The 67219-nt window shown below is 44.4% G+C and overlaps 1 protein-coding gene across 2 annotated transcripts; it reads left to right on the top strand.

Annotated features, from left to right (window-relative positions):
* Nucleotides 1–7074: 7074 nt before the first annotated feature.
* LOC129816812 (cholecystokinin receptor-like) lies at nt 7075–63232 on the top strand. Of its 2 annotated transcripts, XR_008753612.1 has the most exons (6): nt 7075–7594; nt 38689–38937; nt 50627–50891; nt 57254–57381; nt 60188–61911; nt 62837–63232. XR_008753612.1 is itself a non-coding variant. In XM_055871722.1 (5 exons), exons 1-5 carry the CDS (start codon nt 7432–7434, stop codon nt 60742–60744), a joined length of 1362 nt encoding a protein of 453 aa, XP_055727697.1. In that variant the 5' UTR covers nt 7075–7431; the 3' UTR covers nt 60745–62192. The 2 variants fall into 2 exon arrangements, 1 of the variants encoding a protein (XP_055727697.1); XM_055871722.1 differs by lacking the exon at nt 62837–63232 and having other exon boundaries at nt 60188–62192.
* The last annotated feature ends 3987 nt before the right edge of the window (nt 63233–67219 follow it).

Below are 67219 nucleotides of genomic sequence, written 5' to 3'. Positions count from 1 at the left end.
CCAAAGAAGGAGACGGACTGCCTGAAGAAGAGGCATTTCTCAGCCTTGACGTACAGGTCATGCTCTAACAGGCGACCAAGTACCCTGCGCACCAGGGACACATGCTCGGCGTGTGTAGCGGAGTATATCAGAATGTCATCTATATACACCACTACACCCTGCCAATGCAGGTTCCTGAAAATCTCGTCTACAAAGGCTTGGAAGAGTTATGGTGCATTCATCAACCCGTACGGCATGACGAGGTACTCATAGTGCTCTGAGGTGGTACTGAAAGCCGTCTTCCACTCGTCTCCCTCCCGGATACGCACCAGGTTGTAAGCGCTCCTGAGAGCTAGTTTGGTGAAGAAGCGCGCCCTGTGCATTGACTCAATCGCTGTGCCTATGAGCGGTAGCGGGTAGCTATACCTCACAGTGATCTGGTTCAGGCCTCGACAGTCAATACAACGGCGCAGACCTTCCTCCTTCTTCTTCACCATAAATGAAACTCGAGGAGGCGGGTGAAGTAGAGGACCAAATGAACCCCTGATGCAGGGATTCAGTGACATATGTTTCCATAGCCACCGTCTCCGCCTGTGACAGGGGATACACGTGACTCCTGGGAAGTGCGGCGTCTACCAGGAGATTTATCGCACAATCCCCCCGACGATGAGTTGGTAATTGAGTTGCCCTCTTTTTAGAGAAGGCGAGAGCCAAGTCGGAATATTCGGGAGGAAAGCGCACAGTGGAGACTTGGTCTGTACTTTCCACCATGGTAGCACCAACGGAAACCCCTAAACACCTCCCCGAGTACTCTTGCGACCACCCCGTGAGAGCCCTCTGTTGCCAAGAAACAGTGGGGTCATGACAAGCTAACCAGGGTAGGCCTAGCACCACGGGAAACGCAGGAGAGTCAGTGAGGAAGAGACTAATTCTCTCCTTCTGTCCCCCCTACGTCACCATGCCCAGAGGAGCGGTGGCCTCCCTAATCAACCCTGACCCTAATGGCCGACTATCTAAGGCGTGAACGGGGATGGGCACAGCCACGGGAACAATGGGGATCCCTAAACTATGGGCGAACGATCTATCTATAAAATTCCCAGCCGCGTCTGAATTGACGAGTGCCTTATGCTGGGAATGCGAGGAAAACTCAGAAAAAGTAACATACAAAAACATATGTGCAACAGAGGGCTCTGGGTGAGATTGTTGCCATCTTACCTGGGGTGACGCCAGATTGCCCTGCCTGCTGCCTCGATCCCCAGAGGAACCAACCCGGGACCAACCGGCAGTGTAACCTCTGTGGCCACAGATGGTGCACGAGCTGCAACCTCCTCCGGTCTCCCTGTGCACCGCACCTCCCAGCTCCATGGGTATCGAAGAGGTGGTGCGGGGGGATGGAACCGACAGACCCCGATCTGGACGTCCGCGGGTAGCCAGCAGGTTATCCAGCCGGATGGACAGGTCCACCAGCTGGTCGAAGGTGAGGGTGATGTCTCTGCAGGCCAACTTTCGACAGACGTCCTCGTGCAAACTGCAACGATAATGGTCGATCAGCGCCCTGTCGTTCCATCCCGCGCTGGCGGCCAGGGTCCGAAACTCCTGGGCGAAATCCTGGGCGCTCCTCGTCCCCTGCCTCAGATGGAAGAGGCACTCACCCGCGTGAACTCCTCGATATGGTCCAACGCCGCATCTGCCTCTCCCCACACGGCGTTGGCCCACTCCAGGTATTTCCCAGAGAGGCACGAGACGTGGGCAGACACCCTCTTACGGCCCGAAGGAGCCGGGTGGACGGTTGCCAGGTGTAGGTCGAGCTGTAACAGGAACCCCTGGCAGCGTGCAGCCGTTCCGTCGTATTCCCGGGGAAGGGCGCGACGAATCCCACTGGGACCAGGACAACCGGGATCTCCACTACTAACCCCCCCCCCCCTCCCCCTTGTGCTGGTGGAGGCGCTGGAAGAACTCCCTGTCTCTCCCAGCGGTCCATTGTTTGGACAAGGCGGTCCATGGCGGTGCCAAGATGGTGGAGCATCGCCGCGTGCTCCCGGACCATCCCCACCGGAAACCAGAACAACAAACAAATGGGTGAAAAACCCATCGCACACCAGAGAAAACGTGCACATGCACTTATAATAAACAATCCCGCACAAAGACATGGGGGGAACAGAGGTTTAAATACACAACATGTAATGAGGGAAATGAGACCAGGTGTGTGGGAAGACAAGACAAAACAAAAGGAAAATAAAAAGTCGATCGATGATGGCTAGAAGACCGGCGCTGCCGACCGCCGAGCGCTGCCCGAACAAGGAGAGGAACCGACTTCGGCGGAAGTCGTGACAGGAAACCCATTTTGTACTACAACTGCAAGCCAGATTTATGAATTGGTTGTAGTTGTATGGGATTGAAGACAATGAGACAGAGAGATAAGAGAGGGATAGAATCAATAAGTGTGTGTATGTGTGTTTGTGTGTGTCATACACAGATAGGTGTGTTATTGTGTGTGTTTGTGTCGATTAGGTCAGAGACAGAGAGTCTGATGGGCAAGGGCTGCCCGAGGTCAGCATTCACTCAACCATTAGTCAAATCTGAAGTGATTTGGTGTCTGCATCCACACACACACACACACACACACACACACACACACACACACACACACACACACACACACACACACACACACACACACACACACACACACACACACACACACACACACACACACAATGCTGGGTGAGAGATGAGGCCCCATACGCAGGTGTGTGTCCCTGGGGTAAACAGTAGAGACAAGATGGAGCGTTGTTCAGCAAGGAAGAGAGATGACCCTCGATCCAGGCAGGTACTCACCAGGGGCCTGGAGCTGTGTTTGAACAGATTGATGTGAGGGGCATCGGATAGGACAGGAGCCATGCAGGGCCATGAGACATAGTGTGTGTGTGAGAGAGACAGAGATCCTCTTCAGCTTGAGAAAACGTTACTGTCTGACTCATTTATGTTTGTGTGTGTGCGTGTGCGTGTGCATGCGTGTGTGTGTGTGTGTGCTTGTGAAAAGGTGCATGTGTGGATTGGACCTGCATGGTTCAAATACTATTTTAATTATCTCAATTACTTTCACATACATTTCGAAATAACTATTCAGATATGTTTTATTTGAAAAGACAAGTCATTGAATATTGAAATACATTTGGAAATATACTTGAAAAGTATTGGCATGTATTTAAAATACTCAAATACACTACCAGGCATTTAACAAAGGTATTTGAAAATTATTGTTTTAATACATATTTGAAAATGCGTTCAAATAGTAGGCTATTTAAAGGAAATAATCTGAAGATTTTATCAAATACTTCCAATAAAAGTAGATTCCGGCCACATTATCTGAAAATACTCAAATATTGAGGTAGGAAGAGGATCTTAACTTTATCACCCTGTTCCAGGAGAACTTTCTTGCAATGCAGGACATTTTAAACTGTTTAAACGTTTAAAAAGGCTTCCAAAGTTTTTTCATAAGGCTGAAATTTGAAAGTGGACATTACAATGTATCAACCCCTACAAAAATGTTCATTAATGTCACGAATATTACCGAAGGTGACTCCCCTTCCCGTTCGGGTGGCACTCGGCGGTCGTCGTCGCAGGTCTACTAGCTGCTACCGATCCCTTTTTCCTTTTCGTTTATGTCTGTCTAATTGTTTTCACCTGTTTCTTGTTGGGGTTTTAGGAGGGGTACTATTTAGGTTAGTTCCGCCCTCTAGTGTTTGTGCGGGCTTATTTTGTGTGTTCATGTTTTACGTCGTGAGTGGATTATTTGATTGTGGGATTTTCGCGTTCCAGCTTTATTTAAACAGTGGTCTGTGGGTTGTTTTGCGCCTGTGTTTTGGCGTCACCCTTTTGTACCTGTTCCTGTTTTATGCTGTGGACATTAAAGCGTTTTGTCCCCGTAATACTTTTACTCTCTCTGCGCCTGACTCTGCACCCATCATTCACCTGACGTTACAATTAATTACAATCCACATAATAAATCACATTTCCTGTTGCTGCAGGATTATTCCCTGATGTAGCAAACTGGCTCAAATTAAGATCTTATATCTGTACACAGAAAATAAGTATTTAAATAACGAATCATTTGAACCCAGGTCTGGTGTGGATACCGACATCAGTGTTAAACCATTTGGAGTCATTACTGTTATACCGTCCGGGTGTAATTAACATGTCATCTCAGAGAGAGACCATGATGAATAACACTCCTTCCAGCGGGTAGCAGTCGTCTTTCTATCTCTCTCGCTCTGTCTCTCTCCTTTTCTCTCTCTCCCTCCTTTGATTGGCACTTTGATTGGCTTGTTTAGGTGGGTAATTGGATCTGCAGATTGAAGAACCAGGCTAATTCAAGCTGTGGATAGTTTGGGTTCTGGGTCCTGGAGAAGTAGCAGACAGTCATCTCTCTCTCTGAGTGAGAGCAGTTTGCATTCTCATCACCCAACCACAGGCCTGTGTGATAGTCCCTTCTCTTCACAGCAATACCACGCCTCAGCAGGCAGCTAGCTGCTCCAGTACAACAGGTCCTTTGATTATAGTAAAGCCGGTGTTACAGCCAATCCAGCAGTCCAATCATACATTTACATTTACATTTAAGTCATTTAGCAGACGCTCTTATCCAGAGCGACTTACAAATTGGAAAGTTCATACATATTCATCCTGGTCCCCCCGTGGGAATTGAACCCACAACCCTGGTGTTGCAAGCGCCATGCTCTACCAACTGAGCCACACGGGACCACGGGACCCATCATCTCTGCCTGCTTACTTCCATGTGTAAAATATGTACAGTGGGGCAAAAAAAGTATTTATTCAGCCACCAATTGTGCAAGTTCTCCCACTTAAAAAGATGAGAGAGGCCTGTAATTTTCATCATATGTACACTTCAACTATGACAGACAAAATGAGACAAAAAAATCCAGAAAATCACATTGTAGGATTTTTTATGAATTTATTTGCAAATTATGGTGGAAAATAAGTATTTGGTCACCTACAAACAAGCAAGATTTCTGGCTCTCACAGACCTGTAACTTCTTCTTTAATTAAGAGGCTCCTCTGTCCTCCACTCGTTACCTGTATTAATGGCACCTGTTTGAACTTGTTATCAGTATAAAAGACACCTGTCCACAACCTCAAACAGTCACACTCCAAACTCCACTATGGCCAAGACCAAAGAGCTGTCAAAGGACACCAGAAACAAAATTGTAGACCTGCACCAGGCTGGGAAGACTGAATCTGCAATAGGTAAGCAGCTTGGTTTGAAGAAATCAACTGTGGGAGCAATTATTAGGAAGTGAAAGACATACAAGACCACTGATAATCTCCCTCGATCTGGGGCTCCACGCAAGATCTCACCCCGTGGGGTCAAAATGATCACAAGAACGGTGAGCAAAAATCCCAGAACCACACGGGGGGACCTAGTGAATGACCTGCAGAGAGCTGGGACCAAAGTAACCAAGCCTACCATCAGTAACACACTACGCCGCCAGGGACTCAAATCCTGCAGTGCCAGACGTGTCCCCCTGCTTAAGCCAGTACATGTCCAGGCCTGTCTGAAGTTTGCTAGAGAGCATTTGGATGATCCAGAAGAAGATTGGGAGAATGTCATATGGTCAGATGAAACCAAAATATAACTTTTTGGTAAAAACTCAACTCGTCGTGTTTGGAGGACAAAGAATGCTGAGTTGCATCCAAAGAACACCATACCTACTGTGAAGCATGGGGGTGGAAACATCATGCTTTGGGGCTGTTTTTCTGCAAGGGACCAGGACGACTGATCCGTGTAAAGCAGGGGTGTCAAACTCATTCCACGGAGGGCCTAGTGTCTGCAGGTTTTTGGTTTTTCCTTTCAATAAAGCCCTAGACAACCAGGTGTGGGGAGTTCCTAACTAATTAGTGATGTTAATTCATCAATCAAGTACAAGGGAGGAGCGAAAACCCGCAGACACTCGGCCCTCCGTGGAATGAGTTTGACACCTGTGGTGTAAAGGAAAGAATGAATGGGGCCATGTATCGTGAGATTTTGAGTGAAAACCTCCTTCCATCAGCAAGGGCATTGAAGATGAAATGTCGCTGGGTCTTTCAGCATGACAATGATCCCAAACACACCGCCCGGGCAACAAAGGAGTGGCTTCGTAAGAAGCATTTCAAGGTCCTGGAGTGGCCTAGCCAGTCTCCAGATCTCAACCCCATAGGAAATCTTTGGAGGGAGTTGAAAGTCCGTGTTGCCCAGCAACAGCCCCAAAACATCACTGCTCTAGAGGAGATCTGCATGGAGGAATGGGCCAAAATACCAGCAACAGTGTGTGAAAACCTTGTGAAGACTTACAGAAAACGTTTGACCTCTGTCATTGCCAACAAAGGGTATATAACAAAGTATTGAGATAAACTTTTGTTATTGACCAAATACTTATTTTCCACCATAATTTGCAAATAAATTCATTAAAAATCCTACAATGTGATTTTCTGGATTTTTTTTTCTCATTTTGTCTGTCATAGTGTGTGTACCTATGATGAAAATTACAGGCCTCTCTCATCTTTTTAAGTAGGAGAACTTGCACAATTGGTGGCTGACTAAATACTTTTTTGCCCCACTGTAAGTGATGGAATAATATGGTTTAGCATATACAAAAATGGTTTGTTTTTGTAATTCTAATCTATGGAATACAAAACACCTGTGCGTTTTGTTGATGTATGTATTTTCAGTAATTTATGTAATTCAGGGCTCATCTGTAAAAAAGACATTAAAAAAGACATGATTAGATACTATGTCAATAATAATAGTCTATAGATCTCCTGAAGTCAAAAAGTAGAAGTCAATCGTAATAAATGAGTCCCTGCAACAATGAGCGTTCCTAACTGCTTTCTCATTTTGTAGGCATACTCCAATTGTTATCATACTAATATAAAAGCAATGTGGGTTATTTGCGCACCACTTGAGGGCGCCATTGGAGCACTCAGTTGGCCATTCATAACTTTCTACCCCAGACGACCATTGTCCCACACTCCCAACAGCGTACCCGCAAACAGAAACAACGACCAATCCCGCGCTCCCCCCACCCTCATGCACTCAGCCTTTCCCCATATTACCCCACCGCGGCTCTCTCTGCGCTCAGTCCGAGCCGCAGTCACTCCAACGTGCGAGGCGCAGCGGTACGGTGGGGTCCCCAACCTTCCTGCAGTGCAGAGATCCACTCAACTCATGAACCCATACTGGCAACTGACAACTTCAAGGATACCGTGAATGTGTTTATTAGGAAACAAAATAGGAAAATCTACAGACAAACATTTAATTTGGTTGGAGTATTTTTGGAAAGATTTAGGCTACTTACACATATTTTCGGGATTTCTATGGACAGTCATATGACCACAGCAAATGCTCACGAGCAATAATATAATTAGTACTTTTGACCTTTCTCTTTAACCCTCAAGATGGATTTACAAACCCTGAACGAAACCTCTGTGTTCTTGGAGTGTGTGGAAGCGCAGGGCGCAGCGTCAAATGGAACGCCGAACTCCAGCCTGGAACTCACAAACATCACCACCTGTGGAAACGCTTACGTGGTCCTCAAACCGCAACATGTCAAACAGAAAGGTGAGGAGCCGGGCCACCTATATTTATTTTTTATTCAAAAACCTAAATGAAATGACCAAATAAGCCAAGCCAATGCATTTTCACGAAGCTGACACAAACCCAATTCACCGTAGCCTACATTTCAACAGCAATAGGCGCTCAAACTACCGATTCGTTCTATTTCGTTCATTATCCAAATACCAGATACAAGAAAACCTATTTTAAGCTAAGTTAATCTCAACTGGTAAATGCGAAGTGCAAATAGTCTAAACATTTTACCATGATTATATTCTATAATTTAATTTAATAAGAAATCAAATGATTGATATAATAATAATTGGTTCCCAGTTAATATCATTTAAAAGGGCTGGAACATCATGTTATGATTGTAGTAATCAGTGTCCCGTTTCTTTCTAAGAATTGTATGACAACCGAGTCAACCCTAGCACAGATGCGTGGGTATATCACAAATGAATTACAATAACTTTTCATACAGTGTGTGTACAAGTGGTGTGGGTGTGCCCGCGCGCGTATGTGTGTGTGCAGTGTACAGTGATGTAGCTAATTAACATGAGGACAGCAGAGAAAGCAACAGCGCATTACGCATTCATGTATCCAGCCTAGCTACAATCCAACTCAATGCCAGAAACCATACCAATTCACACTTATTCAGAAATTCTCACGCTTGGGAATACACACCACCCCCTTTAAAACCATGACTACCACCCATCCTTAGCAAATACTGCAATCTCGACCATAAATGAAGCTAGTTCCCATTGATCATGTGTAGTCAGAAGACTGAGGCATTACCCTCATACCAAAAGGTCAGCATTGCACTTTGACTAAATGTTCAGCTGTATGCCTATTTGTCCACTTCTAACAAAGTGTCTCCTTCCCACGCTGTTGTTCACAGCTAGAGCTGTGTGTGTGTGTTTGCGCGCGCGTGTGTGTGAGAGACCGTCTCTCAGATCAATCATGGACAGATATTCCACTGTGGAGAGACATTTGATATCCAGTGAAATGTGGCAAAGACAGCATTCCCTTACGGTTAATTTGCTTCTGTCAGTGATTGATTTTGACATGCTCACACCATAATAAAAATCAACTCTCACTGCCAATGAGAAATGGGCTGGTGTCAGGTGTCAGAAAATGTAATCAAAGAAATTATACTAACATGGAAATAGCGAGGGGTGATACAAAACAATTATTATTACAAACCAATTATCGTCATGACATGATTGAGGTTTCTTGTCATACAGGAGCGGGAGTGAATCGTGCATCGCGCCAACCCGTATAGAATAGAGTCACATCCTAAGGGGGGATGGGAACATTAGTCAGAAATTAGTCTTGGGTAGCAGAATGTTAATAGATTTGTGTTTGTCTCTAAATAGGCTATATCCACACTCATAAAAATAAAGGTGCAAGTTGGACCCAAGTAAGGTTCTTGAAAGCGATGCCATAGGGGAACCATTGTCTGCATGGTTTCTGAAGAACCATAAATGGAATGGTTCTATAAAGAACCATACAAAAATGCCCACGTTCAAAAATATTGAGATAAAACTTAGCGCACGCCATACATACGCATGTTTCCCGTTATAAATCAAATTTGTAAAACTGTGCCCGCGTGAACGAGCCTCCATTCACCTGATAATTTGGAACTAGTGGAATTATTAGGACAGGGAATGAAAAATATGAATTGTTCTTCAATATTTCGTTTACCAATAGATTATTGGGTTTATATGACCTGCCTTGATATCGTCTATGAGATTAAATAGGCAATAGGCACGCACAGCGATACTGCAGGCTACACATAATGTCAAATATTTGACATAAACTACCGGTCTCTTTACTGTATTAGCAATAATTCATGCTCTATTTGGAACATGACTGAGTCCGTTTCTGAACGAGTAAACAATGGCAAATTGTTGTTGTCACGTTCCTGACCTGTTTTCTGTTGTTTTGTATGTGTGTGATGGTCAGGGCGTGAGTTTTGGGTGGGCAGTCTATGTTTTCTGTTTCTATGTTGGTTTTGGGTTGCCTGGTATGGCTCTTAATTAGAGGCAGGTGTTTTGCGTTTTCCTCTAATTGAGAGTCATATTAAGGTAGGTTGTTCTCACTGTTTGTTTGTGGGTGATTGTCGCTTAGTCTGTGTTTGTTGCACCACACGGTACTGTCTCGTCTCGTTCTTTCGATCGTTCCTGTTCATGTGTTCTTCGTTTCATGTAAGTTCGTAGTTTAGGTCTGTCTTCATCGTTTATTATTTTGTAGGTTATCAAGTTTAGTTTGTTATAGTGTTTTCGTGTTTTTTTCCCGTCTTGTTTAATAAAGTCATTATGTATTCACAACCCGCTGCGCCTTGGTCTACTCACTCACCGAAAGAGAGCCGTTACAGTTGTGGACCTGTCACCAGAACGTTTGAATTCAACAATGTTTTATATGAACTTTTCCCCCAAACTAAATATGAGGGATTGCCCGCGAATTCTGAAACATTGTAGGGGAGGCTCCAAAAAAATGCAATTGCAGTATTACTGTGTTTTTGTTCTACTTTACTTTTTTTTTTAAGTATTATTGATATTCATTACCACATTGTTGGAATAGAGCAAGTAATAAAGGCATTTCACTGCACTTGTGCACATGACAATAAACACTTTAAACTTGATATATAGGCCTACTTCAATGTAAAATATCAACTGTTAAATTCGACTGTATACCGATATTATAAACTGCGCTGCCTATGATATTGCAAAACTTGAAATGTATAAAACCTATCTATTTACTAGACTACAAGGTACAATTAAATGAGAGATGCACATGGTAATTTGTTCTATGGCTCATTCGGGAATATTAACCCATTAAGGCCAAAAAATGTGAGGAACATACTGCATTCTGCAACGGTTATGAAAATAAATAGGAAAAATATTTCTGTCTAATTTATATATCTAATTATTTTAGACACAGATATTCACTTTTCTCACGAATATTACGGGTATACGGGTATATTTTGTACATATGCACGGTTTATAAATGAGGCTCCATGACTTGTTTTGAATGGCCCTGCTTTAGGGTTTTATGCATTATTTGCATATTTACCAGGGTGCCTTTCGAGTGAATTTGAGAGTTACCAGTACCATCCATGACTGTGTTTGCTACTGATAGAGACATGGTTGTTGAATGTGCAGTCCTGAGGACTTCACAGAGTAAGATCCTAAGTGAATTTGTTGTATTTAAAATTTTATACAAAGCTTTACCCTAATATTGTGGTTAGAAACAAATAGTTTACTGGTCATATCTGGCCTGCAAATCACATTATGGTGGCTTTCAAAGTGTGTAATTCCTATTGGAATCCAGCCAGATTGGGCATATCTGACATTTTGAATTTTTTTCAGAATGACTGCCGGGTTTGGGAAGACTAAGATCTGAGACTACCTTAAATATCTAAACTGGAACAACCATTTCAGTAATGGGTGCAATAAGTCCAAGATTGGAATTGTTTAAAAACATTTGTTATTTATATTTCAGTAGCATAAGATGAATTAATCAATGTACAAAACAGAGTTATGGGAAAAATATATATATTAATGATTGTCATGGTTTTGGTTCAACTCTATTCTTAAACAGCAACACTGGGGTTCTTTTACACCAATGTGTGTTACTGTAACTACTGTGGCGGTTTCAGTGCCCTGATCTTGATAAGGCAGGGTTTACACATATGAAACACACACCACCAGTCCCCGGGAAGGGTTAACAAGGTTTATTTTTTTTAAATCAGGTAGGGGCAAGGTTCCTGATATACAAAACTCAAACAAACAAAGTAAATACGTCGTCACCAGTGGAAGGGCCTCCACTCTTGGTCTTTGGGGTTCACTCCTTGTTGAAATCTTCAGTTCCTTTATTCCGGTAAACCTCCTGCTCCACCGTAAACTCAGTCTCTCCAATAGCCTCCTCCTCTTCCTCGTTCACCTGCCGGGCTGAAAGGAAAGACAAAGAAAGCAAACCCAGGGCGTGGTTAAGTAGAGGCCCCTGATTGGTTTCACCTGTCTGGTGTTTAGTTTCTAATTACAGCTGGAGACAGGTGTGGCTGTTCTGCTGCAGTCTGGCAGTTTCCCCTGAGCTGTCCATGGTCCTGCCTCTGGGGAATACTTCCCATTGCTGTCCATGGTCCTGCCTCTGGGGAATACTTCCCATTGCTGTCCATGGCCCTGTCTCTGGGGAATACTTCCCATTGCTGTCCATGGCCCTGTCTCTGGGGAATACTTCCCATTGCTGTCCATGGCCCCTGTCTCTGGGGAATACTTCCCATTGCTGTCCATGGTCCTGGCAGCCAGAAAACACAGAAACCTCGCAGGCACATACTGTCCATCCACCACACAACCCCTGAAATCGCTACACTACATTTACATTGCTCTTGTACAGAGCGAATTACAGGAGCAATTAAGGCTAAGTGCCTTGCTCAAGGGCACATCAACAGATTTTTCACCTAGTCGGCTCAGGGATTTAACCAGTGACCTTTCTGTTACTTGCCCAATGCTCTTAACTGCTAGGCTACCTGCCACCCTTGACTCTTTACATTGATAATTTAACTCTTGATAAACACAAACATTTTACATTGAAAAATCAACACTAGTTATCACTGGCCAATTTTTGATGTGTGATATGAATTCTGAAGAACCGTAAAGTTAACTTCTTATTAATCCAGCTGCTGTGTCAGATTTCAAAAAGGCTTTACGGCGAAAGCACTGCTTGCGATTATCTGAGGACAGCACCCCGCATACAAAAGCATGAAAAACATTTTTCAACCAGTCAGGTGCGACCCAAAAGTCAGAAATAGCGATATAATAAATGCCTTACCTTTGAAGATCTTCTTCTGTTGGCACTCCAAAACGTCCCAGTTACATCACAAATGGTCCTTTTGTTCGATAAAGTCCTTCTTTATATCCCAAAAAATCTCAGTTTAGCTGGCACGCTTCATTCAATAATCCACCGGTTCCCTCCTTCAAAATGCATACAAAATGAATCCCAAACGTTACCAATAAACGTATCCAAACAAGTCAAACAACATTATAATCAAACCTCAGGTACCCTAGTACGTAAATAAACTACACAATTTAAGATGGAGAATAATATGTTAATTACCGGAGATAAATAACAAAGACCGCGCTTTCATCCACGCGCATGGAAACACTACAGCCAAAATGGGAGCCACTTATAAAAACTACAACTTCTAGCTCATTTTTCCAAAAACCAGCCTGAAACTCTTTCTAAAGACTGTTGACATCTAGTGGAAGCCCTAGAAACTGCAATCTGGGAGGACTTCGCCTCATAATAAACATGAAAGCCATTGGACACAGCAGTAGGCTGAAATTATTATTTTTTTGGATGGTTTGTCCTCGGGGTTTTGCCTGCCATATCAGTTCTGTTATACTCACAGACATTATTTTAACAGTTTTAGAAACTTTAGAGTGTTCTCTATCCACATCTATCAATGATAGATTCTGGGCCTGAGTAACAGGCAGTTTACTTTAGGCACGCTTTTCATCCGGATGTGAAAATACTGCCCCCTACCCAAGAGAGGGTAAGAGTTAACAAACAAGTGCTCCTTGAACACGCAACCCTCAGAGCCGGAACTCGTGGCTTACGCCCATCCGCCATCCTTATCCACTAATCTGGACCGACGTGAAATTTTGCAGTGTATCTTGAGTGACCTGGCTATATATTTAGCATACCCCTCGGGATCTGCCACAAGTTCCAACTGGACCACACAGACATTGTCAGACCCGAATGCACGTATACACACGCACCCACACACGTGCACAAGCACAGACACACGCACAACCACGCACACGCACACGCGAAGACTGTGACCGCAGCTGCGCCATCATCTTTAGTCACTCAGTCACCTTAATAATTTCCCAGTATGTCCCTCTGTTTCTATCACTGTCTCTCTGTCCCTATGTGTTTTGCTCCATGCAAAATATTTATAGCGCAGTAGACTGATGCAGACAGACATACAGTGCAGCTGGTTGAATCACATAGAGGGTTGAGTGATTTCATAGCAAGCCAAGCCTCCATGACCAGAGGACTAGAGGTTCAGCTCTAACGGATTCAGACTACCCACACCAGCTTCACTGTCAACGCTCTACTCATTGTAAAATAGATGGCCATTCCTGATTTAAACTCTTTTTCACAGGACTGGGATCGTTTCCATTTCAATTCCATCACTTCAACATCAATTCACTTCAGTTGCCAAGCAATTAAATTTAAATTCATCATGTGACTCGATGGAGTTGAAATGTAGTCGACCCTGGTTTGTGTTAAGGTAAAGCCTGCCATCATGCATGACTGTAGACTGCATGGGCTATCATATCAAGAGACTTGACCCCCGACAAGTCATCTAACACGGCTATGAAACACACAGCAACTCAGGTCTTCTGGCAATATCTCTCACTAGCCACAGTACATCACTACATACAATATCACAGGGTTATAGCTGCTCATAATGGATATTATCTCTTATGAAAGTTCTTGACAGTTGACACCTGTCATATCATGCTTATGACATCGTGAAGTAGGTTGGATGATGGACGATCACTCATGTTTATTAAACTAAGAAAACCTCTCCCAGTGGAAAGTGGATGATACCCCCGTGCACCCCCGTGCACATATTGATAGTTTAATTAAAGAATAAAGTGAATTCTTATGCCCCATCATGCAGTATAGTGGTAATGGGGTGGACGTGACAAGCGGAGCCAAAGACAGGCCATCAGTCACAAGAAGAATGCTGTGTCCCAAATGGCACCCTATTCCCTATATATTGCACTATGTTTGACAAAAGCTCTATGGGTCCTGGTCAAAGTAGTGTACTGTGTAAGAATAGGCTGGCATTTGAGACTCAGGTTTTGTATCTGTAAGATATTGGCACAATACCTCCGGGTTTCTTTCTCATTATTTTTCTCTTGCACATACTCCATCATTCTCTTTCACACTTTCTTGCTCTCATTCATTTTCTGTCCCATTCTCCCCTTTTCCCCCTCTCTCTCACACACTTGCACAACGATTTTCTCTCTCTCTCTCTCTCTCTCTCTCTCTCTCTCTCTCTCTCTCTCTCTCAATTCAATTCAATTCAATTCAATTGACTTTATTGACTTGGCAAGTTCATTATTACTTACATTGTCAAAGTATACATATCGAAAAATAAAAAATAAAATATATATGTAAATATATACAAAATATATATATATTTATATATAAATAAATCTCTCTCTCTCTTTCTCTCTTTCTCTCTCTCTCTCTCTCTAGCTTTCTCTCTCCCACACTTGCTCAACCCCCTCTCTTTCACACACATTGCTCAAGTTCTGTTGTATTCCTATAATGGAGGTGGTCTATCACATCACTGTGAATTTCTAGCGCATTGCTGTGAATTTGACAGTAATTTATAGGCAGCTAATTCGCAAGTTACTGTATTTCATATTACTGTATACCTACTGTAATCGTAATACAGTATCAAAATGTAACGTCCTGACCAGAGTTATTATGTGAGAGTTGTTTAGAGTTGTTTAGTGTTGGTCAGGACATGAGCTGGGTGGGAATTCTATGTTGTGTGTCTAGTTTGTCTGTTTCTATGTCCAGCCTAATATGGTTCTCAATCAGAGGCAGATGGTAATCGTTGTCCCTGATTGAGAATCATATATAGGAGGCTTGTTTTGTGTTGGGATTTTGTGGGTGTTTGTTTCTTGTCTCTGTGGTTGTCTGCACCAGATAGGTCTGTCTCGGTTTTTGCACATTTTGTTATTTTGTATGTTGTTTGTAGTGTTTCACTTGTTCTTTTATTAAACATGTTGAACACTAGCCGCGCTGCACTTTGGTCCTCTCCTTCACCTATGGAAGAAAGCCGTTACACAAAGCAAGAACTGTGTAGTGACACAGAGTACAATTCCGTACAATTGACTATTATATTTTAGAGTATTTTACTGTTATTACAGGGTATAGGTGCAAGCAGGTTGGCTTCTAGGTAATGTGTTTACACAGTACAGCATATCAAGGAATATGTTGTGTTTTATATCACTTGCACTTCAAGAGGCCTTAAAAAAGGCTTCCAAACTGGCATCGACTACAGGGGGAAAACAGACCAAAAGGACATGGCAAAATGCTCAACCATTGAAGCTTTAAGACTTGCTGTCACTCCAGTCTTCCCCTATACATTTTAAATCGATGGGGCACTATAGCCACAAAATAGCGTTTATTTCCCCGCCCACAATATTCTCCCACATTGCACAATAATTGACACTATCAACGTTTCACAGTATTTTACTGTTGATAAAACAAAAAATGACAGTTTTCCATTACAGTGTACCCTGCTTATACAGTAGATATACAGTGGCGAGAAAAAGTATGTGAAACTTTGGAATTACCTGGATTTCTGCATTGTTGGTCATCAAATTTGATCTGATCTTCATCTAAGTCACAACAATAGACAAACATAGTGTGCTTATTAAACTAATAACACACGTTTTCATGTCTTTATTGAACACACCAAAGGGTTCACATACTTTTTCTTGCCACTGTATGTTTTTTGTTGTTGTGTTCAGTAGGTTGGGGGGATAACACTCCATCTCCCTCACTGGCTGAACGGGTCTATTTAAGTAGGACTTTGGGTTAGAAGAGACAGATATGACATTTACTGTGGTAGATTAGCCATTAACTATAACATTTATTTGTATCTTACTCTCTGAGGAGAACCTTTCTTCAGCTAAGCCCAACTGCGCATCTGGGTCACGGCACCACTGTTACGGATGTCATGTTGCTTGCTCAGCAAGTACCACTCCCCCCCCCCCCGATTTGACTTATACCTGGCTCGAACTCGGAACCTCTGCTTTGCTAACACATGTGACCGCCCTCCTTGACAATGTTCCAACGGTTTGAGACATCCAAAAGGTACTAATTGGATGGCTCCATCCACTACATTTCAAGACAGCTGTGGAGTGAGCTTACAGTACGCTCTTCACTCTGTTACATTCGCACAGTGTGATGAGGGTGAAAAAAGCTAATTGGGAACTAAACAAAGGAACTCACAGCCTTATAGCCTTTATAGCCTTAGTAGCTGCAGTATGGTGACATTATCAGGTGTTCATGAAGGATATCTTACATAAAACACAGAAAAAAGCTGTAAAACAGTATAATTTATGTTAGGTGAGAAACAGGTCATTTAAAATACTGATGGTGTTGTTGAAATGCATAATATATTCAACCACATGTTTCATAATAATGCTAATGTGTGTTCTGTATGTGTGTGTAAGTTACAGTGGTGTAAAGTACTTAAGTACTTAGGTATCTGTACTTTACTATTTATATTTTGGACAACTTTTACTTTTGCTTCACTACATTCCAATAGAAAAGTATGTACTTTTTACTCCATACATTTTCCCTGAGACCCAAAAGTAGTCATTATATTTTGAATGCTTAGCAGGACAATAAAATGGTCTAATTCACACACTTTTTAAAAGAACATCCCTGGTCATCCCGGATAGCCATGGGCACGCTCCAAACACTCAGACATAAATAACTAAATGATGCTTAACATAAGGACTTTGAAATGATGTATACTTTACATTTTGATACTAAATACTTTTAGACTTTTACTCAAGTACACTCTCAAATTAAAAAGGGTTCTTCAAAGAACTCCTTTTAATGGTTCCGCGGCGAACCTTTTGAAGAAGCTTTTGGGGTTAATTTTTGAACAACCCCCCTCCGCTTGTATTATTGTTATTATTATTAATAATAATAAACATATGCAAAACAATAACAACAATATTTTAGTTGTCAGTGTTTATTATGATTTTAGTGGTAAAGCAGTATTCAAAAATCCAAATATGGATCCACAGACTTCACCCTCCCTACACCTCTGATTAATATAACAGGAAACCTGTTCAATCACCATCACTGCAAAATCATTCTGGCTGTGGATACGGAGAACATCAACACATTAACATCAACACGCCAGAGGATAAACCCATTGGACTTGAGGCTCTGCTGGGAGTTATAATAATTATACAGATGATTAACAAAACATGCACACAACAGAATTCAAACCTTGGTTTTTGTAGGTAAATGTGAATGGAGAAAAAAAAATATTTTGATAATGGTTTTCATACACATACCTTGTCCATAATGTAGAGGCCTATGGGATATTCATTGAAGAGGCAAGGGAGGAGGATTGTAAATGTGATATTCATAAGATAACATACCAATGCCAATAGACCTACCTTTGTACGTATGCCTAATCAACTGTATCCCGGCAGGCACAGATACATAAGTGAGCAGTTCAGTCATCTGCTCCCAATACAGCTAACCTTCAGCATATTCTTATAGCCTACACATTCTTAGCTATTTGTTGATTGATATTCATTGACTTGTGTCCATTTTCCGTTTTAGAAAGATTTGAACAAATTTGAAAAGATAAATGGTATCGTCATAAAACACTATGAATTTAGATCATACAAGGGACAAACCTTACCTTAAATTAAGGAGATCTTCACATTTTTCAGTTAAGTGCCTGCACCTGCTGTCCTTTCAAATCCAAATGTTTCAGTTGGGCAGTAAGGATCCTGCAAGAAACCAAAACAGCTAAGGAGGTTCCTCGATGAACCCCACCTCCGATGGGGTTCTTAGAAGAACCCGTTGGGGGCAGTTTTTCAGTGCCAAGAGCCCTAAGGTTCTTCTAAGAACTTTGAGAATCTTAAAAGAACCCTTGTTGAACCCCTAATTTTTAGAGTGTAGTATTTTACTGGGTAACTTTCACTTTTACTTGAGTAATTTTCTATTAAGGTATATTTACTTTTACTCAAGTATGACAATTGGCTACTTTTTCCACCACTGGTAAGAATCGTGTGATTCTAACGAAGCGGACTCAGTTGGTGTCCTGTTTATACCACTGTGAACAAGTATGCACAGGGATTTCGTTTTTTGCCCCACCTCTAAACAATCACAACTACTTTCTCCGCTTATGTAGCCTTCTGCTACCCTGTTCCCTGCTGACTGTGTAAGCTTAGCACACTGTGAAAGATATCTGTGCAGTGCGGTTCTGCATGTTCAGTCCAACATCTGCAGTGGCCATACAGCATTTACTGTGATTTGGCCTCTGCAGAAGTCAGTGTATTCATTCTTCTTGCGCTTCGCGGAGCACGAACACGATAGTGTTCCTCATTTTGCTCTACAACCCCCACAAGTGTCACAGGACTTGTTTGAAGGTAACCTATACAGTCGTGGCCAAAGGTTTTGAGAATGACACAAATATAAATTTCCACAAAGTTTGATGCTTCAGTGTCTTTAGATATTTTTGTCAGATGTTACTATGGAATACTGAACTATAATTACAAGCATTTCATAAATGTCAAAGGCTTTTATTGACAATTACATGAATTTGATGCAAAGAGTCAATATTTGCATTGTTGTCCCTTCTTTTTCAAGACCACTGCAATCCTCCCTGGCATGCTGTCAATTACCTTCTGGGCCACATCCTGACTGATGGTAGCCCATTCTTGCATAATCAATGCTTGGAGTTTGTCAGAATTTGTGCGTTTTTGTTTGTCCACCCGCCTCTTGAGGATTGACCACAAGTTCTCAATGGGATTAAGGTCTGCAAAGTTTCCTGGCCATGGACCCAAAATATCGATGTTCTGTTCCCTGAGTCACTTAGTTATCACTTTTGCCTTATGGCAAGGTGCTCCATCATGCTGGAAAAGGCATTGTTCATCACCAAACTGTTCCTGGATGGTTGGGAGAAGTTGCTCTCGGAGGATGTGTTGGTACCATTCGTTATTCATGGCTGTGTTCTTAAGCAAAATTGTGATTGAGCCCACTCCCTTGACTGAGAAGCAACCCCACACATGAATGGTCCCAGGATGCTTGACACATGACTGATGGTAGCGCTCACCTTGTATTCTTCGGACCAGCTTTTTTCCGGATGCCCCAAACAATCGGAAAGGGGATTCATCAGAGAAAATGACTTTACCCCAGTCCTCAGCAGTCCAATCCCTGTACCTTTTTTCAGAATATCAGTCTGTCCTTGATGTTTTTCCTGGAGAGAAGTTGCTTCTTTGCTGCTCTTCTTGACACCAGACCATCCTCCAAAAGTCTTCGCCTCACTGTGCTTGCAGATGCACTCACACCTGCCTGCTGCCATTCCTGAGAAAGCTCTATACTGGTGTTGCCCTGATCCCGCAGCTGAATCAACTTTAGGAGACAATCTTGGCACTTGCTGGACTTTCTTGGGTGCCCTGAAGCCTTCTTCACAACAATTGAACCGCTTTCCTTGAAGTTATTGATGATCCGATAAATGGTTGATAAAGGTGCAATCTTACTGGCAGCAATATCCTTGCCTGTGAAGCCCTTTTTGTGCAAAGCAATGATGACGGCACGTGTTTCCTTGCAGGTAACCATGGTTGACAGAGGAAGAACAATGATTCCCTGCACCACCCTCCTTTTGAAGCTTCCAGTCTGTTTTTCGAACTCAATCAGTATGACAGAGGGATCTCCAGCCTTGTCCTCGTCAACACTTACACCTGTGTTAACGAGAGAATCACTGACATGATGTCAGCTGGTCCTTTTGTGGCAGGGTTGAAATGCAGTTCAAATGTTTTTGGGGGATTCAGTTCATTTGCATGGCAAAGAGGGACTTTGCAATTAATTCCAATTCATCTGATCACTGTTCAGAACATGCTGGAGTATATGCAAATTGCCATCATACAAACTGAGGCAACAGACTCTGCAAATTAATATTTGTGTAATTCTCAAAACTTTTGGCCACGACTGTACAAACAAATGGAAGTATGGAGGTAGTTTTGTGGTAACAAAAATAAGGGGTTAAATATGTGTACAAAAACACTAAAATATTTATCCTAGATATAGGACAGACACTTCAAAACCTTATTATTTCGGATTTATTTTTGGACAGTCTTTTTTGCCATTTATGAATGTGTTAATCAATGCGTTTCCATGGGCTATAGTAGTAAAGGCCAAATTCAATATTTGTAAAAATATATATCTATATTTCTTTAATTTTATACCTAAAGGAGTCCTAAAATTCAACAACTTAGACTTTTAGACATTAAAAGATAGAGTTTGGGAGCAGCAAAACAGTGAGCGTACATCCACTTTTATTCTATGTATTGTACATTATTTTAGCCAGCTCCTGTTTATTTTTTTGAAGCCAGAAGCAGGCTAGTATCAGCTACATTTATGCCTTTACTAGACTATGGGGATATTTGTAACGGCTTTCTTCCTGGGATGAAGGAGAGGACCAAAATGCAGCGCAGTTAGTGTTCAACATGTTTAATATAACGATAAACGATGAACGTTAACAAATAACAAAATAACAAACGTGAAAGCCGAGACAGTCCTATCTGGTGCAGAACACAAACACAGAGACAGACGAACTAGACACACAACATAGAATTACCACCCAGCTCACGTCCTGACCAACACTAACACTACTCCGAACGCACCCCTAAAACTCAAGAGGAGGGCCTGGGTGGGCATCTGTCCGCGGTGGCGGCTCCGGCGCAGGACGAGGACACCACTCCACCACTGTCTTTGTCCCCCTCCTTAGCGTCCTTTGAGTGGCGACCCTCGCCCACGACCTCGGCCTAAGAATCCTCCCCAAGGCCCCCACATGATTTAGGAGGTAGCTTAGGACAGAGAGGTAGCTCAGGACAGAGAGGTAACTCAAGACAGAGAGGCAGCTCTGGACTAATGGCAGCTCCGGACTGAATGGCAGCTCCGGACTGAATGGCAGCTCCGGACTGAATGGCAGCTCCGGACTGAATGGCAGCTCCGGACTGAATGGCAGCTCCGGACTGAATGGCAGCTCCGGACTGAGTGGCAGCTCCGGACTGAAGGGCAGCTGGAGGGCAGCTCATTACTGGAGGGAAGCTCATGACTGGAGGGCAGCTCTGGCAGCTCCTGACTGGCTGGCGGCTCTGGCGGCTCCTGACTGGCTGGCGGCTCTGGCGGCTCCTGACTGGCTGGCGGCTCTAGCGGCTCCTGACTGGCTGGCGGCTCTGGCGGCTCTTGACTGGCTGGCGGCTCTGGCGGCTCCCGACTGGCTGGCGGCTCTGGCGGCTCTGGCGGCTCCTGAATGGCTGGCGGCTCTGGCGGCTCCTGACTGGCTGGCGGCTCTGGCGGCTCTTGACTGGCTGGCGGCTCTGGCGGCTCCCAACTGGCTGGCGGCTCTGGCGGCTCTGGCGGCTCCTGACTGGCTGGCGGCTCTGGCGGCTCCTGACTGACGGACGGCTCTAGCGGCACCTGACTGACGGACGGCTCAGATGGCGCTGGGCAGACGGATGGCTCAGATGGCGCTGGGTAGATGGACGGCTCAGATGGCGCTGGGCAGACGAGCAGTGCAGGCGGCGTTGGGCAGACGGCCGACTCTGACCTGCTGAGGCGCACAGTAGGCCTGGTGCGTGGTGTCGGAACTGGTGGTACCGGACTGGAGACACGGACCTCAAGGCTAGTGCGGGGAGCAGGAACAGGGCACACTGGACTCTCAAAGCGCACTATAGGCCTGGTGCGTGGTACCGGCACTGGTGGTACCGGGCTGAGGGCACGCACCTCAGGGCGAGTGCGGGGAGAAGGAACAGTGTGTACAGGGCTCTGGAGACGCACAGGAGGCTTGATGCGTGGTGCCGGAACTGGAGGTACTGGGTTGGAGACACGCACCATAGGGAGAGTGCGTGGAGGAGGAACAGGCCTCTGGAGATGCACTGGAAGCCTGGTGCGTGGTGTAGGCACTGGTGATTCTGGGCTGGGGCCACGCACCATAAGGCGAATGCGGGGTGCTGGAACTGGAGGTACTGGGCTGGGGTGGGAAGGTGGCGCCGGATATACCGGACCGTGCAGGCGTACTGGCTCCCTTGAGCACCGAGCCTGCCCAACCTTACCTGGTTGAATGCTCCCCGTAGCCCGTCCAGTGCGGGGAGGTGGAATAACCCGCACTGGGCTGTGTTGGTGAACCGGGGACACCATGCGTAAGGTTGGTGCCATGTACACCGGCCCGAGGAGACGTACTGGAGGCCAGATATGTAGAGCCGGCCAGATATGTAGAGCCGGCTTCATGGCAGTTTTGACTGGGCTGAGTACAGTTCCCGCTCAGCCCAGTCAAAACTGTTCGCTGCTCTGGCACCCCAATGGTGGAACAAACTCCCTCACGACGCCAGGACAGCGGAGTCAATCACCACCTTCCGGAGACACCTGAAACCCCACCTCTTTAAGGAATACCTAGGATAGGATAAAGCAATCCTTCTGAACCCCCCCCCCCCCTTAAAAGATTTGGATGCACTATTGTAAAGTGGCTGTTCCACTGGATGTCATAAGGTGAATGCACCAATTTGTAAGTCGCTCTGGATAAGAGCGTCTGCTAAATGACTTAAATGTAAATGTAAATGTAATGGCACTTGGCTCAATCTAGCCCGGCCAGTGCGGGGAGGTGGAATAACCCGCACCGGGCTATGCACACGTACAGGAGACACCGTGCGCTCTTCCGCATACCACGGTGTCTGTCCGTACTACCGCTCTCCACGGTAAGCATGGGAAGTGGGCGCAGGTCTCCTACCTGACTTCGCCACACTATCCTTTAGCCCCCCCCCAATAAATTTTTGGGGTTTCTTCAAGGGCTTCTTACCACGTCGTCGTGCTAACCTCATTCGCCGGTATCCCTCTGCACATAGCTCCATCGAATCCCAGGCGGGCTCCGGCACTCTCCCTGGGTCAACCGACCACCTGTCTATTTCCTCCCAAGTGGTGTAACCCAGATCCGGCTCCTGCTGCCGAGCTAGCTCCTCGAAACGCAGCCTCTCTGTTTTTGCTGCCTCCAGCTCTGCTTTGGGGCGGTGATACTCCTCTGGCTCTGCCCAGGGTCCTTTTCCATCCAGCTCGTCCTCCCATGTCCATTTCTCCTGGTCCCGCTGCTGCTGCTGCTGCCGCTGCTGCCCGTTGCTACGCTGCTTGGTCCGAGTTTGGTGGGTGGTTCTGTAACGGCTTTCTTCCTGGGATGAAGGAGAGGACCAAAATGCAGCGCAGTTAGTGTTCAACATGTTTAACATAACGATAAACGATGAACATTAACAAATAACAAAATAACAAACGTGAAAGCCGAGACAGTCCTATCTGGTGCAGAACACAAACACAGAGACAGACGAACTAGACACACAACATAGAATTCAGCTCCAGCTCAGCTCCTGACCAACACTAAACAAGCAAAACACATAAGAACTCTGGTCAGGACGTTACAATATTTTATATATGAATGCTTCCGCTTAGTGTTTGAGATCAATTGATACCATTTACCATGGAGCATTGAGATTTTATTTAAACTGCAAAACCCTTACGCACCATGGTACTTTATATATCAGGGTTTGCTGGTCTTCTCTAGTCACTCGTAGGCTCAGTCACTGATATACTTTTATTTCCAAAGCCATTTTGGGTTTACTACCATTTTATTTGGGCATTTTTATTGTTCAGAAATGTGGTGGCTACTCTCTTCGTTAGCAGGAGTTCATCCTGCTAACTCTTCCAAATGTCCGAACTGAATTTGGTAAAAGGGCTTTAATGTACTCTGCGCCATCGGCTTGGAACGCCTTACAAAATACTTTTAAACTGGAAGAATTTGTCCCAATTTGTGTTTTTAAATCACTGTTGAAGGATTTTGAGACTGATTCCCTGACCTGTCAATGTTTTTAATTTGCTGTTTTATGACTTTGTTATACTCTTGTGAATTCTATGGTTTTAACTAGATTACTTGTAGTTTTTCATGTTGTCTGTCTGTAATTGTGTAATGACTTGGTGCTGCGTATCTTGGCCAGGACGCTCTTGAAAAAAAGAGATTTCAAATCTCAATGAGCCCTTCCTAGTTAAATAAAGGTAAAATTTATTTTAAAAAATGTTGGATGTGCGTAAAACCCCCTCCATATAGGCTATATCCCCATATGCCAATCATGGAATGAGAGGTGAGCTAAGTGCATTAGCCAAGTATCCTCATCACCGTTTCCAAAGAGCGCCTCTTGTAGGCAGCAGGTAGTTGGTAGCGTATCAGTTAGAGAGGTGAGCCAGCATAAAGTTCAAATCCCGAATCAGACGTTGAAAAAAATCTGTTGGGAAGTGAGCTGGCAACAAGAGGGTTGCTGGTATCAAATCCTAGATGCTATTGCCTGCCGTTGTGCCCTTGAGCAAGGCACTTAACCCCACACAACAACAGCTTGCCCTGTTTGGCAGCCCCTGCACCTCTCCAAAAATACTTGAATGTGTCTTTTGGAGGGGTTAAAAGTGGAAGTCAAATGTTTATTTGACCTTGTGTGCTATTGACCAACACAGTGATCATAATCGGAATCTTGTCTGGAAACCAAAGACGCGCTCCTCCAAACATATTCAAATGATTCAGTCCTAGGCTAAACTATATGGCTTATTGAGAATGAGCCTCACACATACAATTTACGGGAGCCTAGTATTTTTTATTTGAGGAGGTGCGATACATGCAGTATTAAGCCATGAAATGTGTTGATTGGCCAGTGAGTGGCCAGGCCTTCGCCACACCTACAATTGTATTTATTCATCGATCCCAGCCCTTTCATGCCACTGCCAGCTATTGAGCTCCTAATTCCTAAAAAAAGTCTGATACTCCCCTGGACCTATAGCATTACAGCCAACGGTAAGATTTACCATTGTTTCAAAACAAAGCCCTCTGTCTCAGTGACAGAAGAATGAGTTTGTAATGGGCTGTATTGATTTTTATTTTCTACCTATGTCTCTGTTTCCCTCCAACCCGCCAAGATGAATACCAGGGGTGATTAAGGAGAAAGGTTTCTCCTCTGCTGGTACAAACAGCAGGATGACAGAAGTAAATGTGGTCAGGGAGTTATGGCTGTTCCCTGCACAGCCACTGAGCAAACAGGAAAGTAATTGGCTTCGATTAGGCTGAAGCCGGTGTAACATATTTCATTAGGGAGACAGGAAGAAAGAACGAGGGAGAGTGAGAGAAGAGAGGCAGAGTGTATTTTAGTTGTGTCTTCTCTCTCCATTACCTGATTGTGGTGTGCATGTAGGCACAGACATAAATACACGCACGCACACATAAACACCACAAACCCAAACGCATAAACACACACACCCTAGTTAGGCTCAACTTATTAATGAGAATGTGTTTACTTGCAGGTCCCTCTAAACACATTCTGAGCCAACACTGAGGTGCTTACAAGTTAGAGCTGATACAGCATCAGGGTAATGTGAGAGAGAAAGTGTATGTGTATGTGTGTGAAGATATTTTTGTCATTGCATATTGTCATTTAGGACATGTGTTGTGTAATAGGAGTTGGTGGGTGGATTCCAACTTCCGCAGCACCACGCTCACTGAAGTTACGTTCACCGTCGTCAGAGAAAGTAGGTGGAATACCTCCTCTTAAAACCTCAGTGTGTGATATCAGGGGCACACAGCTGTTCTGATGAAACAGAGAGAGACCTCCTCCTGGAGTTCTTCCTAAAATTCCTGTTGTGTTTTCAGTATCAGGTAAAGTTCTACGTCTATAGTCATCAACAGGAGTGTAGGGAAGAACAGGTCTGAAGACAGTGGAGCAAAATGCCTCAAGATGAAAACATAATATTCAATATCTGTCAATCTGAGTAAATATTAGGACTTCAATCCACATACTTGTACATTTGTGGGCAATACCCTTCAATCTGGATAACAAGAACAAACAAATTATAAGGCTAGAGAATTTGTTCGACCAATAATACCAACACAGTCAACACCAAAGCATGTCAGAGAGTAAGCATGGAGAACCAATTCCCGAAAGAAAACCAGACTCCTCGACTGACACTGACGATGTATGCTTTTCACCACCTGGAATGGTAAGTGTAGAAACCGACTTGCTAAAGTCGATAAATAATACATTGTGAATACTTGAACTAGTCAGTAATGATATAAAGGAGTTGAAGGCGAGCCTCGAGATGAGTGATGAAAAAGCTGCGACAACGGAGAAACAAACAGGCTAAAAGGTACAGTCAATACTATTGAAATGGACGTTAAAGAAGTTAAAAAAGAGAACATGTTTCTGAGCAAAGCCTTACTTGAAATATAGACTAGATCTATGCGAGATAATCTGGTACTTACTGGTATTAATTACAGAGAATCAGGGTGAAGATCCAGAGTGTGGTGAAAGATATCCTGGTTAAAGCGCTACAGATACCGTCCAAAAAATCAAGCTCGAAGGTGTAGATCGTTTCGGCAGAAAGGATATCGATATGAATGCCCAATCATTGCCATATTTCCATTTTTTTTTCAATTAAAATTTTTCTTAAGTTTTCTTGTTTTTCAATTAACCAACCCAACACATTCCACATTCACAGATGTGACAGACTTAAAAAATTGAAAATATTAATAATTATTATTTTAAAAATTATTTAAAAAAATAAGTTATATATATATATATATACACACATACACACATATATATATATATATACACATATATATATATATATATATATACATACACACATATATATATATACATACAGTGGGGCAAAAAAGTATTTAGTCAGCCACCAATTGTCACGTTCCTGACCTGTTTTCTGTTGTTTTGTATGTGTGTGATGGTCAGGGCGTGAGTTTTGGGTGGGCAGTCTATGTTTTCTGTTTCTATGTTGGTTTTGGGTTGCCTGGTATGGCTCTTAATTAGAGGCAGGTGTTTTGCGTTTTGCTCTAATTGAGAGTCATATTAAGGTAGGGTGTTCTCACTGTTTGTTTGTGGGTGATTGTCTTCCGTGTCAGTGTATGTGCGCACCATACGGGACTGTTTCATTGTCGTTAGGTATTTGTAGTCTGTTCCTGTTCGTGCGTTCTTCACGTTGTATGTAAGTTCGTGTCCAGGTCTGTTTACTTCGTTTTGTTGTTTTGTAAAGTATCAAGTGTTCTTCGTGTGTTTAGTTTCGTCTTGTTTATTAAAATTCATTATGTATTCACAACCGCTGCATTTTGGTCTTTCGATCCTTCTCTCCTCTCCTCGTTTGAGGAGGAGGATTACGACACCCGTTACAGAATCACCCACCAAACCCAGATCAAGCAGCGGGTTAACGGACAGCAACGACAGCAGCAGTGGGAAAAGGAGGATTGGACATGGGAAGAGATCCTGGATGGTAAAGGACCCTGGGCAGAGCCAGTGGAGTGTCACCGCCCCAAAGCGGAGCTGGAGGCATCGAAAGCGGAGAGGCGACGTTATGAGGAGGCAGCACGGAAGCAAGGCTGGAAGCCCGCAAGTACTACCCAAAAATTTCTTGGGGGGAGGCTAAGAGGTAGTGGGCCGAGGGCAGGTAGGAGACCTGCGCCCACTTCCCAGGCTAACCGTGGAGAGCGGGAGTACGGGCGGACACCATGTTACGTAGTAGAGCGCACGGTGTCTCCTGTACGGGTGCATAGCCCAGTGCGGGTTATTCCACCTCCCCGCACTGGTAGGGCTAGATTGGGCATTGAGCCAAATGTCATGAGGCCGGCCCTACATATCTGGCCACCAGTACGTCTCCTTGGGCCGGCTTACATGGCACCAGCCTTACGCATGGTGTCCCCGGTTCGCCAACACAGCCCAGTGCGGGTTATTCCACCTCCCCGCACTGGACGGGCTACGGGGAGCATGCAACCAGGTAAGGTTGGGCAGGCTCAGTGCTCAAGGGAGCCAGTACGCCTACACGGTCCGGTATTTCCGGCGCTACCTCCTCGCCCCAGCCCAGTACCACCAGTGCCTACACCACGCACCAGGTTTCCAGTGCGTTTTAAGAGCCCTGTTCCTCCTCCACGCACTCTCCCTACGGTGCGTGTCTCCAGCCCAGTGCCTCCAGTTCCGGCACCACGCACTAAGCCATCTGTGCGTCTCCAGAGCCCTGTACGCACTGTTCCTTCTCCCCGCACTCGCCCTGAGGTGCGTGCCCTCAGCCCGGTACCTCCAGTTCCGGTACCACGCACCAGGCCTATAGTGCGCTTCGAGAAGTCAGTGTGTCCTGTCCCTGCTCCCCGCACTAGCCTTGAAGTGCGTGCCGTCATCCCGGTACCTCCAGTTCCGGCACCACGCACCAGGCCTACTGTGCGCCTCAGCAGGGCAGAGTCGGCCGTCTGCCCAACGCCTTCTGCACTGCCTGTCTGCCCAGCTCCGTCTGAGCCATCTGTCTGCCCAGCGCCGTCTGAGCCATCTGTCTGCCCAGCGCCGTCTGAGCCATCTGTCTGCCCAGCGCCGTCTGAGCCATCTGTCTGCCCAGCGCCGTCTGAGCCATCTGTCTGCCCAGCGCCGTCTGAGCCATCTGTCTGCCCAGCGCCGTCTGAGCCATCTGTCTGCCCAGCGCCGTCTGAGCCATCTGTCTGCCCAGCGCCGTCTGAGCCATCCGTCTGCACAGCGCCTTCTGAGCCGTCCGTCTGCCACAAGCCATTAGAGCCGTCCGTTAGCCAGGAGCCGCCAGAGCCGCCAGCCAGTCAGGAGCTGCCAGAGCCGCCAGCCAGTCAGGAGCCGCCAGAGCCGCCAGCCAGTCAGGAGCCGCCAGAGCCGCCAGCCAGTCAGGAGCCGCCAGAGCCGCCAGCCAGTCAGGAGCTGCCAGAGACGCCAGCCAGTCAGGAGCTGCCAGAGACGCCAGCCAGTCAGGAGCTGTCAGAGCTGCCCTTCAGTCATGAGCTGCCCTTCAGTCATGAGCTGCCCTTCAGTCATGAGCTGCCCTCCAGTCATGAGCTGCCCTTCAGTCATGAGCTGCCCTACAGTCATGAGCTGCCTTACAGTCATAAGCTGCCTTACAGTCATGAGCTGCCTTACAGTCATGAGCTGCCCTACAGTCATGAGCTGCCCTACAGTCATGAGCTGCCCTACATTCATGAGCTGCCCTACAGTCATGAGCTGCCCTACAGTCATGAGCTGCACTACAGTCATGAGCTGCCCTACAGTCATGAGCTGCCACCCAGTCCGGGCCTGCCAGAGTCCCTCAGCCCGGACCTGCCAGAGTCCCTCAGCCCGGACCTGCCAGAGTCCCTCAGCCCGGACCTGCCAGAGTCCCTCAGCCCGGACCTGCCAGAGTCCCTCAGCCCGGACCTGCCAGAGTCCCTCAGCCCGGACCTGCCGCCCCTTATCCCGGTGCTGCCCCTTATCCCGGTGCTGCCCCTTATCCCGGTGCTGCCCCTTCATTTAGGTGGTTTTAGTTGGAGGGTGGTCATTGGGAGGGGGATACAGAAGCGGGGAGTGACTATGGTGGTGTGGGGACAGCGTCCGGAGCCTGAGCCACCACCGTGGTCAGATGCCCACCCAGACCCTCCTCTGGACTTTGTGCTGGTGCGCCCGGCGTTCGCACCTTGAGGGTGGGGGGGGTTCTGTCACGTTCCTGACCTGTTTTCTGTTGTTTTGTATGTGTGTGATGGTCAGGGCGTGAGTTTTGGGTGGGCAGTCTATGTTTGCTGTTTCTATGTTGGTTTTGGGTTGCCTGGTATGGCTCTTAATTAGAGGCAGGTGTTTTGCGTTTTCCTCTAATTGAGAGTCATATTAAAGTAGGGTGTTCTCACTGTTTGTTTGTGGGTGATTGTCTTCCGTGTCAGTGTATGTGCGCACCATACGGGACTGTTTCATTGTCGTTAGGTATTTGTATTCTGTTCCTGTTCGTGCGTTCTTCACGTTGTATGTACGTTCGTGTCCAGGTCTGTTTACTTCGTTTTGTAAAGTATCAAGTGTTCTTCGTGTGTTTAGTTTCGTCTTGTTTATTAAAATTCATTATGTATTCACAACCCGCTGCATTTTGGTCTTTCGATCCTTCTCTCCTCTCCTCGTTTTGAGGAGGAGGATTACGACACCCGTTACACCAATTGTGCAAGTTCTCCCACTTAAAAAGATGAGAGAGGCCTGTTTTCATCATAAGTACACTTCAACTATGACAGACAAAATGAGAAAAAAAAATACAGAAAATCACATTTTAATGATTTTTAATGAAATTATTTGCAGATTATGGTGGAAAATAAGTATACCATTCAAGATAGGTAATGTTATAAAATAATTAGTGTTCAATTTTCTATTTACATCATTTATACAGTGCATTAGCAAAGAATTCAGACCCCTTGAAGTTTTCCACATTTTTCCCCCTCATCAATCTAGACACACCCCATAATGAGAAAGCAAACATTTATTAAAATTAAAAAACAGAAATATGACATTTACATAAGTATTCAGACCCTTTCCTCAATACTTTGTTTTTATTATTTTATTTAACTAGGCAAGTCAGTTAAGAACAAATTCTTATTTACAATTACATCCTAGGAATACTGGGTTAACTGCCTTGTTCAGGGGCAGAACAACAGATTTTTACCTTGTCAGCTCAGGGATTCGATCTAGCAATGTTCTGGTTACTAGTCCAACGCTCTAACCACTAGGCTACCTGTGTTTGGAGAGTTTCTCCCATTCTTCTCTGCAGATCCTCTCAAGCTCTGTCAGGTTGGATGGCGAGATTCCCTGCACAGCTATTTTCAGGTCTCTCCAGAGATGTTTGATCGGGTTCAATTCCGGGCTCTGGCTGGGCCACTCAAAGACTCAGAGACTTGTCCCGAAGCCACTCCTGCGTTGTCTTGGCTGTGTGCTTAGGGTTATTGTCCGGTTGGAAGGTGAACCTTCGCCCCCAGTCTAAGGTGCTGAGCACTCTGGGGCAGGTTTTCATCAAGGATTTCTTTGTACTTTGCTTTGTTCATTTTCCCTCGATCCTGACTAGTCTCCCAGTCCCTGCCGCTGAAAAACACCTTATATGTGACCGAATGCTTTGATTTGGTCTGTAGCAACATTTGAAATTGTGTTTTTTTTTACATTGGATAAAAGTCTCAGAGCTAGAGACTCAGAGCTAGAAAATGGCATATCATATGCTGCAGTGAGGAACAATAGGAAAGTAATTCTGCTTTGAAAGTTGATTAACTTGTAACCCCACTTTTGAGAAAATGACCCTTGAATGTTTTGGTATACCTATTGGAGAGCAAAGAAACTGAAAAGGGGTGATGATATTAATTTACAATAATTTTGATCCGAATGTGTACATTACCCAAACAAATCCGCAAGGTAGATGGATTCTTTTAAATATGTTATTGGACCATTAACACATTTGGCTCATTAAACTATGTGGTCCAAATAATGATGATCTGCACTGAAAATATATAAAATAATTGATCAAGCCTACAAGCAATACAATACTCTGTTATTTTGGTTGGAGATTATAATATGGTCCAAGACCTCAATGGATCGTAAATGTAACGTTCGTCCTCCTCCTCATCTGAGGGGGAACAAGGATCGGACCAAAATGCAGCGTAGGTTGAATCCATCATAATTTTAATAACAATAACGAAGTCGAAAATACACTTGAACAAACTACAAAATAATAAACGACGTTAACAGACCTGGACATGAGAACACATAAAACAATGAACGCACGAACAGGATCAAATGAACAAACGAAACGAAACAGTACCGTGAGGTGAACAAACACAGTTACAGCAAACAATCACCCACAAACAAACAGTGTGAACAGCCTACCTTAATATGGTTCTCAATCAAAGGAAACGTAAAACACCTGCCCCTGATTGAGAACCATATCAGGCCAATTGAACATGAACCCAACATAGAAACACATAACATAGAATGCCCACCCAGCTCACGTCCTGACCAACTAAACAAAGACAAAACAAAGGAAATAAGGTCAGGAACGTGACCCCCCCCCCCCCCCCCCAAGGTGCGGACTCCGGCCGCAAAACCTTAACCTATAGGGGAGGGTTTGGGTGGGCATCTGTCCACGGTGGCGGCTCTGGCTCTGGACGTGGTCCCCACCCCACCATAGTCAATCCCCGCTTCCGTGTCCTCCTCCTAACGGCCACCCTCCATATAAACCCCACTGGATTAAGGGGCAGCACCGGGCTGAGGGGCAGCACCGGACTGAGGGGCAGCTCCGGACTGAGGGGCAGCTCCGGATTGAGGGGCAGCTCCGGACTGAGTGACGGCTCTGGCAGGTCATGGCTGGCTGACGGCTCTGGCAGGTCATGGTTGGCTGACGGCTCTGGCAGGTCATGGCTGGCTGACGGCACTGGCAGGTCATGGCTGGCTGACGGCACTGGCAGGTCATGGCTGGCTGACGGCACTGGCTGCTCCTGTCTGGCGGGTGGCTCTGGCTGCTCCTGTCTGGCGGGCGGCTCTGGCTGCTCCTGTCTGGCGGGCGGCTCTGGCTGCTCCTGGCTGGCGGGCGGCTCTGGCTGCTCCTGTCTGGCGGGCGGCTCTGGCTGCTCCTGTCTGGCGGGCGGCTCTGGCTGCTCCTGTCTGGCGGACGGCTCTAGCGGCTCCTGTCTGGCGGACGGCTCTAGCGGCTCCTGTCTGGCGGACGGCTCTAGCGGCTCCTGTCTGGCGGACGGCTCTAGCGGCTCCTGTCTGACGGGCGGCTCTGAAGGCTCAGGACAGACGAGCGGCTTTGAAGGCTCAGGACAGACGGGCGGCTTTGAAGGCTCAGGACAGACGGGCGGCTTTGAATGCTCAGGACAGACGGGCGGCTGTGAAGGCTCAGGACAGACGGGCAGTTCAGATGGCGCTGGGCAGACGGATAGCGCAGGCGGCACTGGGCAGATGGATAGTGCAGGCGGCACTGGCCAGACTGACAGTGCAGGCGGCACTGGGCAGACGGCAGACTCTGGCCGGCTGAGGCGCACAGTAGGCCTAGTACGTGATGCCGGAACTGGTGGTACCGGGCTAAGGACACGCACCCTAAGGCTAGTGCGGGGAGCAGCAACAGGGCGCACAGGGCTCTGGAGACGCACAGGAGGCTTGGTGCGTGGTGTAGGCACTGGTGGTAATGGGCTGGAGACACGCACCACAGGGCTAGTGCGTGGAGGAGGAACAGGGCTCTGGAGATGCACAGGAAGCCTGGTGCGTGGTGTTGGCAAGAGGTGGTACTGGGCTGGGGCGGGGAGGTGGCGCCGGATATACCGGACCGTGCAGGCGTACTGGCTCCCTTGAGCACCGAGCCTGCCCAACCTTACCTGGTTGAATGCTCCCCGTAGCCCGACCAGTGCGGGGAAGTGGAATAACCCGCACTGGGCTGTGTTGGCGAACCGGGGACACCATGCGTAAGGCTGGTGCCATGTATGCCGGCCCGAGGAGACGCACTGGAGACCAGACGCGTTGAGCCGGCTTCATGGCACCTGGCTCAATGCTCAATCTAGCCCGGCCAGTGAGGGGAGGTGGAATAACCCGCACCGGGCTAAGCACACGTACAGGAGACACCGTGCGCTTTACCGCATAACACGGTGTTTGCCCGTACTTTCGCTCTCCACGGTAATCTCGGGGAGTTGGCGTAGGTCTCCTACCTGACTTCGTCACACTCCCTTGTAGCCACCCCCCCAATACATTTTTGGGCTTGACTCACAGGCTTCCAGCCTCGCTTCCGTGCTGCCTCCTCATACCACCGCCTCTCGGCTTTAGCTGCCTCCAGCTCTTCACAAGGGCGGCGATATTCTCCAGGTTGTGCCCAGGGTCCATTACCGTCCAGAATTTCTTCCCATGTCCAGAAGTCCTGTGTCTGCTGCCGCTGCTGTCGCTGCTGCCCGTTACTACGCTGCGTGGTCCTTGGTTGGTGGGTGATTCTGTAACATTCGTCCTCCTCCTCGTCTGAGGAGGAACAAGGATCGGACCAAAATGCAGCGTAGGTTGAATCCATCATAATTTTAACCTCTAACGCCTCAGAAACCCGGATCCGGGAGCACCCCCATCAAAAAAGCTGACAAGCAAAGCCTAGCCTAAAGCCACAGGGACATCATATAATAAAATGTTCATGAAATCACAAGTCAAAGGCACCAAATGAAAGATACACATCTTGTGAATCAAGCCATCATTTCTGATTTTTAAAATGTTTTACAGGGAAGACACAATATGTAAATCTATTAGCTAACCACGTTAGCAAAAGACACCACTTCTTTACTCCACCATTTTTTACTCCATCAGTAGCTATCACAAATTCGACCAAATAAAGATATAAATAGCCACTAACCAAGAAACAACCTCATCAGATGACAGTCTGATAACATATTTATTGTATAGCATATGTTTTGTTAGAAAAGTGTGCATATTTCAGGTATAAATCAGAGTTTACCATTGCAGCCACCATCACAACTCTCACCAAAGCGACTAGAATAACTACAGAGACCATTGTGTATTAGCTAATTACTCATCATAAAACATTTCTTAAAAATACACAGCGTACAGCAGATGAAAGACACAGATCTTGTGAATCCAGCCAATATTTCAGATTTTCTAAGTGTTTTACAGCGAAAACACAATATAGCGTTATATTAGCTTACCACAATAGCAAACATCACAACAGCATTGATTCAAGGCAAAAATAGCGATAATGTATAAACCACCAAAATATATACATTTTTTCACTAACCTTCTCAGAATTCTTCAGATGACAGTCCTATAACATCATATTACACAATGCATATAGAGTTTGTTCGAAAATGTGCATATTTAGCAGCACAATTCGTGGTTATACAATGTGATTAGTGGCCAAAACTTCAAGAAATCTGTCCGGCGCCATCTTGGAGAGGCACCTATTCTAATCGAAAACTGTTCATAAACTTGACTAAAAAAATACAGGTTGGACAGCAATTGAAAGACAAATTAGTTCTTAATGCAATTGCTGGGTTACATTTTTAAAATTAACGTTACTTCAAGCATACAGCGTGCGCTAAAGCAAGACCGCACGGTCTCATGGCGGAATTATTATTTGACATTTTTCAACATAAATACGAATTAACAACATAAAGATTGCTTACTATTTGCCGAGCTTCCATCAGAATCTTGGGCAAGGTGTCCTTTCTCCAGAACAATCGTCTTTTGGTTGAAAGATGTCCTCTTCTCGTTGCTAAATAGCAGCTAACGACAGCCACCCACTGGAGAGGTGCCCAACTAGTGAAAGCGAGTCACAAAGAAATCCAGGAAAATCTCAATAAACTGATATAAACTGCTTTAATTCGGTTTAAATTAACTACCTTATGATGTCTTTAACACCTATAACGAATAAAAACATGACCGGAGATATAGAACTACTAAACGAAAGCGTTTGCAGGACGCCATTGTGATATCTTCTTACGCCAGATGCCCAGTTGAAAAGAATAGGTACTTCCGTTCCATGATGATTTATAGTGGCCCAGATTGCGCAATCCACTCCATTCAAATTCTCCCCGCTTACTGACATCTAGAGGAAGGCGTATGCAGTGCATGTAGCCCGATGGCTTACATGGGGACTTATAAACCGACATCAGAACAGGGACTTCGATTTCTGAAATCTCACTCCCTGACAGGAAATGTGCTGCAGAATGAGTTCCGTTTCACTCAGAGAAATAATTCAAACGGTTTTAGAAACTAGAGAGTGTTTTCTATCCAATAGTAATAATAATATGCATATTGTACGAGCAAGAATTGAGTACGAGGCTGTTTAATTTGGGAACGAATTATTGCAAAGTCGAAATGGCGTCCCCCTAGTGTCAAGAAGTTATTAATCTATAAGCAATATTAAAGATGAACCACCCCCACAAAAAAAGTATTTAACCAGGGCACAACTAAACTGCCTTGAGATAAACAGATCGATGCAGCTCAGATTGAGTAAAGCAGCACCAGCAGAAAGAACAATTCACTGTTACATCTCAGGTGGATGATAAGCAGGGAGGTCTCAAAGAGAGCGAGAGAGAGGCAGTGATAAACATGGAAAGAGACGGGTAGAAGTTGTGAGAATGGAGAGAGAGAGAGAGAGAGAGAGAGAGAGAGAGAGAGAGAGAGAGAGAGAGAGAGAGAGAGAGAGAGAGAGAGAGAGAGAGAGAGAGAGAGAGAGAGAGAGAGAGAGAGAGAGAGAGAGAGAGAGAGAGAGAGAGAGAGAGAGAGAGAGAGAGAGAGAGAGAGAGAGAGAGAGAGAGAGAGAGAGAGAGAGAGAGCTAAAGAAATACAGCAATAAAGAAGGAGAGGGAAGATCTGTGATATAATAGCATGCAGAGAATGAGAGCTAGAGTGTACTGTATGTGTGAAAGGTAATCAGAGTGTGCAGCAGAGACAGTTTGTTGATTGGGGTGCAGTCTTGCATAAGAGTGAATCCAAACCCTATCTCCAGTGTGTCAGCTCACTAGCACCACAACCAACAAACACACACATGCCACATTTATGCAAACACGCACACAAGCACACACCCACCCACACACAACACACACATGAACAAACACACAGGCCTGAGGTAGTCAGCCCCGGAGGGTGAGTGTTTGTAGTTGAACATACAGAGCGGCTCTTATCCTTTGGGCATGGTTGCCTTGGAGTGTGCTCAGATAGTCTGTATGTCAGCGGAGGACGGGTAGGGTGGCAAGCTGAGATTTGAGTGACAGGCAGAGAGATGGGACTTCAACAGGATATGACCCGCTGGAGCCCAAAATACCCTGGGGCTGCTGTCGCTACATCTTCTTAAACCTGACCAACCAAACACCCCTCTCTCTCTCTCTCTCTTTCTCTTTCTCTTTCTCTTTCTCTTCTAAACCTGAGCTGCATTTAATTTCAAACAGTTGCCCCCTCACCTTTGATCTATTCCCTCCCACATTGACTCCCCTTCACTGGTCTGATAATTTTGCAGGTGAAAGCAACATGGTGGAACGGACTGGAGGTGTTTTATACAGACAGACGAATATGGGGCACTAACAGGATATGACCCACTGGGGATCATAATCCTCAGAGCTCATGCTGGCTCTCCTATAACCTGACCACCCAAATACTAAGAGGAGAGAACATGGACTCTGCCAGAGTCAGTGGAGGGGAGGGAGATACTCACTGGGCACAGATGTCAATTCAACATCTATTCCACGTTGGTTCAACTTAATTTCATTAAAATGATGTGGAAACAACGTTGATTCAACCAGTGTGTGCCCAGTGGGTAGGATGTCTGAGTGGAACAGAAAGGTAGAGAAAGCATTGGTACAGTAGGTAGGACATTGGTTTGAAAAAGGATTGCATAAACTATACATAGATATGTAAGTATGTTATAGTCCCATTAATATTTGAGTTGTGCTGACCTAGATCTGATCTGGCCCACAGTGAGTTTGTGTCAGAGACATACATGATAACATACTCTGTGACATTCAAATAGTGTTTTACTGTACACTATCAGCACTTCTCTCCAATTAACATTCCTTATCCCTTTTAACTAATCATTAAGGGAAACATTCTTCTCTTCACAATTACTTTCTCATCACTAACCGACCCAGTTGGAAATGTAATTGTGTAATTCATTGCGTGCATTAGGCTATGGTCTGTAAGTGAATGGTGTCTCATGGAGAAGTATGAGTTGCTTTCCAGACCAGAAGAAGTACCTATAAGGTAGTCAATAAGGACTGGAATTATCTCTCTTTTTCATTTACCTTCCTTCCTCTTACACGCACGCACCCACACACACCCACACCCACACCCACACCCACACCCACACCCACACCCACACCCACACCCACACCCACACCCACACCCACACCCACACCCACACCCACACCCACACCCACACACACACACACACACACACACACACACACACACACACACACACACACACACACACACACACCACTATCACTATGGTATACCCAGAAGCCAGTTAGATGTAGAAATCAATAGAAACACAGTAAAACAGGGTGATTGTATTGAGCTGTATGTTCAACAGTGCTGATTAATCTGTTAAACTGGACGAGGGCTCCTGTCCTCACTCACTTTCTCGCTCGATGGGCTTCCATAAAGAATTTACCTGACCTCCTCCAGGCTTGGCAGGGGGAAGAGTAGAGTTTTGGTGACATGACATAATAACCATGTATATAACCATCTGTAGCTGATGAACACAACACCCATACTGTGTTGGATTGTGACTGGTGGGATTTTATTGCTTCAATCAGGTTTTGAATCTAACATGAAATTTTATCTCCACCTCTGTTTGTCACCCCCCTCTCTCTCATTCTCTCCCCTCTTTATTTTATACCCCCGCCACTCTATCTCTCTCTTTCTTATCCTCTCTCCTCCTCCCTCCAGAGGTGGACTCGCTGCGTATCCTGCTCTACTCGGTAATCTTCCTCCTCAGTGTGTTTGGCAACCTGCTAATCATTGTGGTCCTGACGGTCAACAAGCGCATGAGGACGGTCACCAACTCCTTCCTGCTGTCCCTGGCGGTCAGCGACCTGATGATGGCCATCTTCTGCATGCCCTTCACCCTCATCCCCAACCTCCTGGAGGACTTCATCTTCGGGCCCGCCATGTGCAAGATAGTGGTTTACCTCATGGGTAAGAATGGGGAACGGGAAATGTTGAGGGTGGGTATGGGAGATATCGAGGCTGGAGAAAATATTGAGTTATTGAGAGAGAGAGAGGAGGTATGGGAAGAGAGAGTGATGGAGGTATGGAGAGAGAACAACAAGAGTGATACAGACAGGATGGATATCTGTCTAACTTTCTGTCCCACTCATTCAGTGCCTTGCTCAAACTCTCTCTGTTATGCTCTAAGTTCAAATCCAAAACCTAGGCTTACCCTCTTCATCAACCAGAGACTTCTCCAACCATATGACCATGAACTGTACCCCGGTTAGCATGAAAACGGAATGTGAAAGAAAGAAAGCAACGGTATGTCGTGGTAATTTCTTGTACTACTCAATAAAGAGAGAGAGAGAGAGCCAACCACACACAAGTCAGAGTTATATTATAAATTCCATCTTTAATAATATATAAGCTTCACCAAAGCCCTTTTTTGACTCTCAGATCAATTCAGTGTCTATAAATGAATTCTCTGAGAGTGCTTACAAAACAATTCTTAGTTTCATTTATAGCCAAGATACACCCCTCTCAACTTACAAAGAATCCTTTACCCGAAAGAGGAGTATCCCATAGCTAGACAGCATCAGCTATAAATCATCGTTCAGTTTGGTTTCCCAAAACAAGGTTTCAATCTCATTCTTGGTACTTCACTGTCTACCAACACATTACCTCATCCAATGGCATATACAGTGGGGAGAACAAGTATTTGATACACTGCCGATTTTGCAGGTTTTCCTACTTACAAAGCATGTAGAGGTCTGTAATTTTTATCATAGGTACACTTCAACTGTGAGAGACGGAATTTAACTTCTTATGGCTGCAGCCCGAGGCCGCCCACAATATGACAACAGCCAGCTCAAGTGCAGGGCGCGAAATTCAAAATATATATTTTTTAAATATTTAACTTTCACACATTAACAAGTCCAATACAACAAATGAAAGGTACACATCTTGTGAATCCAGCCAACATGTCCGATTTTTAAAATGTTTTACAGCGAAAACAGCACGTATATTTATGTTAGCTCACCACCAAATACAAAAAACGACAGACATTTTTCACAGCACAGGTAGCATGCACAAAGCCAACCTAACTAACCAAGAACCAACCAAACTAACCAACAAACAACTTCATCAGATGACAGTCTTATAACATGTTATACAATAAATCTATGTTTTGTTCGAAAAATGTGCATATTTCAGGTATAAATCATAGTTTACATTGCAGCTACAATCAGAAATTGCACCGAAAGCAGCCATAATAATTACAGACACCAACGTCAAATACCTAATTACTCATCATAAAACATTTCTGAAAAATACATAGTGTACAGCAAATGAAAGACAGGCATCTTGTGATTCAAGCCAATATTTCCGATTTATTAAGTGTTTTACAGCGAAAACACAATATAGCGTTATATTAGCTTACCACAATAGCCAGAAAGACAAGCCATTTCCCAGCAGTAAAAGTTAGCGATCGTAACAAACCAGTAAAAGATATATAATTTTTGACTAACCTTGATATTCTTCATCAGATGACAGTCCTATAACATCAGGTTATACATACACTTATGTTTTGTTCGAAAATGTGCATATTTAGAGCTGAAATCAGTGGTTATACATGTTGCTATCGTAGCTACTTTTTCCACAACGTCTAAACAGCAACGATATTTTTCTGACACTTTTTCTGACACACATATTCTGACCAAATAGCTATTCATAAACATAACTAAAAAATAGATGTTGTATAGAAAATGATAGATCCATTAGTTCTTAATGAAATCGCAGTGTTAGAATTCAAAAAAATAATAACTTCATTACGACATCCAGCTTCGGTATAGCTAGAGTACCCCAAAGTTGGGCGCCGGCGACTAGTTCACATGCACGACAGATATATGAAATAGCATCATAAAATATTTCTTACTTTTGCTGATCTTCCATCAGAATGTTGGACAAGGTGTCCTTTGTCAAGAACAATCGTTGTTTGGATTTAGAACGTCCATTTTCTCCCTCTCCACTTGGCTAGCGCACTAGCCAAGTGGCGCGAATCTCTCCATGTCAACAAATGGAAGAGAATGGAACACGGCAAAACTCCCGAAAAATGTTCAATAATCTGATGAAACTATATTGAAAAAACATACTTTACGATGATATGGTCACATGTATCAAATAAAATCAAAGCCGGAGATATTAGTCGCCTATAACGGCAGCTAAACAGAAGGCAAATCCAGGTCCCCCTTCGTGCTCTCCAGAAAACAGGAAATGGGCGGACACGTCATACAAAGAGCTTGTATTCCACTTCAGACCAAGATAAACACTAAATTTCTTCTCTCACCGCCTCTTGACATCCAGGGGAAGGTCTATGAAGTGCACGTATACTAATACGTATCATGCCCATTTATAGGCAGGAAGTAGAACAGAGCCTCGATTTCAGACTTTCCACTTCCTGGTCAGGAAGTTTGTGCCAAATGAGTTCTGTTTGACACACAGATATAATTCAAACGGTTTTAGAAACTAGAGAGTGTTTTCTATCCAATAGTAATAATAATATGCATATTGTACGAGCAAGAATTGAGTACGAGGCCGTTTGAAATGGGCACCTTTTATCTGGCTACTCAATACTGTCCCTGCAGCCCAAACAGGCTAAAACAAAAATCCAGAAAATCATATTTTATGATTTTTAAGTAGTTAATTTGCATTTTATTGCATGACATAAGTATTTGATACATCAGAAAAGCAGAACTTAATATTTGGTACAGAAACCTTTGTTTGCAATTACAGAGAACATACGTTTCCTGTAGTTCTTGACCAGGTTTGCACACACTGCAGCAGGGATTTTGGCCCACTCCTCCATACAGACCTTCTCCAGATCCTTCAGGTTTCGGGGCTGTCGCTGGGCATTACGGACTTTCAGCTCCCTCCAAAGTTTTTCTATTGGGTTCAGGTCTGGAGACTGGCTAGGCCACTCCAGGACCTTGAGATGCTTCTTACGGAGCCACTCCTTAGTTGCCCTGGCTGTGTGTTTCGGGTCGTTGTCATGCTGGAAGACCCAGCCACGACCCATCTTCAATGCTCTTACTGAGGGAAGGAGATTGTTGGCCAAGATCTTGCGATACATGGCCCCATCCATCCTCCCCTCAAAATTACAGACCTCTACATGCTTTGTAAGTAGGAAAACCAAAATCGGCAGTGTATCAAATACTTGTTCTCGCCACTGTATCAATTGTCAATCCTAGATACTCCCAAACCTGGACAACCTCACTGAAGACAGTGAGCATACCAGATCAAGATAAGGGCAACCTCAGAGGGGACATACAATGGTTCCAAACACTGCCTTACTCCTTCCCCCCATGAGAAAAGTAGGGAGTGACTGGCGTACAGACATTGTATGAGATAACTAACTGGTTCCCCATTAATAACGCCATCCCTTCACATGGTTTAGGAATAGTTACAGACACATTCCCATAAGAAATATAATGTTCCATTCTGTCCTCCTCCCCTTCTGATATTCTACATAGCACCACATGGTTTAACAGATACATTGACTTATGAAGACAAGCCTGACCTCTCCCCTCTCTGGGCCCCAAGTGACTAAGCCCTAGCTGAGAAGGGAAAATGCAACTGCCCACAGTATCTCGCAAGCATATGATAAAAATAACATCTTATCTATCTATGTGTAACGGTAATCCTCTTCCTCTTCATCCGAAGAGGAGGAGCATGGATTGAACCAAGGCGCAGCGTTTTGAAATGACATAATTTTAATTAAACAAGACGGGAAAAACACGAAACGAAACCACTTGAAATAATTAACAAAATAACAAAACAAATGTAGACAAACCTGAACATACGAACTTACATAAAACACGAAGAACGCACAACAGGAAAAAATGACTACATACAACGAAGAACGCACGAAACAGTCCCGTATGGTGCAACAAACACTAACACAGGAGACAGCCACCCACCACAAACAGTGTGAAAACACCTACCTTAATATGACTCTCAATTAGAGGAAACGCCAAACACCTGCCTCTAATTGAGAGCCATACCAGGCAACCCTTAAACAAACATAGAAACAGAAAACATAGACTGCCCACCCAAACTCACTTCCTGACCAACTAACACATACAAAACTAACAGAAACAGGTCAGGAACGTGACATAACCCCCCCCCCTAAGGTGCGCACCAGCACAAAGTTTAGGGGAGGGTCTGGGTGGGCATCTGACCACGGTGGTGGCTCAGGCTCTGGACGAGGTCCCCACCCCACCATAGTCAATCCCAGCTTTCGTCTCCCCCTACGAATGACCACCCTCATATTACACCCCCTAAATTTAAAAGGTAACCTTAAGATAAGGGGCAGCACCGGGACAAGGGGCAGCACCGGGATAAGGTAGCTCAGGACAGAGATATAGCTAAGGACAGAGAGGTAGGTCAGGATAGAGAGGTAGCTCAGGATAGAGGGGCAACTCCGGACTGAAGGGCAGCTCCGGACAGAGAGACAGCTCTGGACTGAGGGGCAGTTCTGGATAAATAGCCGCTCTGGGCTGAGGGACAGCTCATGACTGGCTGACGGCTCTGGACGCTCATGGCTGGCTGACCGCTCTGGACGCTCATGGCTGGCTGACGGCTCTGGACGCTCATGGCTGGCTGACGGCTCTGGACGCTCATGGCTGGCTGACGGCTCTGGACGCTCATGGCTGGCTGGCGGATCTGGCTGCACATGGCTGGCTGGCGGATCTGGCTGCACATGGCTGGCTGGCGGATCTGGCTGCACATGACTGGTTGGCGGCTCTGGCAGATCCTGTCTGGTTAGCGGCTCTGGCAGATCCTGTCTGGTTGGCGGCTCTGGCAGATCCTGTCTGGTTGGCGGCTCTGGCAGATCCTGTCTGACGAATGGCTCTAGCGGCTCCTGACTGACGAACGGCTCTGACGGCTCGGGACAGATGGGCGGCTCTAATGGCTCGGGGCAGACGGATGGCTCAGATGGCGCTGGGTAGACAGATGGCTCAGATGGCGCTGGGTAGACGGATGGCTCAGATGGCGCTGGGTAGACGGATGGCTCAGATGGCGCTGGGTAGACTGATGGCTCAGATGGCGCTTGGCAGACGGGCAGTTCAGGCATCGCTGTGCAGACGGCAGACTCTGGCCGGCTGAGACGCACTGTAGGCCTGGTGCGTGGTGCCGGAACTGGAGGCACCGGGCTAAGGACACGCACCTTCATGCTAGTGCGGGGAGCAGGGACAGGGCACACTGGATTCTCAAAGCGTACTATTTGCCTGGTGCGTGGTACCGGCACTGGTGGCACCGGACTGAGGGCACGCACATCAGGACGAGTACGGGGAGAAGGAACAGTGTGTACAGGGCTCTGGAGACGCACAGGTGGCTTAGTGCGTGGTGCCGGAACTGGAGGCACTGGACTGGAGACACGCACCATAGGAAGAGTGCGTGGAGGAGGAACAGGGCTCTGGCGATGCACTGGAAGCCTGGTGCGTGGTGTAGGCACTGGTGGTACTGGGCTGGGGCGAGGAGGTAGCGCCGGAAATACCGGACCGTGTAAGCGTACTGGCTCCCTTGAGCATTGAGCCTGCCCAACCTTACCTGGTTGAATGCTCCCCGTCGCCCGACCAGTGCGGGGAGGTGGAATAACCCGCACCGGGCTATGTCGGCGAACCGGGGACACCATGCGTAAGGCTGGTGCCATGTATGCCGGCCCGAGGAGACGCACTGGAGACCAGACGCGTTGAGCCGGCATCATGGCACCTGGCTCAATGCCCAATCTAGCCCTACCAATGCGGGGAGGTGGAATAACCCGCACCGGGCTGTGCACACGTACAGGAGACACCGTGCGCTCTACTGCGTAACACGGCGTCTGCCCGTACTCCCGCTCTCCACGGTTAGCCTGGGAAGTGGGCGCAGGTCTCCTATCTGCCCTTGGCCCACTACCTCTTATCCCCCCCCCAAGAAATTTTGGGGGTTTCTTCTCGGGCTTCCTTGCTAGCCGCATACCTTCATATCTGCAGTTTTGGGCTTGATTCTCCGGTCTCCAGCCTTGCTTCCTTGCTGCCTCCTCATATCGCCGCCTCTCTGCTTTCGCTGCCTCCAGCTCAGCTTTGGGGCGGCGATATTCCCCTGGTTGAGCCCAAGGTCCTTTTCCATCCAGCTCGTCCTCCCAAGTCCAGTAGTCCTGTGTATTACGCTGCTTGGTTCTGGTAATTTGGTGGGTGGGTCTGTAACGGTACTCCTCTTCCTCTTCATCCGAAGAGGAGGAGCATGGATTGAACCAAGGCGCAGCGTTTTGAAATGACATAATTTTAATTAAACAAGACGGGAAAAACACGAAACGAAACCACTTGAAATAATTAACAAAATAACAAAACGAATGTAGACAAACCTGAACATACGAACTTACATAAAACACGAAGAACGCACAACAGGAAAAAATGACTACATACAACGAAGAACGCACGAAGCAGTCCCGTATGGTGCAACAAACACTAACACAGGAGACAGCCACCCACCACAAACAGTGTGAAAACACCTACCTTAATATGACTCTCAATTAGAGGAAACGCCAAACACCTGCCTCTAATTGAGAGCCATACCAGGCAACCCTTAAACAAACACACAAACAGAAAACATAGACTGCCCACCCAAACTCACGTCCTGACCAACTAACATATACAAAACTAACAGAAACAGGTCAGGAACGTGACACTATGTTACCTAGCTAAATCTGATTCTGCCACGACAGGTACTGTAGTTTTAATATAGCCAATTGAAATTTTGCACTAGTGAGTTTGAGCATCTGATTTAGGATGCCATCAGGTATGCATGTTTTTTTTAGATTTGAGAGCCTGAAGTTTCTTATAGAGCTCCTGGTCAGTAATTGGGGAGTCCAATGAATTTTGATTGTCCTTTATAGCTTTTTCTAATCCATTCAACTTCTCATGAATTTGGCGTTGTTCTGCGTTTGTGTCAATTTGAACGTTGTTGTAGAGTGTTTTAAAATGAGTTGTCCATATGTCACGATTTTGAATCGCTAATTCCTCTTGTTTAGATTTTTTTTTTTTTTTCCAATTTGCCAGAAGTTGTTTGTGTTTATGGACTCCTCAATTAGTGTCAGCTGCTTGCTGTTGTACTGTGCTTTTTTTGTTCTGAGTGTACGTTCATAGAGTTTTAAAGTCTCACAGTAATGAATGCGTAATTCACCATTATTTGTGTCTCTGTGCTTTTGGTTGGATAGTGTTCTAATTTTTTTCCTTATAATTTTACAATCTGCCTCAAACCAGTTGTCATCTGTGATCTTTTTTGTTTCGTTTTTTATCAATTTCAATTGTGCTTCTTTTGCCTTTTGCCTGAATATATAGTTGATGTTTTGTATTGCTAGATTGATGCCTTCTTTACTGTGAGTGAATATGGTTTCCAGAAAGTTATCTAAGAGTGTTTGGATATTTTGGTTACTGGTTGCTTTCCGGTATTCTTCTGTGCTGTTTTGGGCCCATCTGTATGAATTTCTGATGTTGTACAGCTTACTGGGCTGTGAATGTCTGATGTTGTACAGCTTACTGGGCTGTGAATGTCTGATGTTGTACAGCTTACTGGGCTGTGAATGTCTGGTTGTTTCCAGGTCTGTTCTTTTGAGGAACAACGTAATTTGGCTGTGATCAGACAGAGGTGTTAGTGGCTTGACAGTGAATGAGCTGAGAGAGAAGGGGTCAATGTCTGTGACCATACTGTACTGTGGCCAAGAGGTGAGCAGTAGGTGAATCTCCCCAAAGAGTCCCCCCGTAACCTACCAATGACAGAGTACAGACCCAGGCTTCTACAGAGCTGCAACAGATCCCTTCTGTTGTTGTTGATGGTGCTGTCACTGTTGTTTCTATGGGGGAGATTAAGACAGTTAGAAACAGTATGGCCTGTAATAAAGCTGTCCCCTCGTGTGCTCGTTAGATCAGGTAGTGTTTCTGTGCGCGCATTTGTGTCCCCACAGATGAGCACATTTCCCTGGGCCTGGAAATAGCACGTCTCTTCCTCAAGGGTGGGGAAGATCTCATCTGAGTAATATGGGGATTCTGAGCGGGGGATATATATTGCGCAAAGGAACACATCTTTTTCTGTCAGTACAAGTTCTTTTTTCAGTTTTAACCAAATGTGATATTTACCAATTTTGAGGGGATCAATTAGATTTTGTAGTTCGGATTTGTACCAAATGATCAATCCTCCAGAGTCTCTGCCTCTATTGACAGAGCTGTGTTTCTGTGATGGCACAATTACCTCTCTGTAGCCTGTGGGACAGTGAGTGACAATGTCAGCCTTACACCATGTCTCCTGCAGAATGATGAAGTCAACATCTTTAAGATTTTTGTTGAACTCCAGTAAACTCTTCAGTCCAAAGGTTGATGAGTTTAGGCCCTGAATGTTCCACATGCTAACTGATAGCGATTTCATGTTCCAAAAGAAAGAATAGCAGTCAGAAATACAGTAACTACTAACTAATGCATTGTTAAGAGTGAGATAAACCGGATAGCAGCTAACATTCTTTCTGTTTTATATATAAATATTCTTATTCAAGTCTTATTTTAGTCAATTCTAGTACAATAGGTGTGTGTGTGTGTGTGTGTGTGTGTGTGTGTGTGTGTGTGTGTGTGTGTGTGTGTGTGTGTGTGTGTGTGTGTGTGTGTGTGTGTGTGTGTGTGTGTGTGTGTGTGTGTGTGTGTGTGTGTGTGTGTGTGTGTGTGCATGCATGCGGCCGTGTGTGTTTAGTGCAGTTTAGTGCAGATGTATTGGAGGAGCTGTTTAATCTCACTTAATCCTACAGGGTTCTCCTGTCCTCTGACGACCTCTGCGTAGCTGCGCTGGTCCTGCTGTTGGGCCCTGTGGAGTGGAGGAGGAGGCTTCCTCTCTGGTCTGGTAGGGGTGGTGGTCTGGTGCAGGGTAGTAGGCTCGGCCCGGTCCGGTCTGGCTAAGCCGATGGAAGTGGTGATGCTCTGATGGTGGGTGGGGCCTGTGGAGTGCGCTGGGACTGGTGGGGCTGGGGCTCCTTGTTGGTGCAGTGGTCTGGTAGGTGTCTCTGGGTGGTCCTCTGTGCAGTGCGGCATAGGGTGTTTGTCTACCAAGTGCCACGTCCTTTAGAGACTTGGCAAACATCCCTACTGTCTGCTTCCTCAGGTGGGAGTGGTCGTGCAGATGCTCTGGGGTGATTGTTGGGTGGTGAGCAACGTGCACGTTCGGGAGTAGGCCACACCCTCTGGTGATGTCAGCGTTGACTTTCTGAATGGTACGGGGATGAAAGTCTTTGCGGGGCAGCAGAGTGGAGATGGTGATGTGAGAGTTGGGGAACCACTCAGAGGCCCTCTCTGCTACTCTGTTGACCAGGCTGCCTACTCTCTCCTGCTCCTCTCGCAGGTTGTTGGTGCCGGTGTTAATAATAATGTGGCCTGGTGTGCCAAAGTCAGTCTGGGACAGGATGTGGAGTGCATCCTGTGATTTTGGGCACCATATTTTGCACACCTTGTGTTGGGGGAAGAGTTTATCTTCTTGGATGAATTTCCCATTTGAGTCAATGAGGATGGCCACCTCAGTGGGTTTTACCAGATTAGTGCGTTTACGGTCTGGGGCTGGAGTACACAGGGCCTGTGTACATGGAGGGGTGTGTGGGGGTGTGTCGGGAGGGCCAGAGAGCTTTTCTCTGTAGTAGGTGTCCCCATGTGAGTCTCCTTGTTGACTGGGGGTGTGGGTAAAGTGTTGTCGGTATGGGGGGGTAGTGGGTAAAGGTGGGTCAGTGGGGGTATAAGGGGTGGTGAGGGGCTGCAGCTTCTCTCTGGGAGTGTCTACAGTCTGTTCTCTGTGCTGTAGCACTCTCTTGATGACAGATAACTCCTTTTCCATCTCCTCCTTTACCTGCACCAGCTCTCTCCTCATGGTGGCCTTTACCTCCTCAAGCGCTGTGGTAAGGCTCTCTCTCAGCTCCTGGACAAAGTTCTTCAGCTGTGTCCTGCACTGGTTGATCTGGTCCTGTAGAAGCTCTGTGTCTGGGCTGATGGTGGTGTAGCTGGGGGGCTGCTCCTTCAGCTCAGTAACCCATGTATGGGACAAAGTAATTTTTCCAACAATTGTTTACAGACAGATTATTTCACTTTTAATTCACTGTATCACAATTCCATTGGGTCAGAAGTTTACGTACACTAAGTTGACTGTGCCTTTATTAAACAGCTTGGAAAATTCCAGAAAATGATGACATGGCTTTATAAGTTTCTGAAAGGCTAATTGACATAATTTGAGTCAATTGGAGGTGTACCTGTGGATGTATTTCAAGGCCTACCTTCAAACTCAGTGCTTCTTTGCTTGACATCATGGGAAAGTCAAAAGAAATCAGGCAAGATCTCAGAAAAATACTTGTAGACCTCCACAAGTCTGGTTCATCCTTGGGAGCAATTTACTAACGCCTGAAACTACCACATTCATCTGTACAAACAATAGTGCGCAAGTATAAACACCATGAGACCATGCAGCCGTCATACCGCTCAGGAAGGAGACGCATTCTGTCTCCGATAAATGAACGTACTTTGGTGCAAAAAGTGCAAATCAATCCCAGAACAACAGCAAAGGACCTTGTGAAGATGCTGGAGGAAACAAGTACAAAGTATCTATATCCACAGTAAAACAAGTCCTATATCAACAGAACCTGAAAGGCCGTTCAACAAGGAAGAAGCCACTGCTCCAAAACCGCCATAGAAAAGCCAGACCACGGTTTGCAACTGCACATGGGGACAAAGATCAAACTTTTGGAGAAATGTCCTCTGGTCTGATGAAACAAAAATAGAACTGTTTGGCCATAATGACCATCGCTATGTTTTGAGGAAAAAGGGGGAGGCTTGCAAGCCGAAGAACACCATCCCAACCGTGAAGCACGGAGGTGGCAGCATGATGTTGTGGAGTTACTTGCTGCAGGAGGGACTGGTGCACTTCACAAAATAGATGGCATCATGAGGGAAGGAAAATTATCTGGATATTTTTAAGCAACATCTCAAGACATCCGTCAGGAAGTTAAAGCTTGGTCGCAAATGGATCTTCCAAATGGACAATGACCCCAAGCATACTGCCAAAGTCGTGGTAAAATGGCTTAAGGACAACAAAGTCAAGGTATTGGAGCGGCCATCACAAAGCCCTGACCTCAATCCTATAGAAAATTTGTGGGCAGAACTGAAAAAAACGTGTGCGAGCAAGGAGGCCTAGAAACCTGACTCATTTTCACCATCTCTGTCAGGAGGAATGGGCCGAAATTCACCAAATGTCTTGTAGGAAGCTTGTGGAAGGCTTCCTGACACGTTTGACCCAAGTTAATCAATTTAAAGGCAATTCTACCAAATACTAATTGAGTGTATGTGAACTTCTGACCCACTGGGAATGTGATGAAATAAATAAAAGCTGAAACAAATCATTCTGTCTACTATTATTCTGACATTTCACATTCTTAAAATAAAGTGGTGATCCTAACTGACCTAAGACAGGGAATTTTTACTAGGATTAAATGTCAGCAAATGTGAAAAACTGAGTTTAAAACTATTTGGCTAAGGTGTATGTAAACTTCCGACTTCAACTGTGTATAATCTAAACTCTTAAGTTTTGTTTGTTATCTAGTTACTTTTTCTTTATTTTCCAACAGGTGTTTCCGTGAGTATCTCCACCTTCAGCCTGGTTGCCATAGCAATTGAGCGCTACAGCGCCATCTGCAACCCGCTAAAGTCACGGGCGTGGCAGACCCGTTCCCATGCCTACCGGGTGATTACTGCCACCTGGCTGCTGTCCTTCATGATCATGAGCCCCTACCCGGTGTTCAGCCACCTGGTCCATGTCCCCCTGAAGGACAACATCACCATCGCACGCATGTGTCGCCATATTTGGCCCCACAGGGAGGTGGAGCAGACCTGGTGAGTGTGTGTGCCTGTGTATGCGTGTGTGTGTGTATGCGTGTGTGTGTGTGTGTGTGTGTGTAGGTGGGTGTGTTTGGGTGGGTGGGGAGTGTGGGTGTGTGTGGATGGGTACATACTCATCCTCATCTTACTTTTTGCTTACTACTGTTTTCCTAATACTTAATTTTATGGGGTTTGGATGTAACTGTATTTACAAAGAAAGGAAAATCTGCCTACACTTATGAATTGATGATACAGAAATATTGTGTTTGTATACACAGTAGAATATAAACCGATCACTAGAATGCTCTCAACAGCAAAATAATTTAAACTTGTACTCCAGCTGACCATTTCCCACCAGAGAAGCCATTAATCTGTCATTGTAGTAGAAGTGCATCCCACGTCACCAGGTGCATTGTGGATGACTGTAGGACTCCTCTAGGGAAGAAATTAGACACAGCCTGTGTACAGTACAAGACGTACTGCTGTTCTCTCATTATTATTTTATATTGGTAGCCTACTGCCATAACCACTTATTGGTGGAGTGAAGTCCTGTGAGAAAAAGACACTTGAGACTTTCCAGTCTACAGAAAAGAACAGCTATAGTCCAGTGGAGGCTCTTCAGTGGAGGAAGGCGAGGACATCCTCCTCAGTGAATTTCATAGAAATCAAAATAGTGAAACATTTAAAAAGTTATCCTTTTTACATAAAACTATACATAAAAATATTCACGTCACCAAATAATTGTTTAAAATACTGTTTTGCAATGAAGGTCTATGGTAGCCTCAGCAGCACTTTGTAGGGTAGCACTATGGTGTAGCCAGAGGACAGCTAGCTTCCAAACTCCTCTGGGTGCATTGACTTCAATACAAAATCTAGGAGGCTCATGGTTCGCACCCCATTCCATAGACTTACACAGTAATTCTGCCAACTTCTGGAGGACATCCTCCAACCTATCAGAGCTCTTGCAGCATGGACTGACATGTTGTCCACCCAATCAAAGGATCATAGAATAAATCTAGTAATGAACACATACGCTACAGCTAGCTAGCACTGCAGTGCATAAACTGTGGTAAGTAGTAGATTCAAAGGGAGAGAAAGACAATAGTTGAACAGTTTTGAACAAATTAATTTATTAAAAAATGAATGAGGAGCGAGAGAGAGAGAACTAACGTTAACTTACTCACTTTTGTACATCGCACTGGTTTGTATAATTGACCTTATTTTAAAGCTCAAAAAACGTAATACCTTCCAGATCAACTGTAATATCAATACCATTGTAAAGCACAATTTCTCCCCTTTCCAACAAAATCAATGACGAGAACCTTCATGATGCCCATCTCTGCATGATTCAAGAAGGCAATGAGCTCCGTCGGGTCTTTTTAAAAATGGTGGGTGGGGAAGCGAACTCTATTGCGTGATAGTGAAATAGAGAGATATTTTGTGTGGGGAAACAGCTTTTTTCTTATCACCTTATCACCTCTAAAATGTAAATAAAATACTATAAAGAGTTTATATAATGTGTCATTACGTACCTATTTGAAGATTTGTGTCGAATATGAATCAGTTTATTAGGGCGGTGGTAAAGTTATCTTCAGAAGTAAATAGCGGCTGTCACAGCTTTTGAGAGTCATGATGGCTTGCAGTGATGACGCAAAAAATTACTAGGTATACCCCTTCCCTGTCCCTTTCTTATTTTTAAACAGTGAGAGAAGAACTGCACCTTGTGGAGAGAGGTTGTAAGACACAGAATTAGTTGCTTTATGCGTGCTGTACATTGCGTCATGACACGTCACAATTTAAAGTACATCCTTGGAGGGGTCCGTTTTTTCAACTTTTCTCCAATACTATTGAGTCAATCAACGCTTAAATAGAAACGTAGTTCACACCCCAGATTTTGATGTAAACACAGTTGCTACAGTCCCATTAGTTTTCATTGCAGCCTTGTGCGGAATAGGATTAGTTACCGTTAGCTATATTTTGTCCTTTTTTTCTCTTTCACTTTCACTTACTTAGCTAGCAAATGCAGCTAGCCAGTTTTGCAAACTCAAACACCCTGCTCAACCAGATGGATGCTATGTTAGCTAGCTGGCTATGACTATCCAACACTGGAACTCTTCTAGGTAAGCTTTATGTTTGACTAAATTATTGCCTGCCGGTGTAACTGCTAAACTGCTTACTGTCTGTACACTGTACTGCATGATTGTAGAAGGTTTACTAATGCAGTTGTTCTATTAGCTATGTTGACTATGACGTTACTTTAGCCAATGTGGTGACAACAATGTAGGCTGTCTGTAGCGGTTATGATATGAAGGTTTGATTTTTTTTTTTACCTGGTCACAGACAGCTGATGTGTTCTGCATTAAAGTCCACAGGCGAAGGGACAGGTGAGAGGAGGAGAGCATGTAGATGCGAGAAGGAATACAACAGGCTGTTTCTGTGGCTATGAAAGTGAACTATTTGCGTGTGATCAGGGGTGTATTCATTCCTTAGATTCTGTTGAAAAACTTTTCTTAAATGGAAGCAAACGTAACGAAACGGGGATAAACATACCTGAGTTCTTTCAATAGAACTTCTCATTTGCAACTGTTGGACTAATGATTACAGCTTAGATCAGCTAGATGCAGGCAAGAGTGTGCAAGGCAATATAGAATGTGTCACTGTCTGTCCATCTGTCAATGTCTGTCACCTCAAATCTTTCTCTCGACCTGTGTGCACCTATGCTGTAAACTTTCATTCCTAGGCTAGGTTCTAGTAACCTCATGATGGGTATAGGGAAAAGTTGAGTATCAATGATGTTACATTGAACTAGGTGAATAGAATATGAATAACAGTCATCCAATATGCTGTAATACAAATAAGGCCATGCGCATAAAAAAAATGAACATCCTCCCTCATCTTAAACGGCACGACTTCCATTGTTATAGTCAGTAAGAGAGCCTTGAGAGAGAACCACACCTCAACAGTTTTGTTTTGTTTGGGTCTTTCCCTCCAAAGCAGGCTCAGGGGTAGCCTAGTCTCACGGTTTATGCATCGCCCTCCAGTATCTCCACCAGTACTACCTCCGGTCTCGGCCTCGCTAACCTCATAACCTCTCAACCCCTTACTCTCTTTCACATCTTACGATCTCTCTAACCCTCTAATTCTTCTTCTCCATCTTCTTCATTGCTCTTTCTCTATTGCCTCCTCGTCCCTTCTCCATCTGTTTGTCTGTCTGTCTCTCTTTACCTCTCTCTCTGCCTCCCCTCAACCCTTCATTCCTCATCTCATCATCCCTCATCCCTCATCCCCGCTCTCTGAGGAACTCGTACATGTAAATGTTAACTTGTTAAGTGTGTTCTGTCTTCCACTGTGTGTTAACATCCAGTGCTGTCATTCACAGGGCTCTCTGGGGTTCCTCTCCAACCTCTCGGTGTAACGGGTGACGCTCTCCTCATCCTCAGATGAGGTGAGGAGAGAAGGATCCTCAGACCAAAACGCAGGCTTTGGGAAATAAGCCATCTTTATTAACACAACGATAAAGATGGCAACACGAAACGAAACAAACACTTGCAAAACTACAAAATAACAAAACGACGTTGACGAGACCTGAACATAAACTTACATAACTAAACATAAACTTACGTACAGGAAACGGACGACATCGAAACGAAACGAAACAAACAAACGCTACAGTCCCATGTGGTACGAACATACATACAGACATAGGAGACAATCACCCACAAACAAACAGTGAGAATGCCCTACCTAAATATGACTCTTAATTAGAGGCAAACGCAAACCACCTGCCTCTAATCAAGAGCCATACCAGGCAAACCAAAACCAACATAGAAACAGATAACATAGAATGCCCACCCAACCTCACGTCCTGACCAACTAACACACAAAAACTAACATAAATAGGTCAGGAACGTGACACTCGGTTGTCAGACATCCATTTGAAATCGCTTTTGAGATGAATCAAATGCAGAAAACGTTCTCTTGACCTTTTCTTCCCCTCAGGGTTTAATTGTGAGTTACAAAGGCTAGAACACTACGAACCAAAAAGAAGAAAAAACATTTCAATGGAAAATGCATGGAAATCAAATTATTCTAAACTGCTACCGGCTCTCTTATGATTGAGGAATATAATTATAATGGCCGTGGTAACTCTTCAAAGGAAAACACAATTTTTTTTCAATGAGCTATTAAGGCTATCATTCATGTGACTTTCCCAAGAGCGGTAGTTTAATTCTACCAATTCCCATTCTCAATTCACCAGATCAATGTTTCTAGGAAGATGTAGCCTTGGTTTTGGCACTATTACTTGTATTCTGAAATTGTATTTAGTCACTAGAATTGATTGTACCCGTTTAAGGCTTTTATTGTGAAGCACTTCATTATTCCCAGAAGCCACCTGCTTGTGTCTGAGTCAAGGAGAAGGAGCTATTATGTCGATGTGATTATTGGCTGTTCTTGTGACAGAGAACTAATACAAGACAAAATACTTTATCTGTTGTAAAGTTATTTTATCCCACGTGTCCTCTGGAGAAGAGAGTATAATATATAGAATATTCACAATCAAGACATTACGCTTACAAATCTATTTAGAGTTCCTCTTTCCACATATTTTGTCCTTCATGATGACAACTGGTTGGAATGGATAGTATAAGAAACAACATTGTGGTGTCTTCTATAGTGTTAGGGTAGTAACCAATATTCCCTGCAATTTTTTTCAGCACTGAGCAAATTTCAGATCTACTGAGCACAAACTCGAACATTGTCAAAATTCTGTACAACTTCTGGCATAGGTTTATTGTGAACACTGAGGCTGTACCTGCTTTAAGTTACAGTTATAACAGTGGCAAAGTAGGCTACTGTGGCTATTTTATCACTATGTAGGCCTATCAGAGTGGCCTACCATCAAAAACAATGGTGAAAATGCATCCCACAACATTTATGGAAATAGCTGTTCTATAATTCAGCCTACAGCAGCAGCCAATGTGTGGTTGGCCTACATTCTGTGAAACTTTAGGAAAATATATGCAGGGCTTGACAATAAGTAGTAGTCACTTATCCTTCAGGCAAGGAGGTGAATGAAAATGTGTTGTTTGATACAAGAAACCCTTTTACAAAATAAAGCTCATTATTATTCCCATACAATTATTACAGAGAATCAGAAAAATTATGCTACCCTCTGTCTATTGGCTACTTAGCTTATTCAAGCCTGTCTCAAAATATAACCCTGCCCCTTTGAGACAGAAAAAATGCTCTTTACCTGACTTTCAAAGATGGCTAGAAATGCACACGTTTTGTGCTCTTGTAGAAAGCAACTACTCCCCATTGCTGACTAGAAATGAGCTATAACTCGGCTAATAACTCCCTTACTAGCAAAGAATATGAACAACTGTGCACACATGGCTACATGCAGCTCTCGCTTTGATCTCACAACAAGCACATCTACTCACGACCACTCTTGCTGTAAACACAGTCCAGTTCAAAGTGAATGGCACAGACCATATATAGCAATGGTCTATTTGCATATAGGGGTACTGCAGCTCTGATTGGTTATACCACACCGGTCTGTAGAGTATGGGCTGAGTCGTGCCTGTCAATGCAATAGAATACTACTCTGGTGCATTCTCCCTACAATAAAACCTCTTGCATAGTTAGATTTGCATACTAAGTCTTGCATAGTTTGTTTTGTTTTGTTATGTTGCATTGAAAGTGGCTAATATTGGCAATTCCCACAGTAGAGGAAAACGTTGATAGTCTTAACTAAAGGGGTCAATTAGAAAGTTGAGTGGAGTTCAATCTCGTGCTTCTCAGCACGGGCTGATATTTCTTCTGTATGGCAGTCCAAGGGGTGCTGCAAGCCAGCACACTCACACAGCTTAGAGGAAACATTGGTAGTAACCATTATGTCATGTCTCCACCGGTTGAATCCCAGCAAAGATATTCAAGAACTGCCTAACCTCTTTCTGGAAGTCTCCCGTAAGCGAGCCCTCTTCTTTTATGCATCTATCATAGACTCCCGAGTGACACAGTGGTCTAAGGCATTGCATCTTACTGCTAGAGGCATCCCTACAGACCCTGGTTCGATTCCAAGCGGTATCACAACCGGCTGTGATTGGGAGTCCCATAGGGCAGGGCACAATTGGCCCAGCGTCGTCCAGGTTAGGGTTTGGCCGGGTAGGCCGTCATTGTAAATAATAATTTGTTCTTTACTGACTTGCCTAGTTAAATAAAGGTTAAAAAAAATAGATATATCAGTACTCCTTGTGGAAGCTGTCCTCAGGCACAGATCTAGGATCAGCTTATCCTCCAAAAGTCCTAACCTTAATCATTAGAGGGGTAAGGTACAACTGACTTGTTAATCCCAGTTCCTGTGTGTGTCCCAGGAACATGATGTTGCTGCTTACGCTCTTTGTTGTTCCGGGTGTTGTGATGATCGTAGCCTATGGACTTATCTCCAGAGAGCTGTACCGGGGAATCCAGTTTGAGCTGGGTCAGAAGACATCATCCCCCGGTGAGTCCTTCATTACTGTTATGTAATTATTCACACATGTATTCACTTCTTTCAGCAGCTGGGTTAGTGAGAATACATTAGAATGCGGAATTGGCATGAACAACAAATGTTAGAATTTTAGTACTGAACATATTGTGTATCTTCTAGTTTCTGCCCATTAGTGTTTCCCAGATGTTTTAATTATGATCCAGATTATCTTGGATTTGAGTGCCCTCTCTCTCTCTCTCTCTCTCTCTCTCTCTCTCTCTCTCTCTCGCTCTCTCTCTCTCTCTCTCTCTCTCTCGCTCTCTCTCTCTCTCTCTCTCTCTCTCTTCTCTCTCTCTTCTCTCTCTCTCTCCTCCTCTCTCTCTCTCTCTCTCTCTCTCTCTCTCTCTCTCTCTCTCTCTCTCCTCTCTCTCTCTCTCTCTCTCTCTCTCTCTCTCTCTCTCTCTCTCTCTCTCTCTCTCTCTCTCTCTCTCTCTCTCTCTCTCTCTCTCTCTCTCTCTCTCTCTCTCTCTCTCTCTCTCTCTGGTTTATCAGCATGAAATCCTAATTATGTTCACACAGAATAAACATTTTATTAGCAGTACAATCATGGTAATGTGTTGCAGGTTTGAGCAAAATACTCGTTAGTCATTATGAAAGGGCTCAATTCAGATTTACAAAATCAAATCCTTTTTTACACGTTTTCATTTCAGCACATCTTAGAAGTTGATATTCAGACTTACTATATGCAGGTGCGTAACAGGCTTTGCAGGTGGGGCTCCATGACACGCACTGAATTAATTGAATTCAACTGCAGAAAACTCTCCCACTTTCTGGCCAACTGGCCAAAGATTTTCTCATTTCATTCAATAGGGTTTTCAGTACATTTACTGTATCTAAAGCCATTCCTTTAAATATGGTGTTCCATTAACTTGAATTCTCACGTTAGAATTGTCTAGAAAGACAAACTAGAATATGTATTGAGAAAACAGGTTCAGAATAGGGATCAATGAAAGAAAACCATCTAAATACATGCAAATTCGTCTCCTTTTCAGTACCAATTGGTAGATACTCTGATCTTGTATATTATTTAGGGTTAGGAAAGTATTTATGAATAATAATAAAAAATGGTTTAGAGAGCCTTTACACACAAAATATATTGATGAACATAATATATATCCTGAAAGTAACCATATTTGTTTCTTTCCACGAAATATTGGAAAGTGATTAAAGTGTACAATAGGGGTTGACCAGTATTCCTATATATCTACCTTAATAATCCTCACTAACCATAGAACTGTGATGACAACTGTTCAGTCGTAGTGAACCATATACCAGGCTCCAGGTTTAAACTGCTACGTGTGGTCTACGTTCCAAAATGATTCAAAAAGGTTACATGTTCCAAATGATTGCACAACTTGTAATCCGTTAGCCTAATATCGTGCACTATTGTTAGCAATCCTCAGGAACAATCACACAAATATGAGGAAAGAAAGGTAAACTAACGATATAATGGAATGATGCAAAATGTAAGGAAACTAACACTAAAGTGACAGTTATTAATGTATGTTGGTATAACTGATGGTGGCTACCGATAGTGGCTAATATTTAACATAATACAACATTTAAAAAATACAGTGAAACGTCTGGGATTATAATTATATAATATAATAAAACATATTGTAGAAATCATAAATCCTACTCGGTAGGTTGGCATTATACTGTCATTTGGACATGGCTACAGAAGCCTATAGCTTGGGTTTCCACATTTCATATCTGCAAGTTATAAGGCCAGCGTTTCATAAACTTCACTGTGGAAAAGGAGACATGTTGATATGCTTCAGTTTGCTGCCATGTAACTGGTTTCACATTTGTCTCCAGCGATCATAAGATAAAATAGATTAAAACAATTATCATTTATATTTACAATCCCCTTATCCAAATGACTTACTCATTTACCTAGCTCTTATCAATAGCTACTATCAATTTGTAAATTACAGTGCATGGAGAATGGTGTTTTTTTATCGTTAAAAAAATTAGATGTTGTTCCACTTGGAACCAACAGGTTGCTAGACCTTATTCATATTTTCACCGTGGGAAAAGGTGGTGGAATTATTAGGGAATTAAGTCAAGGTCAAAATATGGCGTATCTATAGACGCACCTCTGCCACACCTTAACTTCTTTGATCTAGTGGGTGAATAGCATGTTATTCTCGTACCTGTTCAAGGTGAGAATACGCATAGAGGGAAAGGTGCATAAAAAGGAACTGATGTTCCATTTAAGCATGTTTAACTCGGGTCGTAATCGGCTCCTAAGTGAAATAGCTAGGATGATCAAATATGTAGAGTGTATTTGCTGCTGTTGCTTCATTAGAGGATGAAACTGGCTGATGGCAGAATGCGTCGCCTTCACCATCTGTCTGTCCAATATGAGAGAGTGAGGGACAAGGGGGGTTGTGATATAGAGAAAGAGAGAATGCGAAGGCACATTAGCCCTCAGATGTAAGATGACGCAGGTTTTATGGTGATTCATCGCCGTGTCAATTAAGGTGAGCGACTGTTTTTAAGAAGCATGATTCACAGAAATAATTTCCACTGGGATCTTTAAATTGTGCCAATTATCAGACACGGAAGAGAAGAAACCTGGTACAGGTGGAAAGTACAGATAAGCAGGGGATGTGTGTGTGGCTCGTTTTGCCTCAATTCAGATGTATGGGGTGTTAAATGGATCATAGACTTTTGTGAACTTCTGAAATGATTAGTTACGGAGCGTAATTGATCTGACCCCTCACCACAGTTTTGGACCTCTACTTGACCTCTTCTTTGCTCGCCCCATACACAGGTCTAAAGAATGGCCTGACCGGCACCGTGTCTTGCGGCAGTGACGACGGCGATGGTTGCTACGTCCAGGTGTCCAAGCGTCCACACTCCATGAAGATGTCCACTCTGACATCATCTACGGCGAGCACATCCAAAGTGGAGCATGCCCGCAGCAACAACTCAGAGGCCAAGCTCCTAGCCAAGAAGCGTGTGATCCGGATGCTGGTGGTGATCGTGGCTCTGTTCTTCCTGTGCTGGATGCCACTCTACTGCGCCAACACCTGGAAGGCTTTCCACTCAGCCTCTGCCCGCCGTGCCCTCTCTGGTGCACCCATCTCCTTCATCCACCTACTGTCCTACACCTCGGCCTGCGTTAACCCCATCATCTACTGCTTCATGAACACTCGTTTCCGCAAGTCGCTGCTTGCCACCTTCGCCTGCTGCTGTCGTCCGCCCTGCCGACGCCAAGGTCTGCGGGATGGAGAGGAGGACGCAATGGCTTTGGGGGTGTCCATGTCCAAGTTTAGTTACACTACAGTCAGCACTATGGGGCGTGCTGAGGGAGGGATCACTGACTGACTGGGGGACAGGAGAGACCAGAGAGATATGTGATATAAGATTATGTTCGGGCGGTATCCAGATTTTCATACCTTCCTACCATTCCTGTACCATACCGGGGTACAAGTTATTACCGGCATTGCACACAAGCGGCGCTATTTATTTTCAAAAGCAAAAAAACAACACCAACAAAACATTTAAACAATTCTTATTTCTTTACTCACGAAACAAATTTGGGCAGCAGGGATCTTGATCCAGGAGGTGATTGACTTATTTAACATATATATAAATGCTATGCCATAAGCAGTGGCATAGCATTTATATATTTACGGTATTTGAAATCATACCGTCAGAATTTCAAAATTCCCCCAGTATACTGCCCAAGGCTAGGGAAGATGCACCCACAGTCTATAATGCTAATGTCAAGACCAATTGGCTCAGAGATGTATTATCTAGTTAAACTAACCTACTCTATGTCAATGGGTAGATCAAACCTGTAGTCCATTAAAAAAGGGTACTCATGACCTATGGAGAATGCACACCCAACATACCCAAAAGGAAAAGGACAATTATACACTGTTAAATAGTTGCAAAACAAAAGAAAATAATGGAAATATAATAGCACTTTTTCATTAGCATTTGTCCCAAGTGATGGAAAACAATGTTTCATTCATTGGTATATGTAGCCTATGTAGTTATTTTGTTATCATCTGGGACTCATGAAAACAGCTTGCATTAATTTTTACTGATGAACCCCTGATATAGGATGGGAACTAATATTAGGATGGTATAAAAGTGTTATGTGTTGGTAGGGGGGTGTATTCCTGAATGATACGCTATGGGGTTGCAGTGCAGTAGCTTGAGGAATAGTATTAGTAATACCATTTGCAAAGCTTCTACTTATTTTCACGTGGCTTTGGGTTTTTATAATGCTGATTATGTGCTTATTATTAGTGTTGTCAATGTCCTGATGATGAGAAACTCTGGTGTGGACTGTCAGTGCGTGCCTGTAAATGCTGATCTTTCTTTGAGTGTCATCTGTTTGCTGTGCTGTGGATTATGTAATTCATGACGGACGTTGTAAATACGGTGTTGCTACATCATGGTCTTAGCCAGACTGGATTGGAGGCCAGACTCAACTGCTACCAAACCAACCTTACCTTACCGAAGACAGCAGCGATAATGAAAGTAAGTCATGTGGGGTATTAGGGAGGTACTGTTACTGTATATTTGGCTGTTAGTCTGGATCCAGCTCATTTGTAATCATGGTAGACTGCCTTTGTCTCTTTTAGAGTTGCATCCTTGCTTTTTCAAAAACAGCTCGGTCTCTGCAGAAAACTGATGACAACGACTTGTGTTGCATATCATTGACCTGTTGTGTACAGTGTATGTGCTCTGTTGTGTACAGTGCATGTGCTCTGTTGTGTACAGTGCATGTGCTCTGTTGTGTACAGTGCATGTGCTCTGTTGTGTGCATGTGCTCTGTTGTGTACAGTGTATGTGCTCTGTTGTGTACAGTGCATGTGCTCTGTTGTGTACAGTGCATGTGCTCTGTTGTGTACAGTGCATGTGCTCTGTTGTGTACAGTGCATGTGCTCTGTTGTGTACAGTGCATGTGCTCTGTTGTGTGCATGTGCTCTGTTGTGTACAGTGCATGTGTTCTGTTGTGTACAGTGCATGTGCTCTGTTGTGTACAGTGCATGTGCTCTGTTGTGTACAGTGCATGTGCTCTGTTGTGTGCATGTGCTCTGTTGCCATCTAAAGCACCATGTTGTCCATGTATCCACTGCACTGTTGGTGTGTGTGTTTGTGTTGCTGCTAACAGGTTGCGTAAGGTTACTCAGCTGAGCAGGGAAAAGATTCTACAGACATTACTGATTGGCTTCAGTGTCATCTAAACTGTCAAAAATGTACTGTAATTCATACAGTAAAATACTGGCAGCACAGAAGCCTGTAGATTTACAGGACCTTTACTAAAATACCAATTTACAGCATATTACTGGAACACCTGACTACAGAAACATGCTGTATTTCTGGAATGTACAGTGTATGTGTGACAATAAAACAGAGTGTACAAAACATTAATATTGAGTTGCATCCCCTTTTTCCCTAGGAACACTCTCCATTCGTCTGGGCATGGACTCTACAAGGTGTCAAAAGCGTTCCACAGGGATGCTGGCCAATGTTGACTCCAATGCTTCCGACAGTTGTACCAAGTTGGCTGGATGTCCTTTGGGTGGTGGACCATTCCTGATACACATGGGGAAACTCTTGAGCGTGAAAGAACAAGCCACATTGCAGTTCTTGACACACTCAAACCGGTGCACCTGACACCTACTACCATACTCCGTTCAAAGGCACTTAAATCTTTGGCGTACCCATACACCCTCTGAAGGGAACACCTACACAATCCATGTCTCAATTAGCTCACCTTCATCGACACTGATTGAAGTAGATTTAACAAGTGACATCAAAAAGGGATCATAGCTTTCACATGGATTCACCTGGTCAGTCTATGTCATGGAAAGAGCAGGTGTTCCTAATGTTTTGTACACTCAGTGTGTATGTTCTCCGCCCCCCCCCCCAAAAGTCACATTTGATAAAAAATAGAATAGAGCTCATTAGAATAATACCAATCAATGTGCTTTGCAAGTGTTCATTTTTACATTTTAGATCATTTGGCAGATGCTCTTGTCCAGAGCGACTTACAGTCAGTGCATAAAACTAAGTTAGATAAACAAGAACATACACACTGAGTGTACAAAACATTAGGAACACCTGCTCTTTCCATGACATAGACTGACCAGGTGAATCCAGGTGATAGCTATGATCCCTTATTGATGTCACTTGTTAAATGGTGGAGGAGGTTGATGGAGAAAAAAACATTACTGTCATAACAAGTAAAAGTAAAATGTTTCTGTAACCATTACTGAGAATGTTATTGTAGTTAAGGAAACATTGGTCTTTAAGGTATTTTTTATTTGTTACAAGATACCTTTTGATGTATCTTTGCCCATCTCTGGCTAGTGCCAAGTACGTTACTGTAATATTCACAATAACTTGCCACCAGCTTCCTGTAAGTTTCTGTAATTCAGAGCAATGGTACAGCACAGTGCTGTAAAAATTCCCTGCTGTACTATAAGAAAGTAAATGCTACTGTAATCATAATATTGGTAGTTCATAGTATTTTACTGTAATTACATGTGATTGATGCAAGCAGGGGGCTACTAGGTATTTGTATGTTACAGAACTTTTATGATTATTTAGAGTTTTATATCAGTTGCACTTCCAGAGGCCTAAACAAAGGCTTCCAAAACTAGCAGTGGCTGCAGGGCAAACCAGATCAAAAGGACTTGGCAAACATTTAACCAGTAAAGGTTTAAGACTTACTGCCACTCTGATCTGTCCCGTATATATACATAGTCAATTGTTAGGGCACTACTACCACATTCCAGTTCAATTGGTACAGTATTCTCACTAACATGTGCAACAAATATAGCCAGTGACAAGGTATGCCTCTAAATATGTTAAAGAGCCAGCAATTCTTTCCACTACAACAAACATTAACCACAATGCACCATAATTTGCAGAATGCTGCAGTAAACATACAGCAATACAGTACTTTATTGTTAAATGGTATTGTAATAAAATTACAGTAATTGCCAGCAGTGCCTTGTTCAGGGCAACAGGTAGCCTAGTGGCTAGAGCGTTGAACTAGTAACTGAAAGGTTGCAAGATTGAATCCCTAAGCTGACAATGTAGAAATCTGCGTTCTGCCCCTGAACAAGGCAGTTAATCCACTGTTCCTAGGCTGTCATTGAAAATAATAATTTGTTCTTAACTGACTTGCCTAGTTAAATAAAGGTTTTAGTTTTTTTATATATATATATTACAGCAGACGAAAAAATATTTGTTTTGTTTTATATCACTTGCATGTGTAGAGGCCCAAACAAAGGCTTCTAAACTGGCTGTGACTACAGGGCAAAACAGATCAAAAGTACATGGCTAAAAACTCAACCGTTCGAGGTTTGAGACTGGCTGCCACTCTGATCTGTCTCTTACACACATTACATTGTTAGGGTACTATTACCACATTTCATTTAAATTGGTACAGTACTCTCAATAACAGGTGCAATAAATATAGCTTCTTACAAGGCATGCCTAAAAATATATTAATGAGCCAAAAACAACAATATAAAATATGTAGTGCTCCCAAAATACAGTATGGTACTGTATTCTGTGAGGTGGTACTGAATTACAATAAATTACAGGCAGCACAGTAGCCAGTAAATTACTGTAGATTAACAGGAAAAGGTTTTTAGATTCCAAAAATATAGTATGGCACTGTAGTTTGTGGGATGGCACTGAATTACAGTAAATTCCTAGCAGCACCTTTAGCCAGTAAGTTACTGTAGATTTAAAGGGCAAAGTTTTTAGACTCTAAAAATATGATATGGTACTGTATTCTGTGGGCTATAGCATTCTCACCAATGGGACACGCCTCAAAATACAGTATGTTAATGAGCGTGAGATTCTTTCTCCGCCTACAGCAATTTGTTACAGTCTATATTTAGCCCAAATCACCTGCTTATGCAGCTCTGTAAGAATTACATAATGTTGTAGATTATATTATTTGGAGGCTGACGGTTTCAAATTTGCGTGTCCCATTTTCAAATTCAAATCAGATGTTTTTGACTGAACATGACTGCTCTCTCTGAGCTACGAACATACCCTTATTATGTCTTGTCTTTTGTCTGGCTACAGAATGCTACACATTATACTTCATATTAGATGCTCTCTTTTGGGCATTTCTCTTGGTCAGGTTGGCGTTTTCCTTCATGCATGTGGTTGCGTCTTAAATGGCATCTTATTCCCTACATAATGCACTATGGCTAAAAGTAGTGCACTATTTAGGTGATAGGGTTCCATTTCAGACACACCCCTTAGTCTCTGCCTCGTCCACTCTGCTTGTACTAATTGTGTTGTGACCTCAGCCCGTGTGAGTGGAATGCTGTCAATTTCACAAAGAAAGATGTATGGTGTGCTTTTGTCAGGTAATATTTGACGACCGCAGGTCCATAATGTATTTGAGCAGTACAGACAAGGGCCTGTTGTGTGTGGCTGCCTGTATGGAATCTAAAGTCTCTCATGATTTGTTTTAATCTCCATTGTTGATATTGTGTTGTAAGTAGACCATGTAGAAACATAACTTTGCCTTAATCTAGGGGACTGGGTCAAGAGACGGTGATTAGATGGCATGGGACCTTCATCCTTCATCTCTGAGGCTGAGTGTAGAGTATAGGACAGGTTTTCTTTGAAAAACAATTATTCAGTATCTCCTCCTCTCCTTGGCTAAACATTATCGCTGCTGAATAACAACCATCTGCTGCTCACGCTCCTCCTCCTCCAGCAAAAAATAGAGTGTGTTGTGTTAAAAATCGTCCCCTCCAGGGAGAGAGGGGAAGAGGAGTCACACTCAAAGCCTTCCCCAAGCTTTACTCAGACGGACACTGTTGACTAATTACTACTCATCCTCAGCGCACCGGAGGCACTCAGATCTGCCCACTGACCTTCTCTGTTTCTCTCTGTTCCCCTTTCATCTGCTAACTGTGGCATAGATGTCAGAGTCGTGGGGAAGGCTTCAGCCTGGAGTGTGTATGCAGGGACAGAATGAGAGAGCAGAGAGCAGAGTAGTGAGCAGAGAGGGTTTTCAGGCAGACATTCAGGCTGGAGAGAGAATGTACTTTAAGCAGATGTCCCCCAGATGTCAGAGCAGAGCCCGGGGAGCATGAGAGAGTGTGCGGGGTAGAGAGAGGAACATTCATCAGATTCAGGCAAAGGTGTAAAGTAACTTGGCGGGATATGGGTCTGATTTATACACTGTGATCTTGATTTTGATTTCATTTTGTGAGTGCATCTTTGCATTACATCTTGTAGGAAGATAAGGCAATGCACTACTCCAATGACCTCTCTAGCTCCTTCCATTATGGTTTTATGAGAACAAAGACAAATAACACAGACTTACTTACTCTCTATCCCAGTGGAAGCAACATTCTGTGGAACACATTGAAACAGAGGTAAATGAGTGGGATCTCTCTTTCTCACACACACTCACACACACCCACCCACCCACACACACAAGAGACATGAGATATTAATGCCTCTGCTGGTGGCGTATGCCTAAAGAATGCTTAATGCATTAGGGCGGTAGTCCAGGTTTGGAAAGCCCTCAACGTCAGATATGAGATGCTGATTTCTCAATGGTGGCAGAGAGAATGTTCAGTGTTATGACTTTGCTACACACACTCACACTGTCTCCTATCTTTCTGTCTTTCTTTTTTTCTATATTATCCCCCTTGTCAAAAAGATGTCAAAACAAAATACACTGCAGTACATAAACAAAAGTATGTGGACACCCCTTCAAACTAGTGGACTGCTATTTCAGCCACACCTGTTGCTGACAGGTGTGTACAATTGAGCACACAGCTATGCAATC

The sequence above is a fragment of the Salvelinus fontinalis genome, chromosome 19, assembly GCF_029448725.1.
Source record: "Salvelinus fontinalis isolate EN_2023a chromosome 19, ASM2944872v1, whole genome shotgun sequence".
NCBI classification, from domain to species: domain Eukaryota; kingdom Metazoa; phylum Chordata; class Actinopteri; order Salmoniformes; family Salmonidae; genus Salvelinus; species Salvelinus fontinalis.
This window is presented reverse-complemented; position numbering and strand designations above follow the sequence as displayed.

Excerpts from the sequence above, each read along its gene's own strand:
- LOC129816812 (XM_055871722.1), top strand. The coding sequence starts at position 7,432 with ATGGATTTACAAACCCTGAACGAAACCTCTGTGTTCTTGGAGTGTGTG. Across the intron at positions 50,892-57,253 it reads AGGGAGGTGGAGCAGACCTG|GAACATGATGTTGCTGCTTA; the intron begins GTGAGTGTGTGT and ends TGTGTGTCCCAG. Across the intron at positions 57,382-60,187 it reads TCAGAAGACATCATCCCCCG|GTCTAAAGAATGGCCTGACC; the intron begins GTGAGTCCTTCA and ends CCCCATACACAG.